This window comes from Nipponia nippon, unplaced genomic scaffold (assembly GCF_047370975.1).
Source record: "Nipponia nippon isolate SJK-2023a ecotype South Korea unplaced genomic scaffold, ASM4737097v1 scaffold_67, whole genome shotgun sequence".
Taxonomy (NCBI): Eukaryota; Metazoa; Chordata; class Aves; order Pelecaniformes; family Threskiornithidae; genus Nipponia; species Nipponia nippon.
This window is the reverse complement of record NW_028262388.1, coordinates 169,710-239,705: the sequence shown is the minus strand read 5'-3', so window position 1 is coordinate 239,705 and position 69,996 is coordinate 169,710. Positions and strand designations below refer to the sequence as shown.

At 51.8% G+C, this 69,996-nt stretch overlaps 3 protein-coding genes and 2 pseudogenes across 3 annotated transcripts; 2 read left to right on the top strand and 3 right to left on the bottom strand.

Annotated features, from left to right (window-relative positions):
* The first annotated feature begins 10,071 nt into the window (after nucleotides 1-10,071).
* On the top strand, nucleotides 10,072-12,694 carry LOC148051132 (olfactory receptor 14A2-like; annotated as a pseudogene).
* A 19,183-nt stretch (nucleotides 12,695-31,877) lies between these two features.
* On the bottom strand, nucleotides 31,878-32,930 carry LOC148051131 (olfactory receptor 14C36-like). The gene has a single exon (XM_087738363.1). The coding sequence runs from the start codon at nucleotides 32,928-32,930 to the stop codon at nucleotides 31,878-31,880; it is 1,053 nt and encodes a 350-aa protein (XP_087594489.1).
* Nucleotides 32,931-44,034: 11,104 nt separating this feature from the next.
* Nucleotides 44,035-52,626, top strand: LOC148051129 (olfactory receptor 14I1-like; annotated as a pseudogene).
* LOC148051130 (olfactory receptor 14A16-like) lies at nucleotides 50,217-51,140 on the bottom strand. The gene has a single exon (XM_087738356.1). The coding sequence runs from the start codon at nucleotides 51,138-51,140 to the stop codon at nucleotides 50,217-50,219; it is 924 nt and encodes a 307-aa protein (XP_087594482.1).
* Nucleotides 52,627-59,303: 6,677 nt separating the features above from the next.
* Nucleotides 59,304-60,239, bottom strand: LOC148051128 (olfactory receptor 14I1-like). Its single transcript, XM_087738359.1, has one exon. The coding sequence runs from the start codon at nucleotides 60,237-60,239 to the stop codon at nucleotides 59,304-59,306; it is 936 nt and encodes a 311-aa protein (XP_087594485.1).
* Between the last annotated feature and the right edge of the window lie 9,757 nt (nucleotides 60,240-69,996).

Genomic DNA, 69,996 nt, shown 5'->3' with positions numbered 1-69,996 from the left:
CCTTCTGTTCCTGCACCCTCAAGCCTCTCCCCCCCCCCGCTTCGGTCCCCGACGACGCCCGAGGCCAGCGGAGACCCAGCAGAAGATCGTCAGGACTCGAGGTGGTGGCGATAAACTCCTCCTTCTCTTTCTTTCTCTTTCTCTCTCCCCCATTCTTTTCCCCTCCTCCCTTGCCCTCCCTCCTCCCTCCGTTCTCTTCTCCCCTCAAATAAAAGTCAAAGGTTGTATGACATCTGACCGATTCCAGCGTCTTAATCTCGTCCTTGGGATCGTATCGAAACCTCCCCCGACATTGGATCGGGACAGTGGGGACCCAGCAGGAACAGGGAGGGGAGCCTGGAGAGATGCAGGAGCTGCCTGAGGAGGCCCAGGGCCAGGACTGTCACGTTGTCCTGGGGAGTGGGGCTGGTGGGAGCAGAGGAGGGGGCAAATTCAGTCAGCATTGGGCATCAAATACCATATGAATTCAGGAGAGCCAGAGAGTGCCTAGCCTCTCTTTCCTCATGCCCTTGAGGTCAGCACCAGCCCTGGGGCTGATGCGGAGCCTGAAGCCCCCCTCTCTGCCCCCCAGCAGCTGCTGTGCCCTTCAGAGGGACTGGGGCTGTGGGGTGAGTGCCCAGAGCTCTGCAGCACCCTGTGGTGGGCACTGCCATGGGACCAGCCCAGGCTGGGCTGCTCTGCTGGGCTGGGGAGAGGGTAGGGGAGGGGGGAGAGGTCGGGAGGGGCTGGACTGGGCTGGGAAGTGCCCAGGGGAGGAAAGCACCAGTGTAGAGCTAAGCTGTGTGAGTGTGCAGGGTGGGGGCAGCCAGCAGGGTGCTGCCAGTGCAGAGTCAGGCATCATGGTGAAGGAAGCAAGGCACCGAAGGTGCAGAGGAGGGGGGCCAGGTCTGTGCCATGTTCCCTGAACACCCTGGGGAAGCCACCCTGGGAAAACTGTCCCGGATCAGTCCCACACACCGGCCATTTCCGTCTCTGTTTGTACACCCCAGCCCTGAGAAGGGACTTTTGCTGCATGGTCACCCTCATCCTCCTCTGGGGCTCAGTGATACCCACCTCCACCACCAGTATTAAGAAAAAGGGAAGCAGTTTCCTACTGACACTTATTACACACAAGCCCCAGAGCTCTTGCCACAGCTGGTCTCTCAGCCAAGCCCGTTCTCAGACAGATCCAGCTTGAACAGGTGCTCATGGCCTTGTCTCAACAAATACTGAATATCTCCATTGATTGAGATCCCACCAACCGGGGTGGGTTCTTGCTCCTGTGCTTTGTTCTGAACGATTTCTAAGGAACCCCTCTCTCTCAGCCTCTCCTTGTCCATAATGTGCCCCAGGTCCCAGCCACCCTTCTGGCCTCTGCAGGACTTGCTCCAGTCTGTCAGGGTCTTGGTTCTGCTGGGAAGCCCCATGCTGGATGCAGCAGTCCTCGTGCCGTCCTGTGGTGGGTTAACGTTGGCCAGCACCCAGACACGCACGCAGCTGCTCACTCACTCATTCCCCTGACTCAACAGGGCAAAGGGAGAAAATAATCCAGAAATCTCATGGGTCAAGGTAAAGTAAGGGAGGTCGTTTACCAATTACTGTCACAGGAAAAACCAGTTGACTTGCCAAGGATAAATTTAATTTCTTGCCAATTAAAAAAAATTTGGACTGTGAGAAACAATGACAAAAATATTAAAGACCCTTCTCCTCACACTTTCTTCCAGGCTCACATTACTCCGTTGTTCCCAATTCTTCTACCCAACCCCAACCCCAAGAGGAGCAGGGGGGATGGTGAAGAGGGGGTTAACAGCCAGTACAGAACATCCCTGCCTCTCCTTCCTCCTCACATTTCTCCCCTGCTCCTCTCCATGGGATCCCACCATATTTTCAGTCAAGGCTAGGTGTTGTTCCTTTCTTTCTGTCTTACTTTTCCCCTTTCTACTCACAGAAACATGGAAAGGTTGAGATTGGAAGGGACCTCTGGAAATCACAGAATCATAGAATGCTTTGGGATGGAAGGGACCTTTAAAGGTCATCTAGTTCATCCCCCCTGCAACTGGCAGGGACATCTACAACTAGATCAGGTTGCTCAGAGCCCCATCCAGCCTGGCCTTGAATGTGTCCAAGGATGGGGCATCTCCCACCTCTCTGGGCAACCCGTTCCAGTGTTTCGCTACCCTCATTGTAAAAACTATATCTATATCTATATCTACATCTATATCTGTATCTACATCTACATCTCTATCTATCTATTCTTCCTTGTATCTAGTCTGAATCTACCCTCTTTTAGTTTAAAACCATTACCCCTTGTCCTATCGCTACAGGCCCTGCTAAAAAGTCTGTCCCCATCTTTCTTGTAGGCCCCCTTTAAGTATTGAAAGGCTGCAATGAGGGCTCCCCGCAGCCTTCTCTTCTCCAGGCTGAACAACCCCAGCTCTTTCAGCCTTTCCTCACAGCAGAGGTGTTCCATCCCTCAGATCATTTTTGTGGCCCCCTCTGGACCCGCTCCAACAGGTCCATGTCCTCCTTGTACTGAGGACTCCAGAGCTGGATGCAGTACTCCATGTAGGGTCTCACCAGAGCAGAGTAGAGGGGCAGAATCCCCTCCCTCGACCTGCTGGCCACACTTCTTTTCATGCAGCCCAGGATACAGTTGGCTTTCTCGGCTGTGAGAGCACATTGCCCGCTCATGTCCAGCTTTTCAACTACCAGTGCCCCCAAGTCCTTCTCCTCAGGGCTGCTCTCCATCCCTTCATCCCCCAGCCTGTATTGACACCAGGGGTTGCCCTGACCCAGGTGCAGGACCTTGCACTTGGCCTTGTTGAACCTCATGAGGCTCACACAGGCCCCCTTCTCAAGCTTGTCCAGGTCCCTCTGGATGGCATCCCGTCCCTCAGGCGTGTCAACTGCACTGCTCAGCTTGGTGTCATCTGCCAACTTGCTGAGGGTGCACTCAATCCCCCTGTCTATGTCATTGATGAAGATATTGAACAGTGCTGGCCCCAGTAGGGACCCCTGAGGGACACCACTTGTCACTGATCTCCATCTGGACATTGAGCCATTGACGGAACAGTCCACCCATCAAATCCATATCCTTCCAATTTAGAGAGAAGGATATTGTGGGGGACCCTGTCAAAGGCCTTAAAGAAGTCCAGCTAGATGACATCCATAGCTCTTCCCTTGTCCACTGATGTAGTCACTCCATCATAGAAGGCCATTAGGTTGGTTAGGGAGGACTTGCCCTTGGTGAAGCCATACAAATCATCTAGTTTGACCCCCAGCTGAGGCAGGGTCAGCTAGAGCAGGTTGCTGAGCACCTTGTCTAGCTGGGTTGGGAATATCTCCATGGATGGAGATTCCACAACGTCTCTGGGCAACCTGTTCCAGTGTTTGACGACCCTCACAGTCAAAAAGTGCTTTCTTGGGTTCAGATGGAATTTTATACACATTAATAAGATCCCTCTATGCTTTTTCCTCCAGACTGAACAGTCCCACATCTCTCAGCCTTTCCCCCTATGAAAGATGCTGCAGCCCATTAAAGCACCTTTGTGGTCCTTTGCTGGAATTCCTGTAGTAAGTTGTAAAGGACCGATAGAGAAATGTGGTTTTGTCTCGACATTGCCGCTGTAGCGCCATCCAGCATTGCGCTTTGAAAAGACCATCTTCTCCACAGTTTTGAGAAAAACAACCTTGTGCGCCTGCGCAGGGACTAAAGGCGCGAAAAGAGCCGAGGCAGGGAGTAAAGGCGCGAAAAGAGCAGAGGCGGGGGCAGCACGTCCGTGGCGAACCGCACGTACACATTTACAATCTGTGCGTGTGTGAGAGCCCCTATATAAGGAAACAGATTCCCAGGGACATGGGGAAGGAGAGGAGCAGACAGCAGACCCTGCACATCAGAGAATGAGAATTTGTCCTGTTGAGGGCACTGGCAGGTGGGATCCCATGGGGGCATTGTCAGGGCCCTGAGAGCACCCATAGACCTTCACAGCCCTGACTAGCACTACCTGCGGCTTCCACCCCAACCTCTGTCCATGGACCCTGGAGACCATTTATGCCCAGTTTCACCCAGCTGGATCTGTACTGTAGGTGTACGGGTCTCCAGACACAGCCATAGACACAGCCTTGCCTGTCCATGGACCTTGTTGAGTCAGACTTGCAGACTCACTTCCCAGCTTGATTCTTTATGGAGCGAACAATGGAATGACACCATGGCCCTCCAAGTGCCAGACCCCAGCTAATTCACAGAGGCCTACACTTTTTGCTGCCTTTCCTGCCATCACTTGCTCAGGCTTTGGGAGGAGAGGTGGGGAAAGCAGGTGAGGTTTCTGGGTGCCAATGACGGAAATGGGGGAGCAGATTTCTCACATGTGAAATGATCTAAAGGCTAGGCTAGTTGAAAACTGTTATCTTCAGCTCCTTTCTTGGAGGTCTTAAATCTTCTACAGGAACCTGGAAGCTCTGAGATCCCTCCATCTCCCTCTCTTTTAGCAATGAAGTTGATAGTACACAAGTCTCCTGGTTTCAGCTGAGATAGAGTTAACTTTCTTCCTAGTAGGTGGCACAGTGCTGTGGTTTGGCTTTAGGATGAGAATAATGTTGATAAGGCACTGAAGTTTTAGCTGTGGCTAAATAGTCCTTACGTTAGTCAAGGACTTTCAGTCACCTCTGCCAGGTGCACAAGAAGCTGGGAGGGAGCACAGCCAGGGGGGCTGACCCAACCTGGCCAAAAGCCTGTTCCATACCATATGACGTCATGCTCAGTAGAGAAACCGGAGGGAGTCTGCTGGGGGGGCAAGATCACTGCTCGGGGATGGGCTAGGCATCAGTCAGCGGGTGGTGAGCAATTGCATTGTGCATCACTTGTTTTGTATATTCTCTTGTTGTTGTTGTTGTTGTTATCATTATTTTATCTTCCTCTGCTCTCCTATTAAACTGTCTTTGTCTCATCCCACAGTTTTGGGTTTTTTTTCCCCCAATTCTCTCCCCTATCCCACTGCAGGGAGGGGAGTGAGCAAACGGCTGCATGGTTTTTAGCTGCCTGCCCAGTTAAACCACAACAGCCCTTCTTCTGAACCGCTTTAGGTATGTACTTTTGGATTGGGTATCATGCCATATATTGCAAATACTGATTTAATTGGCATTGCCCAAAGTGGCTACCATGGATGCAGATTGCTCCACTGCAGGTATATATGTTTAGGCAGATTAGTGCTTTTGTTGGTGGTGGTGGTGGTGTTGTTGCAGATACTGGTATTGTTGGGGAAATCACACAAACACTTGAAGGGTAATGGAAGGATTGCCATCTTCGTGGCCCTCCAGTGAAGCGGCTCCTCTTTGCCCATGTCTCACTGTCATTGTCAGGTCTAAACCTGGGCAAGGATTCTGGATGTGGTGTGAAAAGTGCCGAGCAGAGGGGGAGAATCACTTCTCCTGCCTGTGGCCCTGCTCACACAGCCCAGCATCCTCTGCTGGCTCACGTTTTTCCTAAGGGAACTCAAGGACCACCAGAGCCTTCTCCACAGAGCTGCTGCCCAGCCACGAGCCCCTGGCCTCTGTCACTGCAGCCTGTAACTCCCCTGCTCAGTCCTTGGGCCTTTTTAGAAGATGTATGCAAGAGTTGCCTTTGGCTTTCTCCAGTCATGATGACCTTCCAGAATGTAGCAGAGCAGCCCTGCTATGACCTCGGCCTGGTCTCTCAACAGCCACAGCCTTGGATTCATCCCATCTGGTCCAAGGGACTATTAAGGGCTGACCTTCCCTAAGTAACCCCTGACTTGATCTCCATCCACTGCTGGATTTCACCTGCGGTTCTGCCTCTTAGGCACACGGAACTGGGAGACCTTGCTGGTGAAGACAAAGGCCAAGAGTGCCTCACACCTATCTACACCTACCTAACGCAATTCAGCAGTGGCCACACGTTGTCTTCATTTCTTCTTTAACTGTTCCTGAAGTGGTAACATTGTGCCCTTGAACTCCCTTGCAAGTGTCAACTCTACGGGAGCTCTGGCTTTCCTAAAACCAACCATATTTCTGAGTTCCTCCTTTGTTTCAATCCTTGCATTCACTTCTTGTATGCTGCCTTTTTTCTATGGAGCTTCCCCCATGAGTCTGCTGGTTCCCCATGCTTCTCCCTTGAGATCTCTGCTTGTTTTCCTGACTCTTGGTCTGCACACTCTCAGACTTGAAAGACACTGTCCTTGCAGACCAGCTGTACTGAGCTCTGCTGCTCTTCTGAGCTGCTCATAGGGGATCCCCCACTTAAAGTCTCAGGACTATGCCAAAGTCTGCTGCTCTGAGGGCTAGCATCTGCACTCTTCTATTCTCCTTCCCCCTGGGAGGTGACACCCCACTGTTTCATGGTCACGACAGCCAAGGCTGACACTGGTTTTCACATCCATGGCCAGCTCTGCCTTCTGTGAGAGTAACAGATGCAGGTGAGTGTCACCATTTTTGGCCAATCTGGCAGCTGTGCTATGAAGTCCTGTGTCGCAAGCTGTGTCCCAAACCCCTCCAGAAACCTCCAGGACTGTTTGCATACTGTTGTGGTCTCCTTCCAGTGAATGCCAGGGTAATGAAAGTCCACAGGGGGACCTCAATGAGTTCTTTGTCTCCCACCACAATGTCACCCTTACCAGCCTCTCCTCTGACCCACACCCACAAGGGCTCACCCAACTTATTCGTCCCATAGAGGAGCTTCACACATCTAAGCAGCTCCTTCACACTGGGGACACCTCCCTCCTCATCTTTCTGGCCTGTCTCTCCTGATGATCCTGTACCCACCCATCACAGCACCCCAATCATGTCAGCTGTCCCAACACACCTCAGCTGTTATTCCCTCAAAGTGGGATGAAGAGATTGCATGCAGAGCTCCAGCTCCTCCTGCCTGTGCCCCAGGCTGAGGGCATGGGTGCATGTCTGGGCTGCAGCCCCTCAGCTGTGGCACCTTTGGGCTGAGAGCAGACTTGCAAGAGGGAAACCTGCTACCAAGTGCCCAAGGCCTCAAGTGTGCAAAGGCTTTGCTTCACAGCAGAGACATGCTGGAGTAGAGAGCAGATGGCAATGTAAAGAAGAAATGAGGTGCCCACAAAGATGGCAAACCCTGCTCTCTCCAAGGCCAAAGAGAAACAGAGCTGGGCTGTGCAGTCTGAGCAGGAGAGGGGATTGCTGTCTGTGGTGTCTCTGCAGCCTCTGAGGGCTTGTGGTGGAGGTGAATCACAGGAAGGAAGAGATGATGTTGAGAGTGCCCTTGGGTGTGGACATCCTGTGATGATGGAGAGAAGAACCAGCAGAGTTTGAGAGGGGACGCACACGAGTGGGGACCCTGGTGTGATGTGCTTGGTATTCATGCACTGCCCAGCACCTGCTGGAGAGAGAAGGGACAGACCTCACGTCAGTGCAGTGGTGGGATTCAGTCATGGGCCCAAAGGCACCAAATCTGTCTGAGATGCCCTGGGGGGTGCCTGTCACACAATGACTCTGAATAGGGAGGGGGTTCCTGGATAGCCCTGTGCTGTCCATGTCAGCTGCATGCAGTTGGGCTGGAGCATCCTGGCATCTCACATAGCTCTACAGGCCTGTATTTGGCTACTAAATTAAGATTCAGCTGTCCTGAATTAGGTTAGGCAATTAGAGTGCAAGGGATGCACTTGACAAAACTGCCATTCTACTTGAAGGACATGTAGAAAATAGAGCTGATGGAGAATAGAAAGAGAGAGATTGAGCTCTCCCTATGGCACATGGCTCCATTTGGTCAGCTGAAGACCTCTGTAGGCTGCCCAGGGCATAAGCAATATCTACAGGTTCAGTTGTCCTACATGTGGGCATCTGCTGTCATTCCACCTGCCACATTTAATTTCTCACCAGCCTCCAAGAAGTTGCCCCCAGATGCTGCCCTGTCTCTCAGCATTGCTCCATTAGAGCTTGCAGTTACCTGCACATATCCTGGACCACCTCCTGAACCTCAAATGTCACCAGGTGTTTGTGTCTGAACAGCTCACTCCTGGTGTCCATCTCCAGTAATTACTATGGGAGCTGAGACAAGAAGCTCACATGCAGGTGCCTGTTTTGTGCACACCTGAACTATGCAAGAGGAATCCCAGCTCCTGGGGGTTGTGGTCTGCATGGGAGGGAGCTGAGACCCCTTCCAGCCCCAGGACCACAGACCCAGGATGAGATGCCTCACTTGACTCTGCTGAATCCCTTCCCTCAGCAGGGGTAAAAGAGAACCCTCCCTGTCACTGTCTGGGTGTCCTCCCTAATGATGGGACAAGAAAAAGTGATTACAGGACCTAGCTCTGTCTCTGGTAAGAGAAATTACACTGCTGGGAGTAAGTGTCCCTCCCCAGCTGTGGGAGGGAACATCAGTGGTTACTTCAGCCTGTTTCCCAGCAGGTTCCCCTGGAGCCCCAGGGACACCTGGAGGGAGCCCAGGGGGCAGAGAAAGTGCTGCCTTGGGCTGGGCCTCTGCTGCTGAGCTGGGCTGGGCTCCTGGGATGGAGGGAGCTGCTGGCAAGTGGGCAGCCCTGCAGAGAGACAGCTCTGCCCAGGAGCAGCTCCTCTGCAAAGCGCAGCAGGGCTGAGGGCACTGCCTGCAGGCACCGAGGGGAGAGGAGCGAGGCAGAGAGAGAAGGCAATCTGGAGTGGGAGGAGAGCTGAGTGTTCACTGTGGGAGAATTGTTCACAGCCCTTGACCCAGTAAGTCTCTGGCTGCAGGGCAACACAGCTGTGGCTCTGGAAAGATCTCCTAAAGCTGGCACATAACCCCAGCTTATGCAATCTGTCAAGAGGGCTCTCAGTGGTCCTCTAGCATAGAGGAGGAGGATGTGTTCCAGAGCAGGGCTTCCCTGCTGCACCATCAGAGGGACAGGGCATGGCGTTTCCCTTCTCCTGGCGACGGCTTCCGAAGTGTGAAGGTGGGTGTGCAGCCAGGGGTGCCCAGCGCCGTCCTTCAGAGCAGGGTCCCTGCACCCCAGGGTCTGTGTGCTGGGACAGGGACTCTGCCGCCTGCCAGGGTCAGCACTCAGCCTGCCGAGGGAGCTGCCCATGGCGCTGTGGGGAGAAGCTGTGGGTGGGAGGAGTGACCCCTAGCAGGGCAGGGTCCTTCTGCTGTTGAGAGGGTGCTGTGTGGGTCAGGGCTGCTCACAGCTCCAGATCATTTCTAGGGCATTTCTGAGGAGACTTTCAAGGATGACATCAAAGCCACATTTCCCTGAAAGGGAAGGAGTCTGTGCTTTCAGTTTTCCACTCTTGGTGGTCTGGGTGGGCAGTGGGAGATGGGAATTTATTTCTCCACTCTGGAGAAGGCACTGAGACCCCGGTTCTGGTTAGGACTTTTCTGAGCTGCCGCTGAGCCCCTGCACACACAGAGATGCCCCTGGGCAGTGCCTTGCTGCCAAGAGGGGTCTGCAGGGCAGAGCTGAGCACACAGCGGGTTGGATGGAGTCTGTGAGCCCTGACAGGGAGGAGACGTGGGGACAGAGAAACAGCTCCTAGCACTGACAGCTCCAGGCAGCAGATATGGGCAGGGAGCGAGAGGGGAGCTGCTCCCAGAAATGCTGGGGGAAGGAGGATTCAGGCACCTCCCTGCCATCCCCTGCCATGCCAGACATGTTCTCCGGAGCAAGCCCCTGGTCTCCTCGCCCACACAGCAGAGCACTAGGAAAAATGGCATAGATTTTGTTCAGAGTAGTCTAATCTCAACCTTTGACTGTCTTTTCCTTCATGGACAGTGCTGATGCCCAGCAGGACCAGATGTGCAACGGCAGCTCCATCACCCAGTTCCTCCTCCTGGCATTCACAGACACGCGGGAGCTGCAGCTCCTGACTTTCTGGCTCTTCCTGGCCATCTACCTGGCTGCCCTCCTGGGCAACGGCCTCATCATCACTGTGGTAGCCTGTGACCACCACCTCCACACCCCCATGTACTTCTTCCTCCTCAACCTCTCCCTCCTTGACCTGGCCTCCATCTCCACCACTGTCCCCAAAGCCATGGCCAATGCCCTGTGGGACACCAGGGCCATCTCCTACCTGGGATGTGCTGCCCAGCTCTTTCTGTTAACCTTTTTTATTCTAGCAGAATTGTATCTTCTCACTGTCATGGCCTATGACCGCTACGTGGCCATCTGCAAACCTCTGCACTACGGGACCCTGCTGGGCAGCAGAGCTTGTGTCCACATGGCAGCAGCTGCCTGGGGCACTGGGTTTCTCCATGCTCTCCTGCACACTGCCAACACATTTTCACTACCCCTCTGCCGAGGCAATGTCCTGGACCAGTTCTTCTGTGAAATCCCCCAGATCCTCAAGCTCTCCTGCTCAGATGCTGACCTCAGGGAAGTGGGACTTCTTGTGGTTAGTGCCTGTTTAAGTCTCTGGGTGTTTTGTTTTCCTTGTGGTGTCCTATGTGCAGATCTTGAGGGCCGTGCTGAGGATCCCCTCTGAGCAGGGATGGCACAAAGCCTTTTCCACGTGCCTCCCTCACCTGGCTGTGGTCTCCCTGTTTGTTAGCACTGGCATATTTGCATACCTGAAGCCCCCTGGTGTTATCATCTCTGTACTCGGTGGTGCCCCTCGATGGTCTGGTGGTATCATCTCTGTACTCGGTGGTGCCTCCAGCAGTGAACCCCCTCATCTACAGCATGAGGAACCAGGAGCTCAAGGATTCCCTGAAGAAACTTCTGACTGGATGTTTTTAAGCAGCATTGAACTGCCCAGCTTCTTCTGCAAATCTCATTGCACTCATAATGTAACTCATTCTAGGCTGAGAATTTCTTTGGTACTTTGTGTTTAGCTTTTCTTAGTTGTAATAATCCTGTCCACCAACAAAGTGTCCTTCTTCATCATGCTTCTGTTTCAATATCCACCTTTTTTTTTGTGATCCATGGACTGTGTACATGAGGAGCCATGCTCTCTGTGTGTTTAAACAAAATAAAGGACCCTTCAGCAGCTTGTTTATCTGAGATCCTTCCCCTCAGACCTTTGTAAAGCTGCAGGTGGAGTACCTTGGTGCAGAGGTGGAGAACCTTGGTGCAGAGGTGGAGAGGAAAAACAGCCCTGGCACAGCAGCACTGCCAGGGAGCACCAGTTCTTGGTCTTTCCCAAGCTGCTCTCTTTCCACTTCCACACTCTCCTTCTCAGCCCTTGTGTTGCTGCACGGTCGGAGTGCTCTGGCAGCTTGGTCACAGTCCTGTGGTGTGGTAGTCCTGTGACCGCAGGCACGGACGGGCAATGCGCATCTCTGTGACAGAGCTGGTCTCCATAATAGCATTTTAGATTAGATATTAGGAAAAATTTCTTCACAGAGAGAATGGTTAGGCATTGGAACAGACTGCCCAGGGAAGTGGTACAATCACAGTCCTGGAAGTATTCAGAAAACCTGTGGATATGGATATGGTGCTTAAGGACATGGTTTAGAGGTGGACCAGGCAGTTAGGTTGTTGATGTGCTTCCTCAGCTGGTGTTTTTTGGATCCATGGATAGTGAATGGTGAAACATGGCCATCCCCTGAGGATGAGATGGAAAGCCTTGAGAGCTTCTGAACTTAATAAATACTGCTTGTTGTTGTTATGCTAACAAATCTAAACCAATTGAGTACGGTGTAAATATCATTCAAGAACATGCCCATACCTTACACCAAATAGCTCAAGAACAATCTCTGCTCAGGGGTCTGTCAGCTGACTGCTCATGGCTCTGCTCTTAGGTACCACATCTCGGAGCTTGGGCACAGCGCAGTTTAAGGATCTTAGCTGAGAGGCAAGGGTAAACTGCTGAGCGCAGATAGCCAGGTAAAAATCCTGAGAAGAGCCATGAGCAGAATGCTCTCAGGAGAAGGAGAATAAAAAGGAACCTGTGTTTGGCAAACGCAGGGGAACATCTGGACCTCAGAAGGTCATGTTTGAACAACCAGACTGCACATGCAGAACAACACTGGATGACTGAGAATACTTGCAAGGAACTGAACGTGACTGGAGAGGACTAAAGAGTGTGTGTGTGTGCTATTGGATGATTAAGCTTAGCTGTATATACACCTTTCAAGCCGTATATGAACTCTTGAAAAATCCAAATGGATACCTTCCTTCCTATGGAGGCCTGGTCTCACTATCATGCAATAAACCTTTTGCAATTCTACTCTTGTGTCCCTTTCCTCCTCAGCTGACGAATGTCCCAACTTGCTTTTGCGACAGTGCCTCAGTTTATCTGGGACACCTCATGTGCAGGAAAAAATATTGACCCTTGTAATTCTGTACTTTGCATCCTAGCCTCTCTCCTCAGTGTGCACGTGGCAGTTGGAAATTTTCCTAACAGAAGCAACTGATTGCCACCACTGCAGTGTGGCAAGGTCTGTCCCCTGTCAATCCAGTAGATGTAGGGCAGTCCAGGAACACAAGGCACAGAGCACTGCGGTCTCCACTTGTGTGCCTGCACACTGTCCTATGTGCAGATCTTCAGGGCCATGCTGAGGATCCCCTGTGAGCAGGGACGGCACAGAGCCTTTTCCGCGTGCCTCCCTCACCTGGTCGTGGTCTCCCTGTTCGTCAGCACCGGCATGTCTGCCTACCTGAAGCCCCCCTCCATCTCCTCCCCTGTTCTAAATCTGGTGGTATCATTTCGGTATTCAGTGGTGCCTCCAGCAGTGAACCCCCTCATCTACAGCATGAGGAACCAGGAGCTCAAGGATGCCCTCTGGAAACTGGCCCAGCAGACGTTGTTTTACCAACAATAACCTGCCTCCCCTTCTCATCACATTTCCCAGAGTTTCTCTTACAGCAGGAGACTATTGTTTTCCCTCATGATAATCATACATCTAGATATTTTTCTGGGTTTTTTTTATAGTGCTTCTCTTGAGGCTTAATCCTGTTGTGTCTTACCCTTGCACAACACGGTGTCAAATGTGACCTGTCCAATAGCAGCTCTTCAATAAAACAGAATCTCACAGTTCCAGTGCCTGAAGGCTGGGCTCTTCCTCCAAAGCTGCTGCCAAGAAAATGTCCAAGGAATTGTTTTTTTGAAGAGTCTGATCTCCTGTTGTTCTCAGTGTTTTGGGAGTTAAGCTCATGTTCACATTGGGTTCCACTGGGCCAAGCACTCTGGATTTAAAAGCTCTCTTCTTGGTGTCCAGGGGCAGGGGAGATGGCCCATGAGCTCCCCATTCTGTCCTCAGGTTTCTCCATGTATGACAGGAGTGATGACATATACCAGACTCTCTAGAAATGAATTTGGAGGGGTGAGGAGAGGAGAGGATGGGGACTCACCACGTGCCCTGGGTTTGGAATGAATGGAGGCTCAGAAGGTGAAAGGCCCTCAGATGTGAAGCCCCCCAAAAGCAAAATATGAAGCTGTGGAAGCTGTTGAAGTGTCTAGAGCACAAGTCTTATGAGGAGCAGCTGAGGGAGCTGAGATTGTTTAGTTTGGAGAAAAGGAGGCTGAGGGGAGACCTTATTGCTCTCTACAACTACCTGAAAGGAGGTTGTAGTGAGATGGGGCTCGGTCTCTTCTCCCAGGTAACAAGTGATAGGACAAGAGGAAACGGGCTCAAGTTGTGCCAGGAGAGATTTAGATTAGATATTAGGAAAAAATATCTTCCCAGAGAGAGTGGGTAGGCATTGGAACAGACTGCCCAGGGAAGTGGTACAATCACAGTCCCTGGAAGTATTCAAAAAACATGTGGATGTGGTGCTTAGGGACATGGCTTAGAGGTGGACCAGGCAGTGAGGTTAAGAGGTTGGACTCGATGATCTCTGAGGTCCTTTCCCACCTTAACGATTCTATGACTCTATGGTTTAATTGAGGTATGTAAAACAAGGACTCTGCCATGGGAGTCAGTAGGAGCCCAGCAGGCAGAGGGAAGGGAGAGTGGAGAGATGCAGGAGCTGCCTGAGGAGCCCCAGGACTGTCATGCTGTCCTGGGGAGCGGGGCTGGTGGGAGCAGAGGAGGGGCCAAATTCAGTCACCTGTTGGACATCACCTACAATATGAATTCAGGAGAGCCAGAGAGTGCTTAACCTCTGTTTCCTTGTGCCCTTGGGGCCAGCACCATCCCTGGGGCTAATGTGGAGCCTGAACCCCCCCTCTCTTCTCCTCAGCAGCTGCTGTGCCCTTCAGAGGGACTGGGGCTGTGGGGTGAGTGTCCAGAGCTCTGCAGAACCCTGTGGTGGGCACTGCCATGGGGCCAGCCGAGGCTGGGCTGCTCTGCTGGGCTGGGGAGGGGGCAGGGGTTTTGGGGAGAGCTGGGAAGGGGCTGGGCTGGGAAGTGCCTGGAAAGGGAAAGCACCATTGTAGAGGTAATCTGTGTGAGTGTGCAGGGTGGGGGCAGCCAGCAGGGTGCTCACAGTGCAGAGTCAGGCATCATGGTGAAGGAAGCGAGAGGGGCCAGGTCTGTGCCATGTTCCCTGGACACCCCAGGGAAGCTGCCCTGGGAAAACTGTCCCAGATCCATCCCACACAGTGGCCATTTCCATCTCTCTTGGGACATCCCATCCTTGAGAAGGGAATTTTGCTTGATGGTCATCTCTGTCCTCCTCTGGGGCTCAGTGATACCCAACTCTACCACCAGTATTCAGAAAAAGGGAACCAGTTTCCTACTGACATTTATTGCAAACAAGCTCCATAGCTCTTGCCACAGCTGGTCTCTCAGCCAAGCCAGTTCTCAGACAGATCCAGCTTGAACAGGTGCTCATGGCCTTGTCTCAACAAATACTGAAAATCTCCATTGATTGCGATCCCACCAACCGGGGTGGGTTCTTGCTCCTGTGCTTTGTTCTGAATGATTTCTAAGGAACCCCTCTCTCTCAGCCTCTCCTTGTCCATAATGTGCTCCAGGTCCCAGCCACCCTTCTGGCCTCTGCAGGACTTGCTCCAGTCTGTCAGGGTCTTTCTTGTGCTGGGAAGCCCCATGCTGCATGCAGCAGTCCTGATGTGGTGCTTCTGTAGTGGGTTAGCCTTGGCCAGCAGCCAGACACCCACCCAGCTGCTCAGTCACTCCCCTGCCTCAGCAGGACAAAGGGAGAAAATAAGATGGAATAACTCATGGGTCAAGATAAAGCAAAGGAGATCAGTTACCAAATACCATCATGGGCAAAGACCCGTTGACTTGGGGAAGATCAAATTCATATGTTGCCCATTAAAAAAAGATTTGGATTGTGAGAAACAATGAGAAAAATATTAAAGACCATTCCCCTCACGCTTTCCCTCAGGCTCAAATCACTCCATTGTTCCCAGTTCATCTACCTACCCCAAGACCACGAGGAGTAGGGAGGATGGTGAAGAGGGGGTTAGGAGTCAGTAAAGAGCATCTCCATCAGTCCTTCTTCCTCACACTTCTCCCCTGCTCCAGCTTCGGTCCTCTCCATGGGATTCCACCGTATTTGTTGTCAAGGCTAGGTGTTGTTCCTTTCTTTCTCTCTTACTTTTCTCCTTCATACTCACAGAATCATGGAAATGTTGAGATTGGAAAGGACCTCTGGAGATCATCTAGTTCAACCCCCCAGCTGAGGCAGGGTCAGCTAGAGCAGGTTGCTGAGCACCTTGTCTAGCTGAGTTTGGAATATCTCCATGGATGGAGACTCCACAACCTCTCTGGGAAACCTATTACAGTTTTGACCACCCTCACAGTCAAAAAGTGCTTTCTTGGGTTCAGATGGCATTTCATGTGTCCATCACCCCTTGTCTTGTCACTGGGAACTACTGAGAAGAGTTTGGCTCCCTGGTCTTCATGCCCTCCCATCAGGTATTTGGACACATTAACAAGATCCCTCCAAGGCTTTTCTTCTCCAGACTGAACAGTCCCACATCTCTCAGCATTTCCTCCTATGAAAGCTGCTGCAGTCCCTTAAAACAGCTTTATGGCCCTTTGCTTTGCTTTAGCAAGTCAACACGTTTCCTACACTGGGCAGCCCAGCACTGGACACAGCACTCCAGATGGGGCGTCCCCAGTGCTGAGTGGAGGGCAAGGGTCACCTCCCTCCATCTGCCAGCAATGCTTTTCCTAATGCAGCCCAGGAGGCTGTTGGCCTTTGCTGCGAGGGTGCAATTCAGATCCTGCTCAGCTGCTTCTCCTCTGGGATGCCAAGGTCCTTCTCTGCAGAGCTGCTTTCTGCCCAGTCGGTCCCGAACATGATGTCCACAGTGTGGCTGGATCACAGGCTGCCCTCCCCCAGCGACTTTCTCAGCAGCACCTTGTCCTTCTTGCAGATCAGCTCCCACTCTGGCACAGGCCCCACGCTGCTGCAGAGTCACCTGGGACAGCAAAGCCCTCTCCTGCCAGGGCTGCACAGCCCAGGCCTCTTTCTCTCTGCCCTTGGGGACTGCAGCTTTTGCTCTCGGTGTGGGAACCTCATCCATCGTTATGGCACCACCTGCCACCCACTCCAGCATGCCTCTGCTGGGAAGGAAAGCCTTTCCACACACGGGGTCCCATCTCTGGGCACCAGGTTTCCATGTGACAAGTCTGCCCTTGGCCCTGGTGCCACATCTGAGGTGCTGCAGCCCAAATAGGCACCAAGCCCAGAGCATGGGGCACAGAGAGCAGGAACCTCGTGTGCCATCACAGAGCTGTGACATCAGTGGAATAAGAGCTGAGGTAGGGAAGGACAGCTCCCATGGCTTTTGTGGTTGCTGGAGATACAACATCTTGAGGAGAGACTGACAGGGGAGATGAGAAGTGGGGGATGCCTTGTGTGATGTGAGGGCAGCTCAGATATATGGAGGGTCTCTATGGGACATGTTACAGGTTAGGCGGCAACTTTTGTGTTGGTCAGCTTCTAACTGAACCACCCAGTGTGATGCTCTCCTGGACCTGATACTCCCAAAAGAGAAAGGGCTCGTCAGGGATGTGAAGACCAGTGTCATCCTTGGCTGTAGTGACCAAGAAATGGTTGTCTCCCGGATCCCCAGGGAAATGGGGAAGGAGAGAGCACAAACACCATACATCAGGGAGTGATAATGTGGTCTGTTGAGAGCAGTGGCAGGTGGGATCCCATGTGAGGGCCCTGAGAGCAGCCATAGGCCTTCATGGCCCTGACCAGCCTCGCAGGGAGCCTCCACCTGCATCTCTGTCCATGGACCCAGGAGACCGTTGAATCCAGGCCTGAGTTTCAGCCCCAGCTTGATCTATGCTGGAGGTGTACGGGTCTCCAGACACAGCCATAGATACAGCCATAGACAAAGCCTTGCCTGGCCATGGACCTTACTGATTCAGACTTGCAGACTCACTTCCCAGCTTGATTTTCTATGAGATGTACAATGGAATGGCACCGTAGCCCTCCAAGTGCCAGACCCCAGCTGATTCACAGAGGCCTAAGGGCCTTTCTGCTGCCTTTCCTCCTGTCATTTGGTCAGATTTTGGGAGAAGAGAAATGAAAAGCAGGTGAGGTTTCTGGGTTCCAATGTTAGAAATGGGGAAGCAGAGCCTTCCTATAGGAAATGATCTAAAGGCTATGCTAGTTCAAAAGTGTTATCTTCACCTCCTTTCTTGGAGGCTTTGAATCTTCAGCAGGAACCTGGAAGCTCTGAGATCCCTCCATCTCCCTCTCCTTTAGCAATGAAGTTGATAGTACCCAAGTCAGAGGCTTTCAATTCTGTTTCCAGCCTAAAGCACCCCAAGGTCTGGGGATATGCCAGGACACTTGCCTAAGGAAGCCACTCCTCTGGACAAGAAGGTGGATGTTCCCAGGAATCTCAGAAGGCATGGTGTACTGATGGGAGCTGTTCAGTGAGCTGGCCAAAGATCTCGTCTCCATTTCTGTAATGGTGGCCTAGATGCCAGCTTCATGTGTAAACTCTCTCTCTGGATGCGGACATTTACTGAGCAACCTGGGCTGACCTCAGAGCTGGCCCTGCTTGGAGCTGGGCATTGGACTACAGACCACCTGAGCTCCCTTCCCCCCTGACCTGTCCTAGGAGCACATGATGTAGAGACCCTCGCCTCCAGCTTTATCTCTTCCTGTATGAAGTGTGGATAGGCACAGGCTCCTGGAAGGGCTGGTGAGAAAAAGACTGCTGGGGGGGTCTAGTCCAGTCTCCAGGCTGGCTGTGACTTTGTGGAGCAAAGGAGAGCTCCAAAGGTGGAGATCACAGCAACACTCCTCCTAGTCCATGTTATCTTTCCTACGGCTCAGCCTAAAGCTGCCAAGAGGCAGTTTGTGGCTGTTGCCTTTCTCATACCATCAGCCACTGCAGAGGAGAGCTTGGCTCCATCATCTCTCCAGGTAGGTTTTGGCTCTTACTAGGTTGCCCCATGCCTCCGTCAGCAGGCTAAAGAGGCCCAGTTCCCTCAGACTCTCCTCACAGCTTGTGCTTAGGCCCCTCACTCCAACACAGCAGACCTTCTCTGGACCCTCTCCAGTTTCTCCACTTGCCTTTCGAAATGTGAGGCCCGCTGGCTCGTATGGCTTCGGCATGGTTCCCAGGCCCTTCTCCTCAGGGCACTGCTCAGCTGGTATGGTCACTACCCATGCTGCTGCGTGGTGGCAGTGTGCAGCTTGTGGGCTGAGCTAAAAATAGGGTAAAAGGTGAAAGAAAAAAGATGAGAACAAACATAAACTAAACCCAACAGGCAACGCAAAGGCAATCACTTACCACCTCCCACAAGCAGACTGATGCTCAGCCAGTCTCCCAGCAACCGTCACTTTGAATGACTGAAACCTCCACCTCCTTCTTCCTCTGCCCCAGCTTGTATTTCTGAGCATGACATCATATTGTATGGAATATCCCTCTGGTCAGTTGGGGTCAGCTGTGTCGGTTGTCCCCCCTCTGCCAACCTCTTGTCCACCCCCAGCCTACTCGCTTGCAGGGAGCAGAGTGGGAAAGAGAGAAGGCCTTGACGCTGTGCAAGCACTGCTTAGCAGCAGTAGCCAAAACACTGGTGTGTCATCAACACTGTTTTAGGCGCAAATGCCAAACAGCGCCATAGGGGCTGCTACGAGTGAAGTCAACTTCATCCCAGCCAGACCCAGTACACTTGAACTGGGGGCCCAGAAAGGGACACAGGAGTGCACAGCTCGTCTGACAAGTGACGAGCAGGTGGAGACAGTCACTTCCCTCGCTCTTTTGGCGAGGCTCCTCTTTAAACACTCCAGGACACTGCTGGCCTTCTTTGCTACTAGGTCACACTGGCTCATGTAGATCACTGCCAGATCATGTTTTGCCTTCAGTTCCCCAGCACCACCAGGGCTGTTTCCACAGAGCTGCTCTCCGGCCAGGCAATCCTCTTCCCCTGCCACTGCAAGGTGTTCGTCTATCCCAGATGCAAGGCTTGGCCTTTGTCCTTCTTCTATTTCATGAAGTTCCTGACAGGACCGGCCTTCTGCCTGTCAGCTTGTGACGGGTGCAATTCCACCGGACACCTTAAGTAAACTAGAACAATTGCAGATGCCCCATTCCAGGAAAGAATTACAACAGCTTATGGGTACTTTAGAGTACTGGAGGAAACCTGTACCTGCATTTTCTAGCATTGCTCACCCACTGTACTCACTTTTACGAAAGGGAAAACCGTGGAAATGGAACCCAGAACATGAAGAGGCAGTCAAAACTCTAACAGAGGAATTAAGGACAGATCAGGCACTGGGACCAGTACACCCCCACGACCCTGCACAATGGGGTTTTGCAGCACATGGTCCTTATTGCAATCTATCACATACCAGGCCAAGCAGGCCACAAAGACCTTTAATGTTTAACTCAACTGCATGTAAAGAGCCAGAACAGAGATATTCTGAGTGGGAAAAGGGACTTCTGTCTTTAGTCTGAGCAGTTAAACAAATTGAGCCACTAAGGGGTAACCCGTCCGGAAAAACCCCGCCAAGACTTGTGCTGTTTTCCCTTTCCAGAAACGATACCAGGCATGACACCAGCACACCTCCCCTTGGAGATAGGGTAACCATTGAAGGATTGCTTGTCCTTCTCGCTGGAGCAATCATCGTCAGCATGGACCAAATTTGGCTGATACGCCAGCAAGCCCAACGAACGGGGTGGAGACCCTCACTTCTGCACCATACACATTTCTCCGTTGTGGGTGCAATCTACTGTAGCAGCAATTACAAGAGAAGGTGAAGAGGGCACCTTGCCCACTGAAATTCCAAAGGTAATTTGGGATCATGTGACTCAATTTGAAAGGGAATTCCAATCCTGGTGGCATCCAGTCAATTTTACCTAGAAACCTACCAACAGTAAAGCCACAGCTTTTATTCTAGCAATACGCAGTGCTTTGGTCCACACCATATACCCAATCATTGCGCTAGGATTAAATCACAATTGAACCTCCTCTGTCCGTTAGAACATAGAGTATGGGCCCACCAAAATGGGAACAAAGGGCAATCTATCGATGTTGATGCTTGTGTTGTATGGGAACAACAGGGATTTATTTGTGAAAGTAATACCATTAAGGCCCGAGACATTTGCCTTGACACTGAACAAAATCTTTGTCATTTTGCAATACCTCCTGATGAAACCCCTGGACCTGTACTTGCATACATCAGAAATGGATGTGTTTGTATGAGAACCCTTTGTGAGTCTGTATTTATAGACAATACCACTGTAGATATATACAATCACTCAAATATCTGTGTTTGTAATTTTCCAACATCATAGGATGTGACTTTAACTATTCAGCTCCTGTTACAACCCACCAATCGCGACTATCTAACTATACCTCATATCAAGTTTTACTGCCTACCCCCATTGGAATGACTCACATTGGTGAGAAAACTCTTGCAACATGATGACCTGAGTCAATTGCTAAAACACATTCGGAGCAACAGGCAAAAATCCCCTAATTACGGTCCATCACAATGCAGATGAGATATACCATGTCCTGGAAAGAGTGAAGAAAGATGGAAAACATCACTGGTGGGAAACTCTTTTTGGACGATCCCCAACAGCAACGGGAATTTTGAATTGGATGCTGCATCCAATTGTAGTTTTGTTGGGTTTAACCTTATTGTGTTTATTGCTTATAATCATTCTGTAGATCAGAGTATGGAAACAAATGAAACAAATTACATCAATCCAGCAGGTAAAATATATAGGATCAACTGATTCTGTCTGTAACCTGTATATAACCAACATTAATTAGAACACTTTAAATTCAGATAATTGGACTCTTAGCGCTGATCTATAACACGGCACATATTTATAACATAGAGGCAGGAGGTAACTGTAGTACCACTCTATGAGTCGATAAAGTGGATTGAGTGTAGTCACGGGGTGGAGTGCGACGGATGCACTTGACCCCTTGACCAGACTGGCGGTGGTTTGGTGCAGGCTCCGGAGGAGGAAAAGGCCTGAGCCGTAGACAGGCCGTGAACTCCTCTAGCTTCAGTCTGCTCTCTGAAAACCCACAAAGGAGCAGAGTGACAGCGAGCATTGATGCACATGAGCTTGGAACACCAGTCGTGCAATTAACACATGGATAACAATGGGTGGCTTTTCCAAGACTCATTTATCGAGGAACAGAGAAAGTTGTGGGTACAAGGAGTCTCCTGCACACCTTCTCTAGGGCATGTAATCTGACTACAAGCCAATCACTTTATCCCATAGATATGACAGCCCAAGTGAGCCTTCTTTGAGCTCTCCCTGCAACTCACTTTTCCTTTGTATGATTCTTCCATGTAGAAATGAATAGAGTGAACCTTGCCATCAAGCTTATTGAACCTTGGCAAACCCCTGTTAAACTTTGCTAAATTCCGTTGTAGTCACTGAACTCTGCCAAATTATTATTTTACCTCAATAAAACATATTGCTGCTTCTCTCTTTTGAGGGAGGTGCATTCCAGTCATTGGCGACACAGGTTTCCCCTGAATGGAATCCCAAGGCACAGGAATGGCTTCCCAATTTAGTGTCATTGACAAATGTGGTGGGAGGTGCCTCCTCTGGGTCATGGGTCCAGTGTTAAACTGCACAGGGCTCAGGAGAGTCCCCTGTGCTGCCCCACAATGCCCCAGTATGTCCCACTGGCCTCCAGGTAGGGTGTGACCCCTTCACCACTTCGCTCTCAGCCTCCGCATCCAACTGGTGTTTTGCCCATCTCTTTGTCTGTCCATCCAGACTGTTATGGCCTAACTTGGGTTATAGAATATTGAGGGAGACCATGCCAAGAGTTCTGCTGAAGCTGAGGCAAATGATATCCACTTTTTATCTCCTCATGCTCAACCGCAGGCTGTCAGTTTGGCGAAGCATGATTTACCCTTGGGAAGTCCGTGTTGACAGTTACTCTCTTTGAGGTGCCCAGAAATGTCACCCAAGAGGACTCCAACTGCTGGCACGCTCCTCACCGATGTGAGCTGGTGCAGCCTGGGGTTCCCTGGGTTTCACTTTTGGCCTTTTGCAAAGATGGGTGCAACATTGGCTTGTTTTTTCTTACATGAGCCCTCTGCCAATCCCATGACCTTTCAAAAGAGATAATCCAAAGAAATACCGATCTTCCCCTGTAACTCCATTACCACTCTTCTGCCTGCTATATCCCATGCTTAATTTCTCTAATCTTTCATATATTTGCACCTGTCAGGATACAATGACTAAAGTCACCTTCGCAGATGCAGACTGCCTGGGCAAAGGCCCTTCCCATTTTTCTCCCGTTTTCTGCTCCCCTTGTTCTTTGTTCATTCAGATACCTCTCACCTATGCAGCTGCTTTGAGCTTCAGGGAGTAAAAGCTTACTTCTCTTTCAACAGTCTAATTGTCTCCTCAGCCAACACTTTAATTGTGTTTATGTCTATCTTTTTGTATCTACCTAGAGAAAATATTGCTCATAAGATTATCCCTTGTAGAAAGGCAACCTCATTAAAGGCACTTTGTACTTAGCATATGGTGGAGGAGTGTGTTTTACTGTTTATGAAACATTATCCTGCTTTACATTTCTTTGCTTCCAAATAGGAAAAGTTCTTCTGTGCCTGTGGGCAGCCAGTTCTCAAAGGAGAGCAGGTGGGACATGGTGCAGAGGACCTGTAACATCCAACTGCTGACTTCAGGGCAGAAGTCTGATGTAAGGAACAGCGATGCAAGTCCCAGGGGGCCAATGTCAGAAATGGTGAGCTTTGGGAGGGAAGGAGCAAGGCTGTCCATACAGTGTCAGACCTCAAGGGAATCATTCTGCTACCTGTCCAGACCTCCTGAGAAGACACTCTGGATTGTTATCCCTTGGAGAATGCTGCTATAACCTCTTCTCTAAACTAAAAAGTAATACAGTATTCCCTTTAAAATAAAAAAAATAACTTGTATTAGGTGCACTTCCTCCTTCACTACACTATGAAACAGCTCCGATTAGCAATACAAGTCTTGAAGACTTGAAGAAAATTACAAAAAGATAAAGAGCTCGTTAGGGCATTTGGGGCTCATTCCATGAACCTCAGATACTGAGAGAAGACTGAACAAACTCCTCAAAAAGTCAAAGTCAGAAGCAAAACCCAGAGTACATTGAAGCATTAATGGGCCCCACTTGAGGACCATTACTGACAAAGCCTCCCCATGGACTCGTTAGAGCAGGTAATTGGAGGCCATGATTGCAGGTAGGCAAAGGCACTGTGCAGGTGCCTGTAATGCTGAGCAAACCCTTTGGTTTCTTCTGTGAAGCAGAAAGGCCAAGCCCTCATCCGCACGCCCTGGGAAGGCAGATCCTGAGACCCTCAAATTAAAGTTCCACCTCACCAGCCTTGGTGGCAGAGGCCACTGCTATAGGCAAGACGACAAAGGCCCCAGTCCTGTTGGACCTTTCATCCTTGCTAGAGCCCTTGGCCATCTCTGCTGCAGGCTGTCCTACACTGTCCCATGCCTGCACCTCTTTCCCTTCAGGCTGCTGACATCCTTCTTGCTTTCCCACCTAGTGCTCAGCCTGGCATTTCTATACCTTTGCTGATACCTCTCCACATATCCCTGGCTTTTTCTTGAAACACAAAGCCATGGGCTGATCCAGACTCCCTCTGGGTCACCTCTTGCACCACAAGGCTACCCTTTCAGTAACATTTCTTTTTCTCACATCCACTCTGAACCTTCCAAGCTGCTCTTTGTGGAGGATTCCTTCTCTTCCCATTACCAGGAAAAGCTCCATCATCTTTGAGGCAACCCTTCAAGCAGTTGCACGCTACTACTATAGTGCCCTGAGCCTCCACTTCACCACGCTAAAGAAACCCAGGTCCCTCAGCCTCGCCACACAGGCCCCAAACCCCATCCTGCCACATCTCCTCTAGAACCCCTCCAGTTCCTCCCCATTCCTCCAGACCGGGGAGCCCCACACCCAGACACACTAGTCCAGATGTGGCCACACCAGTGCTGAGACAAGGGCGATGATAACTCCCTTCTCTGGGTGCCCATGCTCCAACCAAGGCAGCCCTCTATGCAGCTGGCTTTCTTCATGGTGAGCAGGTACCACTGGCTCCTATGGCGTTCCTCTTAGTGCCCACGCCCTTCTTCTCAGGGTCACTCCGGAGCTGTTCAGATCCCAGCCTGCCCTCATGTTTGGGCTTATTCTACCCCCCCAAAAAGCACATGCAACTTATTGTAAAACTTCCTGAGGTTTCTGTTGCCAGATCCCAGAGTTTCTTAAGGTGCCTCTGGAGTGAAGCTCTGTTGGCACAGCTGTTAATGTGTACGTACAGATGGCCCACCAGCTTAGTGGTGCCTCTGACAAGAAAACAGCATGAGGAACTGCAGGACACTACAGCTAATAGAAGGAGGTACTAGTTTAATGGAACTGCTGACCAAGGTCGGAATTCCCATGATGACAAGCTCAGAATCACCAAACGAGGGTACACAGGAAGCCAAAGCAGAGCCAGGGAGGTAAAGGTAAAACAGAGATGTGCTGTTTGTATGTGAGGATACTGGGATGGTGAAGGGGAAGAAATTGTGAGTGGGAAAAGAGGGAAAAAGGAAAGAAAAGTTGAAGCAAAGGAAATAATGAGGGTCTTGGAGGGGTACCTGCCAAGCAGCCCCGCATCTGGGCAACAATGCCTGGAGTGGGACAAGAAAGCCACAGATCATCTGACCAAGCCTCTTTCTCTCTGACTTCAATGGTCACTGGGAACCTGAGTGCTTTCCCTCCAATCTTAAAGGAAAGATCTGTTGTGGATGGAAGCACAGAATCATTCATGCTGGAAGGGACCTCAAGAGATCTCTAGGCCAACCTCCTGCTCTCAGCAGGGTCAGCAATGGGCTCAGAGCAGGTTGCTCAGGAGCTTATTCATTTGGGGCTTGAAAAGCTGCAAGGATGGAGATGACACAAGCTCTCTGGGCAATCTGCTTCAGTGCTTGAGTGTCTTGATGGGGAGAAGGATTTTCCTCCCTTGTTTCAGCTGATGCCTAGTGGCCCTCATCCTCCCATCATGCACAACAGTGAAGAGCCTGGCTCCATTTTCTTGCTGATACCCAAGAAGATGTGGGAAGGCTGTTATTAGGTCTCCCCAAAGCTTTCTCTTCTCTTCTCCTGGCTTTGCACCTTTGCAGCAAAGGCAGACAGTGGCATCCTGGGCTGTGTTGGGAAGAGCACTGCCAAAGGGTTGGTGGAGGTGATCCTTCCTCTCTGCTCAGCACTGCTACAATTTGTCTTGCTGACTTCCCTCAGGGTTTGCTACCCTACCACCTCACTCACAATTCAGCCAAAGCTGCCCTCCACATCTTCCACCAGTCCTGCCTTGTCTTCTTGTGAAAAACAAGTCCAGGAGAGCATCCCCCCATGTCACATCAGGGATCTCCTTCCACCTTCCCTCTAAACAAGGCCTTCTAGCAGAGGTCCATGGTCTTCAAAATCCCCAGTGATTACTAGGGCCTAAAATTGTGTCCCTTCCTTCAGCTGCCTAGAGGGCACCTCATCCTCTTCCCAGCCTTCCTCAGGCAGTTCAGGAATCCTGACCAGAAGACCACTGTACATCAAGCAGTTAGTCATCCATGTAATGGTAAATCTGAGGAGACCCAGGCCTGTGCTGTGCTCCGCGTACAGCTTGGCCTTCAGGCCGTGTTGTGCTGAGCATATTGCTGGGTTGCAATATAAACTTGACTGTAATGAGAAGGCTGCAGGAAGCTCCCACCTGGTGCCGGTGATAAGGCCACCTGCTTGTCCTTCCTTTTATCTGAAACTGCAACAAGGAATTCACATGTGAACCCCCTCTTTTGGGGCTTTCTACTGAAAGGATGACTTGAATTTTTTTTCTTCTAAGAAAACACTGAAAGTGATGACAGAAGCAAAGTGGGATAACCCTTCTACAGACGGGATCTGCAAGACTTGCTGCACCAGCTGACTGGACAGAAGTAACCTCACCGTGATCGTCCAAGCCACGTGCCTGCTGCTGGCCTTTCAGCTTGTGCAGTAGACGCAGCCAAATCATGTGCGCACTGCTGTCCCATCAGGTACTCAGGTGGAAAGGACATGACAACCCATCTCTAAGCCCTCTTCCTGCATGGGCCTACCAGGTACTTAGGGATTCCCACAATCAACTTGCCAACCCCGTGCCTTCTGCTGGTCTGTCAGAGACACTGGCAGATGTGAGCCTAAAAGCACATATCCCAGCCATGAGTCAAGGGCTGACCTATCAGCTACTGCAGAAAGAGGTGACCTCACAGTCCCGTTCCCAGCCATGTTCCTGCTACTGGCCTATCAACTCCAGAGACAGAAGTGACCTCACAGCCACCTTCAAGGCCTTGTGCCTCCTGCTGGCCCAGGAGATCCTGAGGCACAGCTGACCTCACCATAGCATTCCCACCCATCTCCTCCTTGTGGCCTATGAGCTGATCAGATACAGGTCACCTCACATTCCTCTTCCAGTGCATTGCGACTGTTCTGGGACCTCACGATCCCCCTCCTGCCCCAAGGGGCCAAACAGCTTAAGTTAGGGTTAGGAAAGGGTTGAAGGTGAGGGGATTAGAGCACGGGAAATAACGGCTTTGGAGCTTAGGTGTTGAGGTTAGGGTTTAGGGACTACAGCTCACCTTGCATGGTTAGGGATTAGGCAAACATTTATAGGGTAGGTTTGGTGTTCTGCTGAGCATGTCTGGTTAGTGTTTAGGGTATGGCCTACCTTTGTGGATGAGGGTTTTGTTTGGGCCTGGGGTGAGGGCTAGGGTTAAGACCAACATTTTAAAGCTAGAGGTATGGGCAAGGGGTTAGGGTGGTCAATAGGGTAAGAGTAGGGGTAAGGGGTTCTGTGTTTGGACTTTGGTTTAGAGGTAAACTTTGAGATGAGGGATTGGAGTAGTGGATTCCTTGCAGGATGAGGGGTAGCATTTAGGGGCAGGGTTAGGACTTAAGGTTGCTGGTTAGAAATAGGGTAAAGGCCTAACATGAATGTTTTCACAGTCAGTGTTGCAGAGGCATCAAAATCACCTGAATGGATCTTACCTCTTCAAAATCTTTCACTTCTTTTGGCCAAGCCCCTCTGCCCTCCCCCAAATCTACCATCTTCCAGTCCCAGCTACCCCTGACCTCCCCAAATCTTTCATCTTGTTGGGGACAGTAACGTAAGGGCTTTCAAGACCTCCAAGTGTCTGTCTGCCCACTGCTGGCCAGTCAGAAGTGCCCTCAGAGCCAGCAGCCAAGGGGACACAATGTGCTGCTGTGCTGGAGAGGTCCCTGCTCAGCCACCCCAGCAGTGCTGGCGGCAGGTGATGCCCTCCCCCACCCCTGAGGTACTCTGCCTGCATCCCAGCTCATGCTCCAGAAGAGCTCCCATATCTCCTGGGATGCATTTCCCACACGAGTGCTTCAGCTACCCCAGGGCATCCTGGAGGCAGTGACCACCTCTGTGTGGATAACTGAAGCAAGGGCTGAACATAGATTTTAGGACAATTGTGAAACCTCTGCAGAAAAGAACTCTTTGGAAGAGCTGAAAAAGTCTTCCTTTCCAGCATTGCTAGTTTTTCTATGAATTTCCATTTTTTTGTCATAGTTTTTTTATTAACAGCTCAAAGGATATGTACTAGCAAGCTGATTATGCTTTCTTTTCTATGTTAATATTTTTATGCAGCCACTTATCACAGTAAATTTTCTTACCGATGGTTCAAAAGGAGAAACGTTGCTCAGAAGAACTACTGTATTTTTACGGGCACATTTTACCTCTCGACTGCTGCCTCTCTCTTTTATCATAGAATCATTTAGGTTGGAAAAGACCTTTAAGATCATCAGTCCAACTGTAAGCCTAACACTACCAAGTCCACCACTAAACCATGTCCCTAAGCACCACATCTACCCGTCTTTTAAATACCTCCAGGGATGAGAACTCGACCACTTCCCTGGGCAGCCTGTTCCGATGCTTGATAACCCATTCAGTGAAGAAATTGTTCCTAATATCCAACCCAAACCTCCCCTGGTGCAACTTGAGGCCATTTCGTCTTGTCCTGTCACTTGTTACCTGGGAAAAGAGACCGACCTCTACCTTGCTACAACCTCCTTTCAGGTAGTTGTAGAGAGCGAGGTCTCCTCTGAGCTTCCTTTTCTCTGGGCTAAACAACCCCAGTTCCCTCAGACGCTTCTCACAGGACTTGTTCTCTAGACCCTTCACCTGCTTCATTGCCTTTCTTTGGACACACTCCAGCACCTCAATGGCCTTCTTGTAGTGAAGGGCCCAAAGCTAAACACAGGACTCGAGGTGCAGCCTCACCAGTGCCCAGTACAGGGGCACTATCACCTCCCTAGTCCTGCTGGCCACACTATTTGTGATACAAGCCAGGATGCTTCTTGGCCACCTGGGCACCCTGCTGGTTCATGTTCAGTCAACTGTCGACCAACATACCCACGTCCTTTTCCCCCAGGCAGCTCTCCAGTCAGTCTTTCCCAAGCCTGTAGTGTTGCCTGGGGTTCTTGTGACCCAAGTGCAGGACCCAGCCTTGTTGAACCTCATACAGCTGGCTTTGGTCCATCGATCCAGCCTTTCCAGATCCCTCTGTAGGGCCTTCCTACCCTCCAGCAGATCAACACTCCCACCGAACTTGGTGTCATCGCCAAACTTACTGATGGTGCACTCAATCCCCTCCTCCACATCATTGAAAAAGATACTAAACAGGACCAGCCCCAGTACTGAGCCCTGGGGAACACCACTTGTGACCGGCCACCAACTGGATTGAACTCCATTCACCACAACCCGTTGGGTCTGGCCATCCAGCCAGTTTTTCACCCAGCAATTACTATGCCCACCCAAGCCATGAGCAGCCAGTTTCTCCAGGAGAATGCTGTGGGAAATGGTGTCAAAGGCCTTACTAAAGCCCAGGTAGACAACATCCACAGCCTTTCCCTCATCCACTAAATGTATCACCTTGTCATAGAAGGAGACCAGGTTAGTCAAGCAGGACCTGCCTTTCATAAACCCACGCTGACTGGGCCCGATCGCCTGGTTGTCCTGTGATGACCTGTGATGGCACTCAAGATGATCTGCTCCATAACCTTCCCCAGCACCGAGGTCAGGCTGACAGGCCTGTAGTTTCCTGAGTCCTCCTTCCGGCCCTTCTTCTCGATGGGTGTCACATTTGCTAACCTCCAGTCAGCTGGGACCTCCCTGGTTAGCCAGGACTGCTGATGAATGATTGAAAGTGGCTTGGTGAGCCACGCTATTTCTGATACACGCCAGGATGCTACTGGCCTTCTTGGCCACCTGGGCACCTTGCTGGCTCATATTCAGCTGGCTGCCATAGTGTCTCTGTGGCCTCCTGTGGCCACTCACAGAGTCTGGGAGGCACCTCAGCCCTGCGATGTATCACCCTATTCTGTACCTGTCTGAGATGCCCCAAGGCATGAGGAATGGACACGGGGACCTCGGTTCAAGGAAGCACAACCCAGTGCTGCATTCAGGTGGTTTCCCAGGGAATGTTACTCTCAATGTGAAGTGACCTTGAGACACAGTCTATCCTGCAAGCCTTCGCGGCACCCCTAGAAATAGCTGCTGGCATTTGTTCTCACTCGGGTTCATCTCACCACATGTACATAATGTGCATGCTTATGTCTTATCTCACAGAATTACAGAATGGTTTAAGTTGGAAGGGGCCCTTAAAGATCATCTAGTCTAACTCTTGTGCTGTAGGCATGGACAGCTTTCACTAGGCCTGATAGCTTAAAGCCCCATCTAACCTGACCTTGAACACTTCCAATGATGGGGCATCCACAACTTCTTGGGGAAACCTGTTCCAGTCTCTCAGCACCCTCAGTGTAAAACATCCCTTCATTATGTCCAACCTAAATCTACACTCTTTCAGTTTAAAACCACTGCCTCTTGTCTTGTCACTACAGGCCCTGGCAAAATTCTCTCTCCATCTTTTCTATAAGCCCCCTTTATATATTGAAAGGCTGCAATAAAGTCTCCCCAGAGCCTTCTCTTCTCCAGGCTGAACAACCCCAACTCTTTCAGCATTTCTTTGTAGCAGAGATGTTCCAGCCCACAGATCATTTTCAAGGCCCTCCTCTGGAACCACTCTAACAAGCCCATGTCTCTCTTGTGCTGAGGACTGCAGAGCTGGATGCAACACAACCATGCACTTGACCTTGTTGAACTTCATGAAGTTTGCGTGGGCCCACTCCTCAAGCCTGTCAAGGTCCCTCTCTGAATTACATCCCTTCCCTCTAGAGAATCAACTGCAGCTCTCAGGCTGGTGTCCTCTGCAAACTTGCTGAGGGTGCACTCAATCCCACTATGTCGTTGATGAAGATGTTAAATAGCATTGGTCCCAGTACGGACGCTTGAAGGCCACCACTCGTTACTGGTTTCCACTTGGGCATTGAGTCATTCACAGCAACTCTTTGGACGTGGCCATCCAGCCAATTCCTCATCCATCTAACCCTCCATCCCTAAAACCCATACCTCTCCAGTTTAGTGGCAAGAATGGTAGGGGAGACTGTATGAAAGGCCTTACAGAATTCTTAGCAGATGACATCTGTAGCTCTCCACTTGCCCACTGATGCAGTTACTCCATCATAGAAGGACACTAGTTTAGCCAGGCACGATTTGCCCTTGGTGAAACCATGTTGGTTCTCCAATCATCCCTCTGCCTTCCATATGTTTCGACATGGTTCCCAGGAGGTTCTGCTCCATGATCTTACCTCTGTACAAGGCAAACATAGACTTCTGACTTAGTCATGTGATGTCCTTCTGTGGAGGGACAAACTACCTGTCTGAGCTGGGGTGAGAGGCTGGTGCTGGAAATGGTGGTTATTATTGGCTGGTCTGTGATGGCTGCCTTGGAGCAGCTTCCCCGGGGTGTTCAGAGAACGTGGGCACAGACCAGACCATGCTCTCCTGGTCCTTTGTATCTGTTCCAGAAGGCCTGGCTGTGCAAGGACACTGCCACATGCCCCCACCCGGCACACTCACACACTTTAGCTGTTCACTGGTGTTTTCCTCTCCTGGCACTTTCTTGGGCATGTTCCTGAGAGCAACTCTGAAAGAAGACCTAAGCTTCAGGCACTACCGTCAGGAGATCCCCTTGTATGATGGAAATGTTGCTACGGAGACCAGCTCTGTCACAGAGGCGCCCATTGTCTGTCCCTGCCTGCAGTCACAGGACTGCCACACAGCATTACTGTGACCAAGCTGCAAGAGTAACCCTTCCTTCACCAACAGAGGGGCTCAGAAAGAGAGCATGGAAGTAAAAAGAGAGCAGCTCTGGAAAGACGAAGTGCTGGTGTTCCCTGGCAGGACTGCTGTAATGGGACTGTTTTCCCCTCCACTTCTGCACACAGGCACTGCCACTGCAGCACCAGAGAGCTCTCAGAGGAAGGATCTTGGACAAACAATTGGCCGCAGGATCCTTTATTATTTTTTAAAGCAGAGAGAACATGACTCTCATTTACACAGTCTCTGGGCAACGCTACACAGGTACATACCAAGTCAGAAGTGGGATAAAGAATGACATTTCTTTGTGCAAAATATTGTCACAAGGAAAAGACAGCAAAAAATGCTCTCCCACCACAAACTACAGAAGGCAGGCTGGGCCTATGATGAGTTACATTATGAGAGACCTGCATAACAAAATGGACAGGTTATTTCTTCAGAAAAAATCCCAGTCATCAGTTTCCACATTGCATCCTTGAGCTCCTGGTTCCTCATGCTGTAGATGAGGGGGTTCACTGCTGGAGGCACCACCGAGTAAAGAACTGCCAGCATCAGGTCCAGGGATGGAGAGGAAAAGGAGGGGGGCTTCAGGTAGGCAAATATGGCAGTGATGACAAACAGGGAGACCACGGCCAGGTGAGGGAGGCACATGGAAGAGGCTTTGTGCCGTCCCTGCTCAGAGGGGATCCTCAGCACGGCCCTGAAGATCTGCACATAGGATGCCACAATGAAAAAAAAACACCCGAAGACTAAACAGGCACTAACCACAAGAAGGACAACTTCCCTGAGGTAGGTATCTGAGCAGGAGAGCTTGAGGATCTGGGAGATTTCACAGAAGAACTGGTCCAGGACATTGCCTTGGCAGAGTGGTAGTGAAAATGTATTGGCAGTTTGTAGCACAGCACAGATGAACCCACTGGCCCAGGCAGCTGCTGCCATGTGGACACAAGCTCTGCTGCCCAGCAGGGTCCCGTAGTGCAGGGGTTTGCAGATGGCAACATAGCGGTCATAGGCCATGACAGTGAGAAGAGAAAACTCTGCTGAAATGAAAAAGACAAACACAAAGACTTGGGCAGCACATCCTTGGTAGGAGATGGCCCTGGTGTCCCACAGGGAATTGTCCATGGCTTTGGGGAGAGTGGTGGAGATGGAGCCCAGGTCGATGAGGGAGAGGTTGAGGAGGAAGAAGTACATGGGGGTGTGGAGGTGGTGGTCGCAGGCTATGGTGGTGATGATGAGGCCGTTGCCCAGGAGGGCAGCCAGGTAGATGGCCAGGAAGAGCCAGAAGTGCAAGAGCTGCAGCTCCCGCGTGTCTGCGAACGCCAGGAGGAGGAAATCAGTGATGGAGCTGCCATTGGACATTTGCTGCCTCTGGGAATGGGGCCCTGGCGTAAGAGAAAAAGACAGTGACGAGTTAGGGCAGACATCTCTGAGCAAAATCAAAGCCATCTCGCATAGACCCTCCGCCTATCACACACAGACACCCTTTTCCTTTTCTAGGAGACTTTCCTTCAGCTCTGTGGCTGCAGCGCTGGTTGGTGCTGGCCAAGTGTGCAATGAAGAGCAGGCCCTCCGCCCGTGGGCTCTTGATAAATCAGCAGTGGTTCATGGGAATGGTGGGGGAATGGCCCAGTGCTGGTGTTCGACTTTGTCAGATGAAACTGCTCCCAGTGCAGAAGGGCCTGTCAGCATCTGCACTGCCTGTGCTAAGGAACGGGGATGGTAAAGGCAGTTTTAGAGTTCTAGGTTTTTTACAGCTTCCCCCTCCATCTCCCCTGGGGAGTTTTCTGGGATCTCAGAAACCCTCGGCATTTCTGCTGTACTCAGGGAGAACAGAGTGAGCCCTGCAAGGCAAGAGGGTTGCCTGTGGCTCAATGCAGAGTGAGGGGAACTGATCTGTCCCTCTGCCTAGTTCCCAGTTTCCCTGTGCTTGCACCTATCAGAGATGGAGGGTGGTTAAACCCCCATGTTATCCTGAAAAGCCACCAGACACTGCTGAGAGCAGAGGGATCCAGCGCAGACCACAAAATACCTCATTTCACCAACCCAACAGCATTTCCTCAGCTGAAGAGTCTTTGCGTTCTCCATGGGGTTTTCCGATAAAACAGAGGTGCTATGGGACACGTTTGCATCCTGCAGGGCAGCTGACAGCTTGGAAGGTCACTCTGAGGAGACAGCCGAGTGTCCTAATGATGGCATCACTGTAAGGGAAAATCAGCTCATTCCCCAGCCCCACAGACTGTATGGATGAGATCTCCACAGGTGAGAGGAAAGCTGGGACACTTGTTCCCATGGACACACCTGCATGGGATGACAGACAAGATCAGTGTGTGACTCTGCAGCTGAAACTCCCATCCCCTGGGGAGCCTGACAGCAAGAATGAAAGAAAATAACAATTACACAGACAAGTGGAGAAACGAGGAAAAATACAGTGAGGGTCTGGCTGAGAGAGGCAAGGGGAGAGGCAGCCGGGCACTCAGGACAGCGGTACCCTTACTCAGATGTGCCGGGCAGCTGCTCTCAGCCCCCGTGCTCTGCAGAGGGAAATGGGCCCATGGCTGAGAGAGGCACCAGGGCTCTCTGCTGGAGCTCTGGCTGCAGAGGAGGTGGTTTACGCCCTGAGGGCAGAGGCTTTGCTGGGTGGCAGATGAGGCAAGGGGGCTTGCTCAGAGGAAAGGGTCTGAATTGGAGGGGATGCTATGGAGTTTTCTGAATTCTCCCTCCCACAACAGTTTAGCTTTTCATTTCCTCTCATTCCCTGGTCATTCTCCTGCTGCCGGGAGATTTTCCTCCTGGAAGGTGTTTCCCTGTGCCAGGTCTTTCCCTGTCCGGGCTCAGAGACCCCATCCCAGCATTTGTGCACGCACCTTGGCCCTACAGAAACCTGCCTGTCTGCAGGGCTCTCACTGGACGCATGTTCCTGTTTGCAGGTGCAAAAGGACAGGTCAGAACAACCCTGATGGGTCCAGCAAAAGTGATGCTGGTGCTGTCTATAGGCAGAGGAGTGGCTGAAGGCACTTTATCAGGCTTCTATCAGGCTTACTGATACATCAAAGTTACAGCTCAGGAGTCTCAGTGACTTGTTCAAGCAAGAGAGCTCCTTTTGCATTTCTCCCCCCATACTCCCCAAGAGTGGGAAACTGAAAACACAGATGCAGAAAAGCTCCGTATCTTTACAGTAATCCCTGCCTTGACCTTCCCCTTGAAAAGTCCCCCAGGAAATGTCCTGGGGTCATCTGGAGCTGTGAGCAGCCCTGACCCACACAGCACCCCCTTGACAGAAGAAGGTCCTTCTCCTGCAGGAGTTGCTTCTTCCACCCACAGCTTCTCCCTGCACTGCTGTTGGGAGCTCCCCAGGCAGGCTGAGTGCCGACACTGGCAAAAGACAAAGTCCCTGCCGCGGCACAGAGCCCCCTGGGTTGCAGGGTCCCTGCTCTGAAGGACGGCCCTGGGCACCCCTGCCTGCACACCCAGCTTCACACCCTCCAGCCATCCACGGGTGAATACAGCCGTCATGCCCTGTCCCTCTGACTGTGCAGCAGGGAAGCCCTGCAACAAAGCACGTCCTTTTTCTGTACACTGGAGAAACTGTGAGAGTCCTCCTGGCAGATCCCATAAGCTGTGGTTATGTGACAGCTTTAGGAGGTCATTCCAGGAACCAGAGCTGCATTGCCCTGCAGCCAGAGACTTACCCTCTTCAGGGCTGTGAAGATTTTTCTCCAAGTGGGCTCTCCTCTGTCCTCCCACCCCACACTGCCTTTAACCTCTGTCACTTCCCTCGTCTCCCCTCGGTGCCTGCAGGCAGTGCCCTCAGCCCTGCTGCGCTTTGCAGAGGAGCTGCTCCTGGGCAGAGCTGTCTCTCTGCAGGGCTGCCCACTTGCCAGCAGCTCCCTCCATCCCAGGAGCCCAGCCCAGCTCAGCAGCAGAGGCCCAGCCCAAGGCAGCACTTTCTCTGCCCCCCTGGGCTCCCTCCAGGTGTCCCTGGGGCTCCAGGGGAACCTGCTGGGAAACAGAATGAAGGAATCACTGGTGTTCCCTCCCGCAGATGGGGAGAGACACTTCTTTCCAGAAGTGTAATTTCTCCTCTCAGAGTCAGTGTTACATCTAAATATCCCCTTGTTTGGTGTTACTATTAGACAGGATACCCAGGCAGGGACAGGCAGGGATCTCCTTTACCCCCACTGAGGGAAGGGATTCAGCTGAGTCAATGGAGGCATCTCGTCCTGCATTCCTATTCCTAGCATTTGAAGGAGACTCAGCTCCCTCCCATGCTTGCCACAAACCCACAGGACGTGGGATTCCTCTTGCCTCTGTTCAGGTGTGCACAAAATAGGCACATGCATGTGAGCATCTCTTCTCAACTCCTGTGCTAATTAATGGCGATGGAAGGCAGGAGTGAGGTGTTGAGATGCAAAACCCTGGTGACATCAGAGGTGCCAGAAGTGGTGCAAGATACATGCAAGCTCTGATGCAGCAGTTCATAGAGACAGGGCAACATCTCAGGGATCATCTATGGGCCTGGTGGGAAATTCCTTTGACCAAGTGAAATGACAGCTGATGCCCAAATACAGACCAAAGGAACCTTTTCCTGCTCATCTTCATGGCAGTTTTTAGAGGTATTCCTAGGAAGGATTGCAGTTATGTACCATCGGGAGAGCGAGGTCTCTCTCTTTTCCATCAGCTGGATTTACTAGATCTCCACTGACTATAATGGCATTTGTCCCACATTCATCCCCACGTTGCCTAACAGAATTCAGGGAATCTACTCACTTTCATGTTCAAATCCAGGCCCGCAGAGCTCCATGAGGTGCCGGGCTGGCAGGGACCACACAGGACCTACAGGAAAGCAATTCCCATTCAGGGTGGGTGTGTCCCAGCTGCCCCAGACGGCATCGCAGAGAGTGGGATTTGGTGCCTGTGTGCAGTCGACTGATACAATCAGAGGCATCAATCATCAGATGCAATCAGAGAGGCAGGGTCTGTCCCTTCTCTACCCAGCAGCTGCAGGGATTGCACGGACATGAAGCACACCACACGGAGATCTTTACGCACTCCCTTGATGATACAATGAATGAAAAGACCAATAATTTTCACAGTGTGCTTGGATACATCTTGTCTTCTAGGAGAACATCCTCCAAGCACAGCAATGGTCCATATCAAAATGCAATTGAAATGCGAAAAGGGATTCAAGGGCACCAAGATGAGCTTTTGGTACTTCAGGAACAGTTAAAGAAGAAACAGAGCGAATGTAGGACCATCAGAGTAGGTGTAGATAGATCTGAGATACTCTCTGTCTTTGCCTCAGTTACCACCAGCAAGGTCTCCCAGGCCTTTGTGCTTTGAGGCAGGGCTCTGGAGGAGAACAACCAGCGGTGGATGGTGATGAAGCCAGGGCTTACTTGAGCAAACTACACCCTTACCAGTGGATGAGACCATAAGGGCTGCATCCAAGGGTGCTGAGAGAGTGTTTTTCACCAAGAGGCGCCAGTTCATCATAATTCCAGTAAGAAAGGCACTTGGACTCGGTGAGGTATCTTTTAAGATGCTGTTTGTTAGAGCTAACGCAGTAAGGAGAGAATCCTGCAGATAATCTTAGGTTGTTTTAGATGATGGGAACCCCAGGCGGTGTAGCATTGAAGAGTCCCCTGACCCCCACACAGCATACCATGCCCACCCCACCCATAGAAGAGATTCCCCTGTTTCAGGAAACATCCATGAGGCTGGAGAATGCATGAACCTATTGGAGTGAGGTCCCGTTACTGCAGGGGAAGTGGGAAGGTTCTGTGAGACACGGAGGAGTGCAGGGAGAGAGCAGGATGTGTGTGGCAAAGAGTGTGTTACAGGCCAGAAGAGGACCTGAAAGAGCAAGGCGTGGTCATGCTAATGTGGAATAGTTCATGTTTTTATTTTAGGGCAGCAGAAGGAGGATGTGCAGTGCAGAGCTGGGATGTGGATCCAAATTGAGGACGCCAGCCAGTCTGGGACTGGGACATCTTAGATGATTGAGGACCATTAGCAGAGCTACTGGGGCCCCCAATGTCTTGAGGAAACTTGAGGTTTTCCTCGTCTTTCCACTTCTTTAGAGGCCTGCTCATTCTTTCAGGAACTTGGCACCCAAGGGCTCATTAACATGCAAAACACCCTAACAAGCCAAGTGTTGGTGCCTGATTTTCCTTAAGTCCTCAAGTCTTCTGTGACTAATTTGAGATATTTCAGGAGTGCGCGCAAGCAGAGAAGACTTCAAATAATAAATAACAATAAATTGGGATTTCTTCTTTTTCCAGTTGTCTTTATTTCTCTGCTTACAGACCAAGCAATACCAGCTTTCCCCAATTGGGACTGACCCATAGCATCTCCTGATGAAGCCTGACTATGTAGGAAAGGTAAGATCATTTCTGTCAGACACCATACAGGCCATCTTTGCCCCGTGTCCCGTCATCATTGTCAGTCCCCCTCACCCCCGCCTCCACCGGCCATGTCTCTCAGTGGCCACCTGGGATTTGCATCATGATTTCTCAAATCTTAGCTTTTTCCACTGAAGTCTGTAGCTGAACAATTCAGCTCATTTGCATTGATTCCCACCTGCTCTATCCACCCATGCAGACCATAACAGCCTACCGCTGAATATTGTGGGGGAGGATGCTGAAAGCCTTGCTGACCTCCAGGTAGAAGACAATCACTGCTCTCTCCCCTGTCCAGAAATCCTGTCCTTTCGTCAGAAAAAGTAAAAAGGATGGGCAGGCAGAAGCTGCCCTGGTGTCCTGGTTTCAGCTGGCATAGAGTTAATTTTCTTCTTAGTAGCTGGTAGAGTGCTGTGGTTTGGGTTTAGGATGAGAACAATGTCGATAACTCACTGATGTTTTGGTTCTTGCTAAGTAGTTGCTAAGTACTGCTTACACTGCTCAAGGACTTTTCAGCTTCCCCTGCTCTGCCAGGTGCACAAGAAGCTGGGAGGGGGCACAGCCAGGGGGGCTGACCCAGACTGGCCAAAAGCCTGTTCCATACCATATGATGTCATGCTCAGTATATAAGCTGGGGAAAGAAGAAGGAAGGGGGGGATGTTCGGTGCAATGGTGTTTGTCTTCCCAAGTAACTGTTATGTGTGATGGAGCCCTGCTTTCCTGGGGATGGCTGAACACCTGCTGGCTGATGGGAAGGAGCGAATGAATTCCTTGCTTAGCTTTGTTTGTGTGCGCAGCTTTTGCTTTACCTATTTAACTGTCCTATTTTATTTTACTTCAGTTATTGAACTGTTCTTATCTCAACGCCTGAGTTTTCTCCCTTTTACCCTTCTGATTCTCTCCCCCATCCCACTGGTGGAGGAGAGTGAGCAAGCGGCTGTGTGTTGCTTAGTTGCTTTTTGGGATAAACCATGACACCTGGGCAAATCCAGTCACCTTTCTTTCAGACACCCAGAAAGGGGATCTGAGTGGACACGCTCTGGGGCACAGCCTTCTGTTACCCTGCTCATCCTTTCGGCATTTTTGCAAGGTGCATGCAATGTTTAGGTGCTGCCAGTCATCAGGGAGTCCCCCCAGCCTCCACGACCTTTCAAAGATGATGGAGAGTGGCTTCACGGTGACATTGACCTGCTCACTCAGCTCCCTGGGATGCCACCCCTCCTGTCCCATAGACTGGTAAGGACTGCGTTTGCTCAAGCGACCCCTGACTTGATCCACATCCTCTGCTGGTTGTTTTCCTCCAGCATCCTGCCTCAAGGCACAAAGGCCTGAGAGACCTTGCTGGGGAAGACTAAGGCAAGGGGGATAGAGTATCTCGGATCTGTCTACACCTGCTTTTATTAAACTCTGCAGTGGCCACACACGATCTTTGTTTTTTTCTTTAACTGTTCTAGAAGTAGTAACAGATCCTCTTGATGCCCTTGAATCTCTTGCGAGGGTCACACTAGGGAAGCTTTGGCTTCTCTAAAGCAATCCCTATTTCTAAATTCCTCCCTGAGTCCCTGCATCCACCTTCTGAATGCTTCTTTTTTTCTATGGAGCTTCTTCATGAGTTTGCTCTTTAGCCAAGCTGCTCTCCTGAAATGGCTGGTTGTTCTCCTGCTTATCCGTCTATACAATACTTGTACTTGGAAAATGCTTTTCTGAAAGACCAGTTCTACTGAGCTCTGCTGCCCTTGAGTGCTGCTGCCCATGGAGCTACCACTAAAAGTCCCCTGAAGAGGCTAAAATCTCCTCCCACTATTTCATGGTCACTACAGCCAAGGCTGACACTGGTTTTCAGATCCCTGATCAGCACTCCTTTTGCAAGGACCAGATTCAGGTGAGCATCGCCTTTGTTGGCCTAGCACCTGTGCAAAGAAGTTGTCCCAAGAGACCCCAGACACCTGCTGGGCAGTATGCATCCTGCTGTGCTGCCCTTCCAATGAGTGTCAGGGTCCTTGAAGTCCCCAATAAGACCTGGGGTCACTGATCTGGAGATTTCCTTGGGTTGCTTAAATAAGTCTTTTTCCACTTCCATACCCCGATTCCGGGTTCTTTGTCTCCCACCAGGATGTCACACTAACAGGCCTCTCCTCTGACCCTCACCCGCAAGGGCTCACCCAACCTGTTGCACGTCCCATAGAGGAGCTCCATACATACGATAAGCTCCTGCAGACGGAGGGCATCTCCGTCCTCGTCTTCCTGGCCCATCTCTCCTGAAAAGCCCCTATGCACCATTGTGGCATCACTAGCAGCGTGAGCTGTCCCACCACACCTCGTCACTTATTCCATCAATACCCAAAATCTACAGCGGCACATGGGACGCCAGCTCCTCCTGTCTGTGCCCCAGGCTGAGGGCATTGACGCACGTTTGGGCTGCAGCACCTCAGCTGTAGCACTGGGGCCAAGCTCAGACTTGTCACAGGCAAACCCAGTACCAAGTGCCCAAGACCCAACGTGTGCAAATGCTGTGCTTGAGACCAGAGGTGTGCTGGAGGGGATGGCAGATGGCAAGGTGAAGGCACAGAACAAGGAAACGCTTCTCTCCCGAAGGCCAGAGAAAAGTTGGGCTGGGCTCTGCTGTCCTGCCAGAAGCGGGCTTTTCTGTTTGTGGTGTCTCTGCAGCCCCTGGAGGGCCTGTGGTGGAGCTGAAGCTGATCTGAAGGAAGGACAGATGCTGCTGAAAATGTCTTTGGGTGTGGACATCCTGTGATCCAAGAACACTGTGAAGATCCTTAGACAGTGCCTTGGTTGGTTCATCAAGTGGGTGAATAAAGGATGGCTTTAAGGAGAACCAGCAGAATTTGGGAGTAGGCAAATGCGTGGAGATCCCGGTGTGATGTGCTTCCTGTTCGTGAACCGCCCTTCACTGACTGGCTGGAGGTGGGTCAGACCCTGCCTCATGGCAGTGGTGGGATTCAGTCTTTGGCCAACAGAAACTGATTCTATCACACATGCATCTGGAGTGTCTGTCTCGCACCCACTCTGAACGCGGGTGCCTTTCCCATAGGTCCTGTGCTGTCCGCGCCAGCCGCATGCAGTTGTGCTGGAGAGCCCTGGCATCTCGCATAGCACTACAGGCCTGTGTTTGGCCGTTGAGTCGCTGCCCTGAATTAGGTTAGGCAATGTAGGGATGTCCATGAGACATCTGCCATTACAGTCAATGGCGCTCTAGTGTACACAGCTGACACAGAAGATGGCTGATGGCTATGGCAACAACTACATCTGGTCCCGTGACTGCCTCAATAGGCTGCCCTGGACCTAAGGAGTAGGGAAAAGTGCAGTTGTCCTAAATGTGGGCATCTGCTCTTGGCCAAAGGAATTCCCCACTAAGCTCAAAGACGATGCTTCCAGATACTGCCCTGTCTCTGTGAACTGCTCCACAAGAGCTTGCAGTTAACTGCACGTATCTTGGACCACCTCTGACACCTCAGATGTCACCAGGTGTTTGAGTCTGAACAGCTCACTGCTGGCCTCCATCTCCAGTAATGACCATGGGAGCTGAGACAAGCAGCAGCCAGGCAGCAGGTGCCTGTTTTGTGCCCACCTGAACTGAGACAAGAGGAATCCCACCTCCTGGGGGTTTGTGGCAGGCATGGGTGAGAGCTGAGTCCCCTTCCAGGCCCAGGACCACAGACCCAGGATGAGATGCCTCCATTGACTCACCTGACTCCCTTCCCTCAGCAGGGGTAAAGGAGCCCCCTCCCTGTCCCTGCCTGGGTGTCCTGTCTAATGCTGAGACAAGGAAAGGTGATTCTTATGCCCAACTCTTTCTTTATGAGGAAAATGACTGCTGGAAAGAAGTGTTTCTCCCCAGCCGGGGGATGGAACATCAGTGATTCCTTCCTTCTGTTTCACAGCAGGTTCTCCTGGAGCCCCAGGGACACCTGGAGGGAGCCCAGAGGGGCAGAGAAAGTGGTGCCTTGGGCTGGGCCTCTGCTGCTGAGCTGGGCTGGGCTCCTGGGATGGAGGGAGCTCCTGGCAAGTGGGCAGCCCTGCAGAGAGACAGCTCTGCCCAGGAGCAGCTCCTCTGCAAAGCGCAGCAGGGCTGAGGGCACTGCCTGCAGGCACTGAGGACAGAGAAGAGGAGTGAGAGAGGTTAAAGGCAGCCTGGGGTGAGAGGACAAGTGAGAGCTCACTAAGGGTGAAATCTTCACAGCCCTTGACATGGTAAGCCTTAGGCTGCAGGGCAATGCAGATGAGTTCCTGGAAGTGTCTCCTAGATCTGGCACATGCCACAGCTGATAGGACCTGTCGGGGTGGCTCTCAAGGCTTTTCTGGTGTGGAGGAGGAGGATGTGCTCCAGAGCAGGGATTGCCTGCTGCACAGTCAGAGGGACAGGGCATGATGGCTCCCTCCTCCCAGGGATGGCTGCAGGGGTGCCAAGCTGGGTGTGCATGCAGGGGTGTCCCGGGCTCCAAGCAGGGTCCCTGCACCCCAGGGGGTTGTGTGCCATGACAAGGACTCTGCTGCCTGCCAGGGTCAGCACTCAGCCTGCCTGGGCATCTCCCCACAGTTCTGTGGGGAGAAGCTGTGGGTGGAAGGAGTGACCCCTGGGAGGGCAGAGCAGGGCCCTTCTGCTCTCAAGAGGGTGCTGCATGGCTCAGCAGCTCCTCACAGCTCCAGATCACCCCCAGGGCATTTCCAAGGGGATGTTTCAAGAGGAAGGTGCAGGCAGGGGCTACCTGGAAAGGAAGGTGCTTCCCTTAGTCTTCAGTTTCATGCTGTGGGGGTGTAAAGGGAAAAGGAGCTGCCACTTTTGAGAAGCAGCTGGGATTCTTGACCCATTACATGGCATGATCAGAAGGTCTGCCAGGAACCTCATAAACTGCCTTCCCCTACCCCTCAGCCTACAGGCAGCACCACCATCACCTTTGCTGGCAACATCACGGTTTGTCTGACCGGCTCTTTGTCACCTGCAAGCAGGGAGATGTGCCTCGACAGTGCCCTCCCATGAGGAGTTTTGTGTGGGGCAGAACCGAGCATACAAATGGTGGGATGGGGTCTCTCAGAATTTGCTGTGAGGAAAACAATGTGGGGCAGGGAAGCAGGCGGAAAAGGTCCAGGAAGCAGAGGGGTGGGCAGGGCAGAAGACCAAACTAAAAATGGCAATTTCATGGGAAGGAGAATTGGGAAAAGTCCCTGTCACGCCTTCCAGTGCAGACACCTTCCTCTAAGCAAGCCGCCTTGCATCCTCTCTGACCCAGCAAAGTCTCTGCCCTCGTGGCCGTGGGGCACAAGGCATCAGCCACCCCCTCTGCAGCCAGAGCTCCAGCAGAGGAGAGGTGCCTCTCTCCAGCCACGCACCCATTTCCCTCTGCAGAGCACAGGGGCTGAGTCTCACAGCCTTGCACATTGCTGTCTGGGAGGCTGCGTGCACGGCTGGTTAAGGTGATGACTTTCTCAAGTGCCTTTGTCTCTCTTCTTGCCTCTCTTGGCAGAAGGATTGCAGTGCTGCTCCTTCATTTCCCACTTGCACCTGTGCTGCTCCTGCTCCCACTCTTGGGCTCTGTGGGGTTGGGGGAGTCTCCAACACGACCTTTCAAGCCTTGCTAGGCAGGGGTCTGCATGGGAGTGAGATGCCCCAGGTCCCTTCTGTCCTGTGGGGCTCCAGGAAATGTGGGCTGTGGGCTTGGGAATCGAATGGCTCTCCCCAAAGGAGATCCTCTCTGTAGGACACTTGACCATTTGCCTGCAGTGTCCTGCCCAGCTGTGAGCTTGCCACCAGGCACAGCTGTCTCAGCATCTTTGTGATATCTTTGTCTTACCCATAAAGAAGCCCCAGAGGTGCTAAGACTATAGAAATGGTGTTGAGCAGCTCTGTGTGGGCAGCTGAAAGATGCCCAGTGTGTCCTTGCCTAGAAGGGGAGTGTGGAGGCCACCCTCAGGAAAAGAGGGAGAAGTTTAGAAGTCTGAGCTTTGGGTCCAGACTCCTCTGCTCTCAGGAGGGTGTGGTTTCTTTTAAGGGGAACAGATGACTATGATCATCCTCCAACTCAAGCACATGCGAGTGCAGGGCAGCTGGGAACAAGACTGACAGACAGACCAGCTCCCCTCAGCCCGCACTAAGCGTCAGGGAATGCTTCTGCCATTCAGGTCTCACGATAACTATGTTGAGGATTTCTGCCTTTGAGGAAGACTCCCCAGGTAGGACAGGAGTATCTAAAAGAAAATAAACAAAGTGAAAACCTTGTAAGCAACTCCCGTTCATCTGAATTGGGAGAGAAGATGGTGTAACACCCTTATGCATGAGAGTGGATTTCATCTGACGGAAACTGTGAATATCAGAGCTGGTCACCCCCATAGGCCCGTACCCACCACTGTAGAGCACGACCGACTCTTTGGGAGCCCATGGGAGAGGCCTCTGCTCGTCATGGCCCACCTGGGGGTTTGTGAGAGAAATGAAAATTTCAGTTTTCTGCCTTGAAAAGTCTCTCCTAAATTCTCACTGTCTTGTCCTTCTTCAGCAGTCCCTCATGCCCAGAGGCAGCAGATGTCCAGCAGCAGCTCCATCACCCAGTTCCTCCTCCTGGCATTCGCACACAGGCAGGAGCTGCAGCTCCTGACTTTCTGGCTCTTCCTGGCCATCTACCTGGCTGCCCTCCTGGGCAACGGCCTCATCATCACCGCCATAGCCTGCGACCACCACCTCCACACCCCCATGTACTTCTTCCTCCTCAACCTCTCCCTCCTCGACCTGGGCTCCATCTCCACCACTCTCCCCAAAGCCATGGCCAATGCCCTGTGGGACACCAGGGCCATCTCTTACGCAGGGTGCATTGCACAGGTCTTTCTGTTTGTTGCCTTCATATGTGGCAGAGGTTTCTCTTCTCACCATCATAGCCTATGACCTCTACATTGCCATGTGCAACCCCCTGCACTATGGGACCCTCCTGGGCAGCAGAGCTTGTCTCATCATGGCAGCGGCTGCCTGGGGCACTGGGTTTCTCAATGCTCTCCTGCACACTGCCATTATATTTTCCCTACCCCTCTGCCAAGGCAATGTCCTGGACCGGTTCTTCTGTGAAATCCCCCACATCCTCAAGCTCTCCTGCTCAGGTGCCTACCTCAGGGAAGTGGGGCTAATTGTGGTTAGTGCCTGTTTAGCCTTTGGGTGTTTTGTTTTCATTGTGGTGTCCTATGTGCAGATCTTCAGGGCTGTGCTGAGGATCCCCTCTGAGCAGGGATGGCACAAAGCCTTTTCCACGTGTCTCCCTCACCTGGCCGTGGTCTCCCTGTATGTCAGCACCGGCATGGTTGCCTACCTGAAGCCCCCCTCCATCTCCTCCCCTGTTCTAAATCTGGTGGTATCACTTCTGTACTCGGTGGTGCCTCCAGCAGTGAACCCCCTCATCTACAGCCTGAGGAACCAGGAGCTCAAGGAGTCCATTAGGAAAGTGATTTCATGGCTGTTTCTCAATAGTGAGAAACTTCCCAGCACTCCCCACACATGAATCCCAGGCTATCTTTTTCCAGGCCTGTACTTTGTGGTGTTGGGTTTTTTTAATTATCATGATCATGATTAGCATGATCTCGTCAGAGCTGACTCTCTCATATCATCTCTGTAATAAGATCGGATCTCCCTGGTCCACTGCCTGAAGGCTGGGCTTTTGTTCCAAAGCTGGCGAATGGTACCTGAGGTACATACCCAAGGCTGTCCCGCACATGAACTGGTCGATGATGTCTTTAAAGAGGGGAGTCTGGACCTGAGTGCAGTAACAGTGACACTGGCTCAAGGTGCAGAGCCAGACGTTCTTGCTGTCCTGGTGCTCCATCAGGCCTGGAAGATGGCTGAAGAAGGACTGGTGCCTCACACTCTCTTAGTGCTGTCGTCTCACCTGAAGAGTGGCATGGAGAGGGAGGCTGGGACCCTGTGTCAGAGCTTGCACTGAAGGAAGCATGGCCCAGAAGCCATGTCGGGTCACTGCTGCCCTGTGGCCAGCACATGTCCATCAGACAGCCTCCCCTACCCTCTGCGTTGGCACACATTCCCAAAGCACCCCCACTCCTGGACTTTTGTACCTCTCCTTTCCAGACCTGGCCATTCACCATGGTCCAGGTTTGGGCTCATATTTGAAATGCAACCATACGGGGGGACCACCAAGCCCTTCCCAGGCTCACACATGCCCAGAGCCTGGCAGGCCCCAGAGCAGAGCTGTCTGTGAACGTCTGTGTGGGACACAGTCGAGCCTGGGTAGGGGCTGGGTGCTGGGGAGGCTGCCAAAGCAGGAGGGGGGCAGGGAGATGGGGTATTGAGGTCTGTTGTGCAGACCATGCCAGGGAAATGCTTCCCCACCCTGAATGCACCTTGCCCTGTGTGGTGCCTGCACAGTTGGGCTGTGCGGCTGCACGGGGGGCAGTGGGGCTGGTGCAAGGATGGGAATGTGAACAGGAGACATGGTGCTCCTTGAAGCTCCTGCACTGCTAGGACATAAAAATGACTGCCAACCCGTAGCCAGGCAGGGCTGTTGCCTCGGTCACTGCGATGACTCTGGGAACGCAGGAGACCACAAGGGTGGGAGGTCTGGGGTGGACACTTCCAGCCCCAGCTCTGGCAGCAGCCCCTCTGAAGACAGAGCAGCTCCCCACAGCCATGACAGGACTCGCTGCTGCTCATGGGCTTAGGGGTGTCTTGGAGGCTGCAGCCACTGGCACCACCTGTCAGGAGCCCCAAGGCAGACGGCAAGTGTTGGTTCCCTGCGCTGCAGCTCACGGTGCCTCCCCTCCTGTGCCACCGTCCTCTCTCAAGAGCACCACCAGCTGCATTACTGCCTGCCTGGGTGTGAAGAGGAGCTGCTGGAGGTCTTCTCTGCTGACCCCCTATGTCCCATGGCTCTGTCCCAGCAATAGCTCACAATCATGACCACGGTCCTTCTGCAGTTCCATGTCTCTGCTTGGAGCTGGACACCACAGCCTGCCTGCATGGTCCCAAAAGATCCCAGTGAGGCTGAGCTTAGACAGGAGGTTGTGACTGTCCTTGGTCTGGGTAGTTGTGATGATCTGGGTGGGCACCATGAAGGGAAAGAAGGGACAAGAGACAACAAGGACAAGAAGCAGGAGGGGAAATTTCAGATTAAGACAAAGAAAGAAAAGAAGAAAAAAACTCTATCTCTCTATCTATCCACCTATGTATCAGTCTATCTCAGCCCAGGATCCTGGTGGCCGCCTTTGCTGCAGGGGCACATGGAGGGCTCCTGTTCAGCTTGTTTCCACTGGAAAACCAGGGTCCTTCTCTGAAAAGCTGATTTCTAGCCGGTTGGCCCTCAGCATGTCATGGTGAACAGTGTTTCCCCTGCCTGGGCATTTCCCTTTGTTGAAGTTTCATGAGGTTCCTCTCTACCCATTCCTCCAGCTTACCGATGTCCCTCAGAATGTGTCGCGAATGAGTAACTTAGAACACATAAGGAATCACCATCAAGGTGTTAGCAAAAGTGGTTTTAATATGATGTTGTAAAAGTGCGACTTTAGAAAGTTTGATGGCGAGATTCACTCTATTAATCACCGTGTGGAAGAATCATGCAAAGGGATATTGAGTTTCCCTTTTGTAAAAGTGAGTACAGTGGGTGAGCAATGATAGAAAATCCAAGTACATGTTTCCTCCAGTATGCTAACGTACCCATAAGTTGTTGTAATTCTTTACTAGATTGGGGCATCTGCAATTGTTCTGTTATACTTAGGGTGTTCGATGGAATTGCTGCACTATCTGCAATCCACCAAGCACCTAAAAATTTTACTTCTCTACTTGGACCCTGACATTTTTCAAGGGGAATGTCAACTTCTGCTTTATCTAGTGCTTGCCACACTGCTGCTGCCACTTCCCCCACTTTTTCAGGGAAAGTTCCTTCAGTCAGAATATCATCTATATATCGGCACAGTTTCACATCTTGAGGGAGTGAGACTGTTTGTAACAGTTCAGCAAGTGCAGCATGAGCAATTGTGGGTGAATGTCTATACCCCTGTGGGATTCTGTTAAAGGTTTATTGCATACCTTCCCAAGTAAAAGCAAATTTTTCTTTACCTTCCTCCTGCAAGGGGACCATAAAGAACATCTTTCACATCTAGCACTGCCATCCATGGGTGTGCAGCTGCTTGTAGCGTGGCTGTTAAAGTTGCAGTATTAGGTACTGCAGCCGTTAGCAGAGCTGTGTTAGCATTTAGGCACCGATAATCAATTGTCAGACGCCATCTCCCATCCAGCTTTCGGACTGGCCAGACTGGTGAATTGTATGGGGAGTGGGTTCTGGAAATAATGTGCCATTTTTCGAAGTCTGCTATTACTTCAGAAATCCGGGTTTGTGCCACAGCAGCAATCGGGTGTAGCAGTACATTAGGAACCTACGAATCAGGGAGTGCAGGGGCAGCATGGAGTACACACACTGTAGTCTCCCCATTTTTATCAAGGTTAGGATTAATATTTGAACCGAAGGACCACACACTGCCATCCCGCAGGTGCCAGGTTCGGCCATTCAAAACATCGAAACCCAAAATATTTTCATTGTGATCTTTGGTTGCAAAGTGAGTAGGTAGCATGCGCATCTCACCTGGGAGCCATAAATTCACTGTCACGGTTTGGCAAATAGGACTTGCTCCGTTCACTCCAGTAATTTTATCTCTTTGCCATCCAGGTTGTACACCCAGCATCTCGGCATCCGGTTGTGCTAATGTTGAAATTTGTGCTCCTGTATCTATTAGAAATTTCACCAGTCATCATCGAGGACCAACTGGAATCAAAATATATGGCCCATTATTATTATTTATCCATTGATAGGATTCCACTTGCCAGACAGGAGGCCCAGTTGCTGTCCTGGCATTGCTTGGTTTTTGGCCTCATGTTTTGCAATTCATCCCTAAGGGGGAGGAAAGGGTTATCACTCTTTCTTGGAGCGTGTAATGGCGCCCGAGTACTTGGAGGATGCTCTTTCATTTCGCCATCATCACATTTCTGAAATGCTTGAATTAGACTCAGGATAAAATATAGAAAAGTGCGACTTAAAAAAGTGTGATGGCAAGGTCCACTCCATTAATTACTGCATGGAAGAATCATTCAAAGGGAAACTGAGTTAAACTCGAGTTAAACTGATTCACAGAGAAACCAGAGATGCAAAGAGTAAGAAAGACCCTCCCAATGAGTCACAAGGTTGAGAGTAGACCCCCTTCCTTTCTAAACTCCTGATGGAGCCTAGGTGCAGCTAGGTCCAATCTTAGTCTCAGACTTGGACAACGGTTTATGTCTAAGGGAAACAAACCAGACCCTGCTCTGCTGGTCCTTCACGTCTCTCTCAGGAGGCCTGGCTGTGCGAGGAGACATTCTTGGGTGCCAAGGACTGAATTCTCCCATGAGCGTCCATGACACTGCTGTGTGCCCCAAAGCTGCACACTCACACACTTGAGCTGTTCACAAGGGTTTTCCTCTCCTGGGCACTTCTCTGGGCATGTTCTCTAGAGCCACTTTGAAAGAAGACCTAAGCCTTCAGGCACTGCCCTCAGAAGATCCTTTTTCATAGAATCATGGAATCGTTCAGGTTGGAAAGGACCTCTGAGATCATCGAGTCCAACCTCTTAACCTATCTGCCTGGTCCACCTCTAAACCATGTCCTTTAAGCACCATATCCATATCCACAGGTTTTCTGAATACTTGCAGGGCTCTGATTGTACCACTTCCCTGGGCAGTCTGTTCCAATGCCTAACCATTCTCTCCGTGAAGAAATTTTTCCTAAGAGCTAATCAGAAATGCTATTATGGAGGCCAGCTCTGTCACAGAGGTGCCCATTGCCTGTCCCTGCCTGCGGTCACAGGACTGCCGCACCACAGGACTGTGACCAAGCTGCCAGAGCACTCCGACCGTGCAGCAACACAAGGGCTGAGAAGGAGAGTGTGGAAGTGGAAAGAGAGCAGCTTGGGAAAGACCAAGAACTGGTGCTCCCTGGCAGTGCTGCTGTGCCAGGGCTGTTTTTCCTCTCCACCTCTGCACCAAGGTTCTCCACCTCTGCATCAAGGTACTCCACCTGCAGCTTTACAAAGGTCTGAGGGGAAGGATCTCAGACAAACAAGCTGCTGAAGGGTCCTTTATTTTGTTTAAACACACAGAGAGCACGGCTCCTCATTTCCGCAGTCTGGATCACAAAAAACAGGTGGATATTGAAACAGATGAAGACAAGCACTTTGTTTGTGGACAGCATTATTACAAGTAAGAAAAGCCAAAAACAAACTACCCAAGAAAGTCTCAGCCTATAATGAGTTACATTACAAGCGCAATGAGATTTGACAAAGAAGATGGGCAGTTTCTTGCCGATTAACAGCATCCAGTCAAAAGTTTCTTCAGGGAACCCTTCAGCTCCTTGTTCCTCATGCTGTAGATGAGGGGGTTCACTGCTGGAGGCACCACACTGTAGAGCACTGCCACCACTAAGTCAAGAACTGGGGAGGAGATGAAGGAGGGCTTCAGGTAGGCAAACATGGCAGTGCTGACATACAGGGAGACCACGGCCAGGTGAGGGAGGCACGTGGAAAAGGCTTTGTGCCGTCCCTGCTCAGAGGGGATCCTCAGCACGGCCCTGAAGATCTGCACATAGGACAGCACAATGAAAACAAAACACCCAAAGACTAAACAGGCAGTCACCACAAGGACCCCAACTTCCCTGAGGTCGGCATCTGAGCAGGAGAGCTTGAGGATCTGGGGGATTTCACAGAAGAACTGGTCCAGGACATTGCCTTGGCAGAGGGGTAGTGAAAACGTATTGGCAGTGTGCAGCACAGCATGGAGAAACCCAGTGCCCCAGGCAGCTGCTGCCATGTGGACACAAGCTCTGCTGCCCAGCAGGGTCCCGTAGTGCAGGGGTTTGCAGATGGCAATGTAGCGGTCATAGGCCATGACAGTGAGAAGATACAATTCTGCTATGATAAAAAAGGTTATCAGAAAGAGCTGGGCAGCACATCCTGAGAAAGAGATGGCCCTGGTGTCCCACAGGGAGTTCTCTAGGGCTTTGGGGAGAGTGGTGGAGATGGAGCCCAGGTCGAGGAGGGAGAGGTTGAGGAGGAAGAAGTACATGGGGGTGTGGAGGTGGTGGTCACAGGCTACCACAGTGATGATGAGGCCGTTGCCCAGGAGGGCAGCCAGGTAGATGGCCAGGAAGAGCCAGAAAGTCAGGAGCTGCAGCTCCCGCTTGTCTGTGAATGCCAGGAGGAGGAACTGGCTGATGGAGCTGCCGTTGCACATCTGGTCCTGCTGGGCATCAGCACTGTCCATGAAGGAAAAGACAGTCAAAGGTTGAGATTAGATTACTCTGAACAAAATGTATGCCATTTTTCCTAGTGCTCTGCTGTGTGGGCGAGGAGACCAGGGGCTTGGTCTGGAGAACATGTCTGGCATGGCAGGGGATGGCAGGGAGGTGCCTGAATCCTCCTTCCCCCAGCATTTCTGGGAGCAGCTCCCCTCTCACTCCCTGCCCATATCTGCTGCCTGGAGCTGTCAGTGCTAGGAGCTGTTTCTCTGTCCCCACGTCTCCTCCCTGTCAGTGCTCACAGACTCCATCCAACCCGCTGTGTGCTCAGCTCTGCCCTGCAGACCCCTCTTGGCAGCAAGGCACTGCCCAGGGGCATCTCTGTGTGTGCAGGGGCTCAGCGGTAGCTCAGAGAAGCCCTAACCAGAACCGCGGTCTCAGTGCCTTCTCCAGAGTGGAGAAATAAATTCCCATCTCCCACTGCCCACCCAGACCACCAAGAGTGGAAAACTGAAAGCACAGACTCCTTCCCTTTCAGGAAAATGTGGCTTTGATGTCGTCCTTGAAAGTCTCCTCAGAAATGCCTTAGAAATGATCTGGAGCTGTGAGCAGCCCTGACCCACACAGCGCCCTCTCAACAGCAGAAGGACCCTGCCCTGCTAGGGGTCACTCCTTCCACCCACAGCTTCTCCCCACAGCACCATGGGCAGCTCCCTCGGCAGGCTGAGTGCTGACCCTGGCAGGCGGCAGAGTCCCTGTCCCAGCACACAGACCCTGGGGTGCAGGGACCCTGCTCTGAAGGACGGCGCTGGGTACCCCTGGCTGCACACCCACCTTCACACTTCGGAAGCCGTCGCCAGGAGAAGGGAAACGCCATGCCCTGTCCCTCTGATGGTGCAGCAGGGAAGCCCTGCTCTGGAACACATCCTCCTCCTCTATGCTAGAGGACCACTGAGAGCCCTCTTGACAGATTGCATAAGCTGGGGTTATGTGCCAGCTTTAGGAGATCTTTCCAGGAACCACAGCTGTGTTGCCCTGCAGCCAGAGACTTACTGGGTCAAGGGCTGTGAACAATTCTCCCACAGTGAACACTCAGCTCTTCTCCCACTCCAGATTGCCTTCTCTCTCTGCCTCGCTCCTCTCCCCTCGCTGCCTGCAGGCAGTGCCCTCAGCCCTGCTGTGCTTTGCAGAGGAGCTGCTCCTGGGCAGAGCTGTCTCTCTGCAGGGCTGCCCACTTGCCAGCAGCTCCCTCCATCCCAGGAGCCCAGCCCAGCTCAGCAGCAGAGGCCCAGCCCAAGGCACCACTTTCTCTGCCCCCCTGGGCTCCCTCCAGGTGTCCCTGGGGCTCCAGGGGAACCTGCTGTGAAACAGAAGGAAGGAATCACTTACTCCCAGCAGTGTAATTTCTCTTAACAGAGACAGAGTTCGGTCCTATAATAACGTTTTCTTGTCCCATCATTAGGCAGGACACCCAGAGAGTGACGGGGAGGGGTCTCTCTTACCCCTGCTGAGGGAAGGGAGTCAGCAGAGTCAAGTGAGGCATCTCATCCTGAGTCTGTAGTTCTGGGGCTAGAAGGGTGTCACGGTTTAACCCCAGCCAGCAACTAAGCACAACGCAGCTGCTCACTCACTCCCCACCAGTGGGATGGGGAGAGAATCAGAAGGGTAAAAGGGAGAAAACTCATGGGTTGAGATAAGAACAGTTTAATAATTGAAGTAAAATAAATTAGAATAATTAAATAGGCAAAGCAAAAACCGTCCACGCAAACAAAGCAAAGCAAGGAATTCATTCACTACTTCCCATGGGCAGGCAGATGTTCAGCCATCCCCAGGAAAGCAGGGCTCCATCACACGTAACGGTTACTTGGGAAGACACACGCCATCATACCCAATGTCCCCCCCTTCCTTCTTCTTCCCCCAGCTTATATACTGAGCATGACGTCATATGGTATGGAATAGCCCTTTGGCCAGTCTGGGTCAGCGCCCCCCTGGCTGTGCCCCCTCTCATCTTCTTGCATAACCGGCAGAGCAGGGGAAGCTGAAAAGTCCTTGCCCAGTGTGAGCACCACTTAGCACCTATTTAGCAACAGCTTAGCACTACTTAGCAAGAACCAAAGCATCAGTGTATCATCGCCATTGTTCTCATCCTAAACCCAAAACACAGCCCCATACAGGCTACCAAGACGAAAGTGAACTCTGTCCCAGCTGAAACCAGGACAGTATCCACCCCTTATTCCATACCATTTACATCATGCTCACGTCCCACATTATCCAATACATCCTCTTTAACCACCACCCCTGTTGTCCCAAAAATGTCCATTGAGCTCATTTAGTCCATGACTTTGGGCTCTATCTGTGATAGTGGTCACTCAGGACAGGAGAGGTGGTGTGTTGCGTGGAGTTATTGGGCACCAAAGCCAGCTCAGGTCAGGTCACTGCTGCACTTGCACTACTTCTTGTAAGGATTCTCCTCCATTGGTTCAGGTGGTTCCTGCTATGGTAATTCCTATAACATGCAACTCAAATCCCGGGTCACAACAATTTAAAGGTATTTCCATTACAGTCTCCACCCCTGGCCCCTTTGGGCCAGGTTATAGGGTTTAACACTGCAATGGAGTCCTCCCCTTGCCCCTGCTCCGGCGTGGGGTCCCTCCCATGGCACAGTCTTCCATGAACTTCTCTAACGTGAGTCCTTCCCACGGGCTGCAGTTCTTCACGAACTGCTCCAGCGTGGATCCCCGCCAGGGTCACAAGTCCTGCCAGCAAACCTGCTCCAGCGTGGGCTCTTCTCTCCACGGGTCCACAGGTCCTTCCAGGAGCCTGCTCCAGCGCAGGCTTCCCATAGGGTCACAGCCTCCTTCGGGCATCCACCTGCTCCAGCATGGGGTCCTCCATGGGCTGCAGGTGGATCTCTGCTCCACTCTTAACTTCCATGGGCTGCTCTGACATGGGATTATCCACGTCCACAGACACTTTGGGCTGTCGTACTCCCGCAGGGACTCGTCCACAGGTCACAGTCCCTTCAACTCAAGTTCACACTGGAGTTCCAGCCTATCCAGTACAGCAGCACAGAAAAACAGCAGAGATGCGCTGGCCATCTGCCAGCCCAGGCACGTGGCCATTGCTGTTATCAAAATATTCCCAAGCGCAGCAGAGTAAGATGATAAGCAGGACAGCAGTACAGCAAGCAGCAAAAGCAAAAAGCAGCCACTAACAAGCACTAGACTCCAACATACAGTAAGGCAAGCAAGCCCCGTGGCAAGCACAGAAGCCTGCCGATTAACAGCTAAACAGCAATAACAGCTGTAAATTAGATCTAGCACATTCCAATTAAATCTGTTGTTCTCTCGAAACCTTCGAGCCCCACGTTGGGCACCAAAAAGGACCGTCGTGGTTTAACCCCAGCCAGCAACTAAGCACCACACAGCTGCTCGCTCATTCCCCACCAGTGGGATGGGGAGAGAATCAGAAGGGTAAAAGGGAGAAAACTCATGGGTTGAGATAAGAACAGTTTAATAATTGAAGTAAAATAAATTAGAACAGTTAAACAGGCAAAGCAAAAACCGTGAATGCAAACAAAGCAAAGCAAGGAATTCATTCACTACTTCCCATGGGCAAATTAACTCTATCCCAGTTGAAACCAGGACACCAAGTGATGGGAGGAAAGGCAGCAAAAAGAGTGTAGGCCTCTGTGAATTAGCTGGGGTCTGGCACTTGGAGGGCCATGGTGTCATTCCCTTGTACGCCCCATAAAGAATCAAGCTGGGAAGTGAGTCTGCAAGTCTGACTCAACAAGGTCCATGGACAGGCAAGGCTGTGTCTATGGCCGTGTCTGGAGACCCGTACACCTACAGGATAGATCAAGCTGGGTGAAACTGGGCATAAATGGTCTCCAGGGTCCATGGACAGAGGTTGGGGTGGAAGCTGCAGGTAAATGCTGGTCAGGGCTGTGAAGGTCTATGGATGCTCTCAGGGCCCTGACAATGCCCCCATGGGATCCCACCTGCCAGTGCCCTCAGTAGGTCAAATTCTCATTCCCTGATGTGCAGGGTCTGCTCTCTGCTCCTCTCCTTCCCCATGTCCCTGGGGATCTGGAGACCACAAGTTCATGGCCACTACAGCCTTCAGGTCTTCACATGCCTGACCAGCTCTTCCTCTTTTGGGAGTATGAGACCCAAGAGGGCAGAAGACTGGGTGGCCCATTTAGAAGCTGACCAACACACAAGGCACCATCTAACCTGTAACATGTCCCAGAGAGACCCTCCATATATCTGAGCTGCCCTCACATCACACAAGGCATCCCCCACTTCTCATCTCCCCTGTCAGTCTCTCCTCAAGATGTTGTATCTCCAGCAACCACAAAAGCCATGGGAGCTGTCCTTCCCTACCTCAGCTCTTATTCCACTGATGTCACAGCTCTGTGATGGCACAGGGGGCTCCCGCTCTCTGTGCCCCAGGCTGTGGGCTTTGGTGCTCGTTTGGGCTGCAGCACCTCAGATGTGGCACCAGGGCCAAGGGCAGACTTGTCACATGGAAACCTGGTGCCCAGAGATGGGACCCCGTGTGTGGAAAGGCTTGGTATCCCAGCAGAGGCATGCTGGAGTGGGTGGCAGGTGGTGCCATAACGATGGATGAGGTTCCCACACCGAGAGCAAAAGCTGCAGTCCCCAAGGGCAGAGAGAAAGAGGCCTGGGCTGTGCAGCCCTGGCAGGAGAGGGCTTTGCTGTCCCAGGTGACTCTGCAGCAGCGTGGGGCCTGTGCCAGAGTGGGAGCTGATCTGCAAGAAGGACAAGGTGCTGCTGAGAAAGTCGCTGGGGGAGGGCAGCCTGTGATCCAGCCACACTGTGGATGTCATGCTGAGGGCTGACTGGTGAGTGGTGACTGGAGGTGACCCTTCCCCTCCACTCAGCACTGGCGAGGACCCATCTGGAGTTCTGTGTCCAGTGCTGGGCTCCTCACTACAATAAAGTTGTTGACCTACGAAAGCAAGTCCAGCAAAGGGCCATAAAGCTGGTTTAAGGGACTGCAGCATCTTTCATAGGAGGAAATGCTGAGAGATGTGGGACTGTTCAGTCTGGAGAAGAAAAGCCTTGGAGGGATCTTGTTAATGTGTCCAAATACCTGATGGGAGGGCATGAAGACCAGGGAGCCAAACTCTTCTCAGTAGTTCCCAGTGACAAAACAAGGGGTGATGGACACAGCCAAAAACACAGGAAATGCCATCTGAACCCAAGAAAGCACTTTTTGGCTGTGAGGGTGGTCAACCAGTGGAACAGGATGCCCAGAGAGGTTGTGGAGTCTCCATCCATGGAGATATTCTCAACCCAGCTAGACAAGGTGCTCAGCAACCTGCTCTAGCTAACCCTGCCTCAGCTGGGGGGTTAAACTAGATGATCTCCAGAGATCCCTTCCAATCTCAACATTTCCGTCATTCAGTGAGTATGAAGGAGAAAAATAAGACAGAAAGAAAGGAACAACACCTAGCCTTGACTGCAAATATGGTGGGATCCCATGGAGAGGATGGAAGCTGGAGCAGGGGAGAAGTGTGAGGAGGAAGGAGCAGGAGAGATGTTCTGTAGTGACTGTTAACCACCTCTTCACCATCCCCCCTGCTCCTCGTGGTGTTGGGGTAGGTAGAAGAACTGGAAACAATGGAGTAATGTGAGCGTGGGAGAAAGCGTGAGGGGAATGGTCTTTAATATTTTTCTCATTGTTTCTCACAATCCAAATCTGTTTATAATTGGCAACAAATGAATTTGATCTTCCCTAAGTCAACGGGTCTTTGCCCGTGATGGTAATTGGTAACTGATCTCCTTTACTTTATCTTGACCCATGAGTTATTCCATCTTATTTTCTCCCTTTGTCCTGCTAAGTCAGGGGATTGAGTGAGCAGCTGGGTGGGTGTCTGGCTGCTGGCCAAGGCTAACCCACTACAGAAGCACCACATCAGGACTGCTGCATGCAGCATGGGGCTTCCCAGCACAAGAAAGACCCTGACAGACTGGAGCAAGTCCTGCAGAGGCCAGAAGGGTGGCTGGGACCTGGAGCACATTATGGACAAGGAGAGGCTGAGAGAGAGGGGTTCCTTAGAAATCGTTCAGAACAAAGCACAGGAGCAAGAACCCACCCCGGTTGGTGGGATCTCAATCAATGGAGATTTTCAGTATTTGTTGAGACAAGGCCATGAGCACCTGTTCAAGCTGGATCTGTCTGAGAACTGGCTTGGCTGAGAGACCAGCTGTGGCAAGAGCTCTGGGGCTTGTTTGCAATAAATGTCAGTAGGAAACTGGTTCCCTTTTTCTTAATACTGGTGGTGGAGTTGGGCAACACAGAGCCCCGGGGGAGGATGGGGCTGACCCTGCAGGAAACGTCCCTTCTCAGGGCTGGGGTGTACGAACAGAGATGGAAATGGCCAGTGTGTGGCACTGTTCTGGGACAGTTTTCCCAGGGCAGCTTCTGCAGGGTGTCCAGGGAACATGGCACAGACCTGGCCCCTCTCTTCTGCACCTTCGGTGCCATGCTTCCTTCACCATGATGCCTGACTCTGCACTGTGAGCACCCTGCTGGCTGCCCCCACCCTGCACACTCACACAGATTACCTCTACACTGGTGCTTTCCTCTCCCGGGCATTTCCCAGCCCAGCCCAGCCCCTCCCCACCTCTCCCCACCTCCCCTGCCCTCTCCCCAGCCCAGCCCAGCAAAGCAGCCCAGTCTGGGTTGGCCCCACGGCAGCACCCATTGCAGGGTGCTGCAGAGCTCTGGGCACTCACCGCACAGCCCCAGTCCCTCTGAAGGGCACAGCAGCTGCTGGGGAGAAGAGAGGGGGCTTCAGGCTCCGCATCAGCCCCAGGGATGGTGCTGACCCGAAGGGCACAAGGAAACAGAGGCTAGGCGCTCTCTGGCTCTCCTGAATTCATATTGTACGTGATGCCCAACGCTGACTGAATTTACCTCCTCCTCTGCTCCCACCAGCCCCACTGCCCAGGACGGCATGAGAGTCCTGGCGCTTCTCAGGCAGCTCCTGCATCTCTCCACTCTCCCTGCCCTCTGCCTGCTGGGCTCCTACTGACTCCCATGGCAGAGTCCTTGTTTTGCATACCTCAGTTTAATCATAGAATCATAGGATTGTTAAGGTTGGAAAGGACCTCAGAGATCATCGAGTCCAACCTCTTAACCTCACTGCCTGGTCCACCTCTAAGCCATGTCCCTAAGCACCACATCGACACGATTTTTGAATACTTCCAGGGACTGTGATTGTACCACTTCCCTGGGCAGTCTGTTCCAATGCCTACCCACTCTCTCTGGGAAGATTTTTTTCTTAATATCTAATCTAAATCTCTCCTGGCACAACTTGAGCCCATTTCCTCTTATCCTATGACTTGTTACTTGGGAGAAGAGACCGAGCCCCATCTCACTACAACCTCCTTTCAGGCAGTTGTAGAGAGCCATAAGGTCTCCCCTCAGCCTCCTCTTCTCCAAACTAAACAAACCCTACTCCCTCAGCTGCTCCTCGTAAGACTTGTGCTCTAGACACTTCAACAGCTTCAATAGCTTCATGTTTTGCTTTTGGGGGGGGTTCAAATCTGAGGGCCTTTCACCTTCTGAGCCTCCATTCATTTCAACCCCAGGGCACGTGGGGAGTCCCCATCCTCCCCTCTCCTCACCCATCCAAATTCATTTCCAGGGAGTCTGGTGTATGCCATCACTCCTGTCATACATGAAGAATCCTGAGGAGAGAATGGGAGCTCATGGACCATCTGCCCTGCCCCTGGACACCAAGAAGAGAGCTTTTAAATTCAGAACATTTGGTCCAGTGGAACACAATAGTACCATGATCTTAACTCCCAAAACGCTGAGAAGACAAGGAGATCAGACTCTTCAAAAAACCACTTCCCTGGACATTTTCTTGGCAGCAGCTTTGGAGGAAGAGCCCAGCCTTCAGACACTGGACCTGCGAGATTCTGTTTTATTGAAGAGCTGCTATTGGACAGGTCACATTTGACACAGTGTTGTGCAACAGTCAGACACAATAAGATCAAGCCTCAAGACAAGTAGTATAAGCCCAGAAAATTATCTATAAGCAGGATTATTGCGAGAGAAGAAAACAGACTCCTGGCCTAAGAAAGACTCTGGGAAATGTGATGAGAAGGGAAGGCAGGTTATTCTCGATGAAACAGCGGCCATTGGGTCATTTTCCATAGGGCATCCTTGAGCTCCTGGTTCCTCATGCTGTAGATGAGCGGGTTCACTGCTGGAGGCACCACACTGTAGAGCACTGCCACCACTAAGTCAAGAACTGGGGAGGAGATGAAGGAGGACTTCAAGTAGGCAAACATGGCAGTGCTGACATACAGGGAGACCACGGCCAGGTGAGGGAGGCACGTGGAAAAGGCTTTGTGCCGTCCCTGCTCAGAGGGGATCCTCAGCACAGCCCTGAAGATCTGCACATAGGACACCACAATGAATACAAAACACCCAGAGACTAAACAGGCACTAACTACAAGGACCCCAACTTCCCTGAGGTAGGCATCTGAGCAGGAGAGCTTGAGGATGTGGGGGATTTCACAGAAGAACTGGTCCAGGACATTGCCTTGGCAGAGGCGTAGGGAAAATGTGTTGGCAGTGTGCAGGAGAGCATTAAGAAACCCAGTGCCCCAGGCAGCTGCTGCCACGTGGACACAAGCTCTGCTGCCCAGCAGGGTCCCGTAGTGCAGGGGTTTGCAGATGGCGACGTAGCAGTTGTAGGCCATGACAGTGAGAAGAAAATACTCTCCTCCAACGAAGAAGACAAAGAAAAAGACCTGTGCAGCACATCCCAGGTAGGAGATGGCCCTGGTGTCCCACAGGGAGTTCTCTAGGGCTTTGGGGAGAGTGGTGGAGATGGAGCCCAGGTCGATGAGGGAGAGGTTGAGGAGGAAGAAGTACATGGGGGTGTGGAGGCGGTGGTCGCAGGCTATGGCGGTGATGATAAGGCCGTTGCCCAGGAGGGCAGCCAGGTAGATGGCCAGGAAGAGCCAGAAGGTCAGGAGCTGCAGCTCCCGCGTGTGTGCAAATGCCAGGAGGAGGAACTCGTTCATGGAGCTGCTATTGGACATCTGCTGCTTCTGGGCATGGAAAATGCCAAAGGAGAGAAAAGAGGAAAATTCAGAGAAGCTTCTCTGAGCCAAATTTCATTCATTCATTGTGCAATACCTAAGGGTGTTTTTCTTTCCTGGGGGGCTGTTACACAGCTCTGAGGCTTCAGCTCTGGTTTGTGCTGGCTGAGTGTGCTGTGCAGAGCCGTGCCCTCTCCCCAGGGGCTCCTGAAGGATCAGTCCTACTTTCCAGCAATGACCCATGGAGGCAGCAACAGCCCAGGGTGTTTGGAGGGAGGCTTCCTGGGGAGGAGTTCCCTGTGCTGCACTAGAGCGGAGGGCAAAAAGCCCAGAAGGACGCTTTTTTCCCCAGAGGATGGTGGCAGATGAGGTGCAGCACATATGTTGCGTTATACTGTGTTTTAGTATTCAGACACCCCCATCCCACTTGGGAAATGGCCTTGGAAGGGCTGAAATTCCCCCGTTGCCCCGTTGCCTCAGTGCAAACCTGCGTCAGTGCTCCCATGCAGGAGGGCTGCTCTGTCCATCAGCCTGGTGCCCAGCTGCTCTGGGCTTGCACTGCTCTCAGCTGCAGGACGACTGCACCCAGAGGTTGCTCTGGAAAAGACACTGGAGTGTCCTGGGAGCAGAGGGGTCCTGTTCCAGGTGCAGAGTTCAAAACACCTCTCCTTTCCAGCACAGCTCTGCGGAGTATGAGGAGGAGGACAGGGCAAGGATGCTGATTGGCATGGGCAGATCGGGTGCTCTCAGACATCTCCTAGGTCCTGCAGGAGAGCTGTGCCCTTCTGGAGAGATGCTGACAGCCCCGCAGGACTCCCTGCCCAGCATAATCAGGTGTCTTAAGGTGCTGTCTGCTAAGGGAAGCAGTGCCTCATTGCCCAAGCACTGAGTGCAGTGTCTGGAGCCTGGAAAATGAAGAGAGGGCTTGGGCACCTTGGTCCCATGGAAACACCTCCAGGGCAGCGCCCTCCAGGTCAGGGCCAGAGCAGGCACTCCACACCCCCACCCCTTGCCCCACACCACCACCGTTACTGCCAGGGACCCCACGAGCAGGAAGAAGAGCAGCACAAGCAGGTGGAGGAACAAAGAAAAACCCTGTGACTCTCCTCCTAAGGGAAGCAAGGAGAGGAGAGGCGGCCGGGCACTCAGGAAAGCCTTCTCCTTACCCAGCAGAGCACAGCACCTCCCAGTTAGCAAAAGCGCAGGGCAGTCGCTCTCAGCCCCTTTGCTCTGCAGAGGGAAGTGGCCACGTGTCAGGAGAGATGCCCCTCTGCTGTGCCAGAGCTCTGGCTGCAGAGGAGGCAACTCCTGCCCTGGACCACACAGCCTTAAGGGCAGAGGCTGTGCTGGGTGGGAGACGAGAGCAGGGGTCTTGCGCAGAGGAAGGTGTCTGCATTGGAGGGCATGACAGGGAGCTTCCCAAATTCTGCCTCCCATGCCATTTGGGGTTGGAATTTCCTAGAGCTCTCTGCCCATGTCTCTGCTGCCTGGAACTGTTTCTCTGCCCTCCATTTTTTCCCTGTCAGGGATCACAGACCCCATCACCCACTCCTGTCTGCTCAGCTCTGACCTGAAGTTCCAGGCACTCTCTGGTGGTACTCCCCGCTTGCAGGCAGTAAGGAGCAGGTCAGACAAACCCTGCTGAGGCCAGCAAAGGTGGTGCTGGTGCTCTCTGGAGGTAGAGGAGTGGATGGAAGCAGTTGCCTTGGCTCCTACCAGACCTACTGATCTCTCAGGGTAGCAGCTCAGGACTCTCAGGCTCCCTCTCTAAACGCAGCAGCACCTTTTCCCTTTTTCCTGAAACAACAGGAAAGTGAAAGCACAGCCTCAGGAAAGCTCTTTAGCTTTAAGGTATCCCCTGCCTTGCTCTTCCTCTGCAAAAGTCCCCTCTGAAATGCCCTGGGCAGCTCTGGCTGCACACCCTGCCTTCACCCCTTCCCCCTTGTCTAACATGAGCCCCTGGGCTGGGAGGCCTCCTGACAGACCCTGGAGGCTATGAACGCTTTCGAAGACCCTTCCCGCAACGGCAGCTGCATTGCCCTGCACCAAGAGACTTACCGTGTCAAGGGCTGGAAAGGTTTCTTCCCTTGCAGCTCTCCTCTCTCCTCCCACTCCAGCCTGCCTTTAATCTTGCTCTGCCCTACTCCTTTGCCCAGAGCCCTGCTGCGCTTGGCAGAGGAGTTGCTCCTTGGCAGAGCTGTCTCTCTGCACTGCTGCCTGCTTGCCAGGAGCTCCCTCCACCCCAGGAGCCTGTCTCAGCCCCGGAGGAGGGCACCTGCCCAAGACGTCACTTTCTCTGCCCCCCACCCCACTCGGCGCTCCCTCCAGGTGTCCCTGGGGCTCTCCAGGAACCTGCTTGGGAAGAGACTGAAGGAATCACTGATGTTGCCTCTCTCACCTCTGCAGAGAGGTTTCTTTGCAGCAGTGCCCTTTCTCCTCTCCCAGACACAGTTAGGTCTGAGAATCCCCCTTCTCCTTGGCCCATCATGAGGCAGGACACCTGGACACTGCCAGGGAGGCATCTCCTTTAGCCATGCTGAGGGAAGGCAATCAGCTGAGTCAATGGAGGCATCTCATGCTGGATTTGTAGTGCTGGGGCTGGAAGGGACCTCAGCTCCCTCCCTTGCCTGCCCCAAACCCCCAGGAGGTGGGATTGCTCTTGCTTCGGTCATGGCGTCTGTTACAAATACGCACCTGCACTCCTTTTCTATAGTCCCATGGTCAGTGATGGAGATGGAGACCAGGAGTTGACACACAAGCCCCTGGTGACATTTGAGGTGCCTGATGTAGTCCATGATAATGGAGCAGTACTGAGAGACTGGGACACATCTGGGGGCATCGTCCTGTATCCTGGAGAGGATGCCAGCCGAAATGACTGCAGATGCCCACATTAGGACATCACTACCTGTCCCTACTCACGCTGTTCAGGGCTGCCCATAGAGGTGTTCAGCTGAGCAAATGCAATTCTGTGCCCAAGAGTGAAGTCGCTCTCTTTCTCCCCTCTTGACCTGTATTGACCAGATATGCACTGTCTGTAACAAGAGTTGTTTCACACACCCCCATGGAGCCCAACCTAATTGAGGGCAGCTGCTCACTGAATGGCCAAATACAGGCCTGTAGGGCTCTGTGAGATGCCAAGGCTCTCTACCAAAACTGCCTGTGGCTGGTGGGGACAGCACAGGACCTGCAGGAAAGCCACGTCCCCTCAGAGTGGGTGCGTGACAGACACCCCAGGCGGCATCTCCAGTTCCTTCGGTACTTGTGTGCAAGTGACTGATCCCCACCCCTGCAGTGAGGCCAGCTCTGTCCCATCTCTCTCCGGTAGGTGCAAGGCACTGCATGAATTGGAAGCACGTTGCACTGGGGTCTCCACCTGCGGGCCTACGTTCTCAACATCTTCTGGTTCTCCTCTCCCCCATTCTTTACTCACCCTCTTGATGATACACTCTTCAAAGAGTCCAATGAATCTAGAGGTCAACAGGTTGGGTGAGCCCTTGTGGGTGAGGATCGGAGGAGAGGCCAGTTTGGGCAACATCGTGGCGGGAAATGAAGAACCTGCAATCAAGGGGAGGAGGTGGACAAGCTCTTACTTAAGCAACTCAAGGAAGTCTCCAGATCAGTGACCTGGGGCTCTTTCTGGGGGCTTTAATGACCCTGACTTTCATTGGAGGGGGAAGACAGCACTGTGAAAACAGACCAACAGGTTTCTGGAGGATGTTGGAGCAATTTCTTAGGAAAGCCACCAGCTGGACCAACATAGACAATGCTCACCTGGCTCAGGTCCTTGCAAACCATGAAGAGCTGGTGAGGGACGTGAAAACCAGTGTCATCCTTGGCTGTAGTGACCATGAAATAGGGGGGTGCAGCTCTTGAGCAGCCTGAGGAAGGAGAGGAGCAGAGTGCAGGTGTCAGACCTCAGAGGGGAAGACTTTGGCCTGTTCAGGGGGCTTTCAGTGGGGAATCCCATGGGCAGCAGTGAGGGGCAGCACAACTCAGTACAGCTGGTCTTTAAAGACAGAATTGCTCACAAAGAGCAGTGGTGAGTCCATAGCTGACGAGACCAGCTTGGGTGAAGAGGAAACTCCTGAGGAAGCTCCATAGTTAGTAGAAGCAGAGAGGAGAGGCAGATGCAGAGGCTCACTTGAGAGGGAGGAATTTAGAAATAGACTTCAGGAAACCCACAGCTTCCCTAGAGATGACCCTTGCCGGGGAGTCCAAGGATAAAACTAAACTAAAACTGAACCAAATATTCTTCCTCATAGGTGGAGAAAGGGCGATGGGGCCATCATGCAGCCCCCCATACCTACGGAATGGGGAACGTTCTCAGCCCTTAGGAAAATCTCTTCCCTCTCACTCTCATGACCTGCATAGTGTTTGTGCTTGAGAAAACCCTCATCATCATGCACGTGGTGGCAAACCAGCATCCGGACACCCCCATGGGCTTCTTCTTGGGCCATTTGTCTTCCCTGGAGATCTTCTACAGACCCACCACCCTGCCCCAGCTGATGGCCAGCTGCATGACTGGGGACAGCACCACCTCTGCTCATCACGGTGTTGGTATTGTTTCCTGCACCTTTTGCATGTACTGAGTATTTACTACCCGTGACCACATCCTACGATCAGTACTGGGCTGTGTGCCACGCCCTGCTCTCTACAAGACTCATGAACCGGCAGGTCTGTCTCCAGAGGGCAGCTGCCCCTTTGCTAGGGGCCTTTCTGGTGAGTGATGAGTACATAGCTGACAAGACCAGCTTGGGTGAAGAGGGAGTTCATGAGGAAGCTCCATAGGTAGTAGAAGCAGAGAGGAGGTGGATGCAGAGACTCACTTCAGATGGAGGAATTTAGAAATAGCCATGGCTTTAGGAAACCCACAGCTTCCCTAGAGATGGCCCTTGCAAGGGAGTCCAAGGTACCCGAACTGCTTCAGTACAGTTACTGCTTCAGTAACAGTTACAGAAGAAACACAGATAACGTGGGGCCACTCCTGAATTCAGTGAGAGCAGATGCAGAGGTCTGACATACTCCGCGTCCTCTTTGTCTCAGTCTTTCCCAGCAAGGTCTTCAAGGCCTTTGTACCTCCAGGCAGCACCCAAGGACAACCCTCATCATCATCTCTGAAAGGTCAAGGAGATCAGGGAACTCCCTGAAGACTGACAAATGGCAAATGATGCAAGCATCTATGAAAAAGTCCCAGCAGATGAGCTGGGGCACTAAAGGCTGCTTAGGCTCACTTTGGTTGAGGAGTGTGTCCCTTGGCATGTCCTCTTGGATCCCACGTTTGGGCAGTGCTTTCTGCATGGTGGAATAAGTTGACGGGTGAAGAAGTGATTGGCTGGTTGGGCTTGGAGGGACATGGTGAACTGCAAACTAAGCAAATAGAAAAGTAAAAGAAATATGGACACATGAAGCAAAAGATATGTCTTGTTGTACTTTGTGGATATTAAAATTCCTTAGGCTCTTCTCCTCCCTCTTGATTTCTTTCAAAATATTTGTCCTGTGGTGGGGCAGGAGGCCTGGTTTGGTTTGGTTTGGTTTGGGTTTCTTTTCTCTTTTTTTTTAATGAAGAACAATTTGGGGAATTAGGGTGGATTGAGTTCCAGGAACACAGATGCCTGGTGTCCCCCTCCGCCATCTGCAGTTTCCGTTGGAGGGTCCCCGTCTCCCACGGCCCCTTGCGGTCACTCCCAGTCCCGGGTGAGGGTATCAGGCCCACCAGGACCTCCTGAAGTGGCACTGGAGGCTTCTGGTCAGGAACCGAGCTCAGCCTGCAAAGATGAGGACGTGTGCTCTACATTTACATAGGACGGGCACATTTTCATCCGCTGAAATGTTTGAATACTTTTAATAGAGAGTGAATATTTATCCAGTGTTGCCATCATGGAACTTTCCAGGATGTGCACTGCTCTCAGGAGCAGAAACCTGCATCTTCCCAGCACTTGCTCTGTCCAGTATGGAGTCTATGGCATCTCACTGATCTTTTAGGTAGTTCCACATGTCCTGATTCAACTGACCATTTCTCAAGTCATCTTCTCAGCAGACTCTCTGCACATAGGCCTTTTCCAGTCTCCATCCATCCTCCCGGTACTCTCCATTCACTCAGACCCCTCCCCAAGCACTGTTGGAGCTTCAGGCACTTTAAAGCTTGCTGCTCCCATCACCTGGCTGTCAACTCCCTCATTGCCTTTCTCTCTGTCCTTCCCTATGAATCTCCCTGAAGATTTCCCACTCAAAAGTAGAGTAGTGGAATTTAGCAGAGGCAACTTGGACTTACTAGACAGCTGAGGAATGCATTTTATTCTCTACTGAACTACTTTTCCCCCTTTTTTACTTATTTTTGGTTTTGTTCTTGTTAATGAAGAGAAATGCTGGGTCTGTGTGCAGCCACTTCCCCAAGGAAAGCAGATGGGAATCGATGCGGAGACATTCAGCTCCAACCTGAGTGGGAAAAGCTTCGATGTTAACAGGAGTGATGCCTCAGGTGACTGGTGAGAGGAATGGCAGATGGGCAAGGGGGATTGAAGAGTGTCTCTGGAGTGTCTGACAGAAAGGGTCTTGCTTTTCCTACGTATTCCTATTTCATCATGAGACACCCTGGATCAATACGAGGTGGAGATTGTTGAGATTTTTTATTCTGTAAGCAGGAACATAAAGTAAACTGGAAAAAACTGGATTAAAATCTGCAAGATTCTGAGGGTGTCAGTGGGCCCCCGAGGGCCGTCACCGATGAAGCCATGAAGGGAAGCACGGGTGGAGGTACCCGTCCCTGGGGGCTGCCTTTAACTGGCGAGAGGTCAGCACCGGTTACAGGTGACCAAGGCAACATGCAGGTGGCTCTGCTGCCCCGTGAGCCCTTGATGTGTTTCATCAAGAAGGACGAGCAAGCTCTGATCCCTGGGCCCTGGGAAGGGAGATCCTTTTCCTCATGCGTTGCTCAGGGCTCTTCATGGAGCAGTGTGATGTGGGGGTGTGTGATGACGAGTGCAGGATGACCCTAGGACTGCCTGAGCTCTGCGGGGGGATGAGGAGGCCCCAAGTCCGTGGGGCTGTAAGGACATGGTGTCCCCTCGTGGCTCTTGGTGGCAGTGACAATATTGAGAGGTGAGAGGAGAGAGATCTTGGCTGTGTTGGGGAGGTCCCAGCCCCACCACAGGCTCTCCCACGCTGTCCCATACCTGCAGTAGTTCTCCTGCAGACTTTGGCCACCTCCCTGCTTCCCCGCCTCACTTTCCAAATGTCTTTCTGTGCTCCCTGCCTTTTCCTTCTGTTGTGGTTTAGCCCCAGTTTGCAACCAAGCGCCACAAAGCCGCTTGCTCACTCTTTCCCCTGCCCCGGTGGGATGTGGGAGAGAATCTGAAGAGCAAAAGGAAGAAAACTCATGGGTTGAGAAAAGAGCAGTTTAATAATTGAAATAAAATCACCTAAAATAATAATAATAGTAGTAATAATCATATCATCATCATCAACAACAACAATAATAACAGTAATAATAATGATAATGATAATAAATTGTAATGAAAAGGAAAACAGCAAAAGAGAGGGAGAGGAAGAAAACCTAGGAAAAACAAGTGATGCAACCGCTTACCACCTGCCGACCAACGCCCAGCCAGTCTCCGATCACTACCCCCCAGCCAGCTCCCCCCAGCTTATACACTAAGCATGATGTCCTATGGCATGGAATAGCCCTTTGGCCGGTTTGGATCAGCCCCCTTGGCTCTGCCCCCTCCCAGCTTCTTGTGCACCTGGCAGAGCATGGGAAGCTGAAAAGTCCTTGACTGGTGTAAGCACCACGTAGGAACAACTAAAATATCAGGGTGTTATCAACATTAGTCTCAGACCAAAGCCAAAACACAGCACTCTACCAGCTACCAGGAAGAAAATTAACTCTATCCCAGCCGAAACCAGACATGCAGTCGGAAGGGGTTCTGCAAGCAGGAGTGACATTGCCCTCGAGAAGAAGGCCTTCTTTCACCTTTCACAAGGCACAGAGCACATCTAGGGAACATGAATGCACTTGGTGGCACACACACTTCCAAGTTTCATCTCTCTGAACTTCCTTCACAATGTAACACAAAGCAACTAACAAAGAAACCAGTGTTCTTCCTTGTAGGGGTCCTACAAGGAGAGAGGGAACAAAAACACCTAAAAGCTTCTGTGGAGAAAGGGCAATGAGAAAATCAGACATCATTGATGGAGCTTCCCTTCCTGCAAATGGGGAATGTCCCCGGCTCTTAGACAAATCTCTTCCTCCTCTCTCTCTCTCAGGACCTGCCCCAGGACTGTGGTTGGGAACACCCTCATCATTATGCCTGGGGTGCAACACTTGAACACTTGCTACAGCTCCTTCACCACGCCCCAGCTGCTGGCCAACTCCCTGACTGAGGACAGCACCATCTCTGCTCTCAGCAGGGTTAGTACTATTTGCTGCACCTTTTGCAGGTACTGAATTTTTCCTGCTGGTGGCCACTTCCTATGATCAGTACTGGGCTGTATGCCACTCACTTCTCTCTTCACAAGACTCATGAGCTGGCAGGTCTGTCTCAAGTAGGCAGCTACACCTTTACTAGGGCGATTTGTGTCATCTACAGTAATCCCTTCATTCTTGTCCCAGACACACTTCTGTGGCCCCAGTGGCATGGACCACCTCTTCTGCTATTTCACTGGAGCTCTCTTGCAGTGACACTGACTTCATTCGCTCTGCTTTCATAACCTGCTTTTTAGAGCCAGTCCTCCCCTTCTTGTTCATGCTGGTATCCTGGGTGTGCATTAGAGCTTCCGCCCTGGGGTGGCTCTCCCATCTCCCAGCGTGGGCAGGCAGAAGGGCTCCTCCATCTGCTCTTCTCCCCTATCTAGTGTCACTGTTTTCTGCAGCACCTTCATTCTTGTCTGCGTGTGCCCAGAACAACCCTCCTGAGATATAGTTTGACAAAGCCCTTTTTCTACACCATCCTCAGGTGCCCTCATCTACAGCCTGAGGACCAGAAAGCTTGGGGGCAGGGGAGCACTGGCAAAAATGCTCAGGAAAGCTGTGAGCAGCACAGAGAGCCCATGGAAGTTTTGTGCCTGCAAGAAGAAATCACTTCTGGGTCTCTTCTGAACAGACTCTGAAGAGCTGGACAGGAGTGTGCTGCATGCAAGGCACTCTTCTGGAAGTGTGGGATAGAGAGAAGGTTTCTGGTGTGGGAAGGAGTCAAGAGGTGTTGGTGGAGCTGGCCAGTGTCAACACGAGAACTCTCTCAAACATCTCGGAAATGCCAGAGCCATCAGGGAGGTTCCAAGGTCCTTGGAAAAAGAAAATATCGAACCCACCTTCAGGAAGGGCAAGAAGGAGGTCTGGGAGAATTACAGGCTGGTCAGCTTCACCTCAGTCCCTGGGAAGGTGATGGGGCAAGTCCTCCTGCAGCCATCTCCAGGTATTGAAGGCAAAGAAAAACATTGCTGAACCTATATGGGCGGGGAAATTAGGTGATGTTGTGTCCCTGGACTTTAACAAGGCCTCAGACGTGGTCTCCCATGATCTTCTTATAGCCAGATTGGTCGCACCTGGACTGAAGAAGTAGATGATGATGCGAGTGGTGGTTATGCTGGATGAACAGGCCCACATGACATCAGTGGTACAGAGTCCTCCTGGCAGCCCATCACTTTTGGCATTCCTCTGTGACCAGCACTTGGGCCAACACTGCTGAACATCTTTATTATCTCCCTGTATGGTGGGATGGAGCGCACCTTCAGCTCCTTTATAGAAGATGGCAAGCTGAGG

What these genes read in the sequence shown, in the direction of transcription:
- LOC148051131 (XM_087738363.1), bottom strand. Translation starts at nt 32,930, where the DNA reads ATGGCTTTGATTTTGCTCAGAGATGTCTGCCCTAACTCGTCACTGTCT.
- LOC148051130 (XM_087738356.1), bottom strand. Translation starts at nt 51,140, where the DNA reads ATGTGCAACGGCAGCTCCATCAGCCAGTTCCTCCTCCTGGCATTCACA.
- LOC148051128 (XM_087738359.1), bottom strand. Translation starts at nt 60,239, where the DNA reads ATGTCCAATAGCAGCTCCATGAACGAGTTCCTCCTCCTGGCATTTGCA.